At 37.6% G+C, this 72,089-nt stretch overlaps 1 long non-coding RNA gene across 2 annotated transcripts; it reads right to left on the bottom strand.

The window, feature by feature from the left end:
* Nucleotides 1-36,671: 36,671 nt before the first annotated feature.
* LOC148128217 (uncharacterized) lies at nucleotides 36,672-67,555 on the bottom strand. 2 transcript variants are annotated; one of them, XR_015741051.1, is made up of 4 exons: nucleotides 67,358-67,555; nucleotides 54,586-54,691; nucleotides 50,126-50,231; nucleotides 36,672-36,872 (listed from the first exon to the last, which is right to left on the bottom strand). It is a non-coding gene; the product is annotated as an uncharacterized LOC148128217 (long non-coding RNA). The 2 variants fall into 2 exon arrangements; XR_015741050.1 differs by lacking the exon at nucleotides 36,672-36,872 and adding an exon at nucleotides 47,090-49,288 and having other exon boundaries at nucleotides 67,358-67,552.
* Nucleotides 67,556-72,089: the final 4,534 nt, after the last annotated feature.

The following is a 72,089-nucleotide window of genomic DNA, read 5'->3' as shown; positions in this document are numbered from 1 at the left end:
TCATATTGCAGAGAGTTGAATGCCTTCCTGTAATTAATCCATGATATATTCAAGTTTGTTTTCCTTCTTTTACAGTTTCTGTACCTCTATAACTCTCTGGTTTGGTTCTGCAACCCAACAGGACACAGACTTCAGAGGATAATTAGGACTGCAGAAAAAACAATTACTACCAACCTGCCTTCCATTGAGGACCTGTATAATGCACAAGTCAAAAAGAGGACTGTGAAATATTTACAGACCCCTCACATCCCAGACGTAAACTGTTTCAACTCCTACCCTATAGAGTACTGCACACCAGAATAACTATAAACAAGAACAGTTATTTCTTGAACGCCTTCACTCTGCTAAATAAATAATTCCCTCAACACTGTCCAACTATTTATAACGTCTGCATTATTATTACTATCAATCTTCCCATCACTCCTTATCACCCATCCCCTCCCACTTGTGACTGTATGGCTGTAACTTTGTCACTTGTATCCTTATGATTTATATTGACTGTTTCCTAGTATGATTTGATTGCTTATTGTACCCTATGACTATTATTAAGTGTACCTGATGATTCTTGACTCTTGACAAATGTATCATTTCCTTTATGTACACTGACAGCATTTGCACCAAGACAAATTCCTTGTGTGTCCAATCACACTTGGCCAATAAAGAATTCTATTCTATTCTATTTTTCAGAATCATCTTCCCAATTAGAATTTGATCTTTGTTCCTCTGCTGTTTGGGCAGCTTCCTTTCTGCTCAGATGGAAATGGTTTATTTTCAAGTATATGCTGTTGGACTGCATCAGCTATCATGCAAGTTAACAATTAGAAAGTTGTTAGTAAACAGGCAATTGGCCTGTAGTTGTCTGGTGCTTCCTCTTTTGTTGGATCTTTTATTATCAGGTAAGTTTTGCCAGATGCTAACCACTCTTCAATTTCACCTCCTTTGCAACAAGTGGGTGTAGACTAGTCAGATGTTTCAGCCAAAATCAATGCAATTCATCTTCACCTTGTGTTGACCAATTCTAAAACTTCCTTTCGCTTTTCTCCATCATTTCTGCTATTATTACAAGTTCTTTCATTTCACCTTCTTTTTTATTCTTATCCACCTCCTTTAACCACCTCTGCCCAGAACTGTGCTGTTTCTTCCTTGTTCAGGTACTGTTTGATTCACTAATATCTCTCCATTGATAGACTGGTAAAAACGTTTCTGATTAAATTGAAATAGGAGATTCTGCTTATAATGTACTGCTACCGGTACTACTACTACTATTACTACTACTACAAAACTAAATAATATTAATAATAATCCTGAAATAATGGAAAATATAGGATGCTTTAAAATTAAAACAACTATGCCTAATTCTAACATGCTCTACTAAATGTATCCAATTATAGTGATCATATGATGAACACTATAATTGTTCATCACATGATCACTATAATTGGATGCATCCCCAAAACACATGTTATCATTCACTTTAATGAAAGAGTAAATAGAAAAAAATCTTGACTGAGATAACTCCATATTGCAATATTTATTTAAGGTCCTTCCCATAATGTTTTAAAAAGCCAGCTGTCCTAGATATATCGCTCCTGGAATTGTACGTTTGGACATTAGAAGAAGCCCTTTTTACAGAAAAAAATAACTGATTTTATTTTTATTTATTTTGATTTGTCAATTGCTTACAAGATAATAGGTATAAGTATATACATAGTTATGAATACATGAAATGGGTACATATAAGAAAAAATAAAAGAGACCATTGGACAGGGACGGTAGGCACGTTGGTGTGCTTATGCATACCCCCTACAGACCTCTTAGGAAAGGGGTGAGGTCAATAGTAGACAGTCTAAGGTTAAAGTTTTTGGGGTTTGGGGAAGAAACCATAGGGTCAGGTAGAGTATTCCAGACATTGACCGCTCTGTTGCTGAAGATATATTTCCTGCAATCAAGTTTGGTGCAGTTAACCTTGAGTTTGTATCTATTGTGTGCTCTTGTGTTGTTATGGTTGAATCAGAAGTATTCATTGACAGGTAAGTCATTGCAAAGTATGATTTTATATACCATACTTAGATCAGACCGAAGACGGTGTAATTCAAGGTTTTCTAGGTCTAGAAATTCAAGTCTGGTGGCTTAAGGTATTTTACAACAAGTAGAGGAGTGGAGAACTCTTCTTGTGAAATATTTCTGGACTTTCTCAACTGTGTTAATATCAGATAATGTGGGTTCCAGACTGATGAGCTGTATTCGAGTATTGGTCTAGCAAATGTTTTGTATGCTCTAGTTAGTAGTGTGATATTACCAGAGAAAAAGCGACGTAGGATTAGGTTAACAACTCTTAACACCTTTTCAGCTATGTAGTTACAGTGGGCTCTAGCACCTAGATCATTAGAGATGAATATTCCAAGGTCCTTGACAGAGCTTGGATCCTCAACAAGGTCTTGACTATTCAGCTTGTATTTTATTTTCTGATTATTATGTTTTTTGCCCATATATAAGACGGAGCATTTATTTGTTGAGATTTGAAGTTGCCATTTGTTTGACCATTCTGATATATAGTCAAGATCCTTTGGAAGGGTAGCTGTATTGTCTGTGGTATTGAACAGCTTTACATCATCAGCGAAGAGAGCGCAGTTGCTCTTAATGTGATCACAGAAGTCATATATGGAACTATATGGAACTATCTGCTCTAGGAGAGCCTCTTCAGTAAATAAATGCACTCTGTTGTGTGCTTACATTTACTCAACGTCAAGTGTATTTAAAATCTAAACTCATGATTAACTAGATAAATTTACAGCATTAAATTCTCACAGTTCTGTTTTATCATGGTACTCCCCTACAGTAGTGCTGGCCATCTAAGTGTACTGTACTGTATAACATGAATTGACCACTAGGTGGCCTGTGAAGGGCTCTGCCCCAGCAAAGGCACTCAGGAGGCTGTCCCCTATTTTGGCCTAGTAGCTAACTCTTTTTATTAAGCCATGCTGGCTTTATTATGCCCTTAATTGCTTTACAACTTTCATAGTCCATTATACAAACTTAGCCTTTGTGTTATAATTTCAGTACTGCTAATAGATTTTTTTTTACAAAGTATATCTCTTTATGCAGGTCCAAATATTAGCATGGCAGAGTATAATCATTTATTGGGCTCACATAGATGAATGGTACAAGACCTAATAACATACTGTCCAAATTATAACAGCACAAAGCATGTCCCCTCTGCAGGTAACCCTGTTGGTTCATCATGCAAATTTCTATTCTTCCTTCAATGTCATCAGGACCTCTGAAAACATAGGTTTTACACACACACCCGCCCCCAATGTCAGGGATCTTTTGTCTTTATTGTTGAATGGAAGGGAGAAATTCAGGTTGTCAAACATACTGTATCAGTGTTACACAAAGGCTGACATTTGTTGGACAGGAATAGGGATTCCCAAAGTTGGGTATCTCCAAATGCCATCATCCTGAAAACACTGATTATACTACACAAAGGTAATAACAATAGAAGGGCAATATAGGGCAACTTAAGCTTGGGAACTTCAGAATCAAATGTCTTTATTATCTAGGTCAGGGGTTTCAAACTCGTGTTGTCATGTGATGTATCGGGACTTTTTTTCCCCTTTGCTAAACCAGGTGGGCCGGGGCCAGCACGTAACACATCCGGCCCACAGGCTGTGAGTTTGACACCCCTGATCTAGGTAGATATTGTAGCAAAGAGGAAATTGCTTTGGATTTTAGAGCCCTGTTAAATGTTCCTCCTTGTTTATTTGTTATATATGCTTCTCATTTTATTCTAAGAGAACATGTACTTTAAGAAATAAAGATTTAGTCATTTGGACAATACCACTCACAAAACCAGGGGCTGTTTTTTAATTGTTCTCTCCCCAATTCATATATAAAAGCATCTGAAAGCTCACAATGCATAAAGATATTTAATTTCACATCATTTTGCTTTCACTCTCAGAACAACCTGGCATATACAATGTGTGTGATGCCTAGGTTGACTTCAGTGTTAAATATATTTATACTTATATTTTGTTGCAAATGGATGCAAATATGTCTTCAAGATACTTTCTAGGAAATTTAACATAATATTCTCTGACTGCTGCTCTTCCACTGGAGTACAAAGCACAGACTACCCAGGGAACATAAAGGCCATAATAACAATAACATAATTACAGTATTTTTGTCATACTATTGGACATCCTTAGAGTTGTGCAAAAGGGTGTGTAAAAGCAAGGAATCCTTTTTTCTGCTTCAAGAGTAAACCTTGTTTCAAAGTGTTCAAGCTAGTCAATCATACTGAAAATGGAGGTGGGTACAATTTCCATTCTATTTTCCATAAATAACATCCTCTCTAAGCATGGAAATGTTTTAAGATGTTTTAAAATGTCTTCCTAATTTAATACCCCCAATGTATAAATTTCTGGAAGAATAAATGTGATGTATTTGCATATTCAAAATGCAGGTGAGTGTGGCTGTATGATTTTGGGTCAAATTATGACTAAAACTATGTGAACTGTATGATCTTAGGGAAGTGGCTAGGAGAGAGCTTGTGTGCATTAAATATACAGTCCTGCATATATGAAATATTTCAACAGAAGCCAGGTTTTTTAATGGAAAATGTTCAAACCCCCCAACCCCCCAGAGGTTGTAAAGCTGTGATAAGAGATTTCTGAGAAGAAGAAAAATCTGGTATTCCAATTTTGAAATGACAAAAATATATAGGAGCAACTCAACATCAGAGAAAGCTTTGTTGCAATTACAGAGATGGTTAAATTGTCAGTCTAGAGATCAGACTTACAAGATCATTAAAAGGTGTACTGAAAGTCCATGATAAAAGTGAAGATTTTCCCCTATGCAGATATGACATGTCCCTTATTTTAACAAAGAAAAGCAATAATAAGTGGCCTATGTCACAAAAAGGTATTTTATTTCCCCAGTATTCTAATCTTTACTCAGCTGGCTCCTCCCAGATAATTGGAGGGGGAAACAAAAGCTGTATCAGCAAACTTCATTCCTAATTTATAACATATTCACTTGAATATGCACTGCACCTGAAAAAAAAAATCATGTATTGATAGGAGGAAAAGACAAGCATGCTAAATGGCTCAAGGCAAAATGTGGAGCAGGTTTTCTTCATTTATCACTGCACAGGTAAAGAGGGTGTTTGAATCAGAGCCATGACAAAATTATAAGAGTAGAAAAATACTGTCTACTCTTCTCCTTTGAAACCGTAACCCCAATCCAAATTCAAGTCATTGAAAAGCAAAAGCACTGCCACTTCCATCCATGCTATTCCAACTCAAATTATGCCTTACCCCTGCATTGCTGATTTCAGCAGGAAAAAAAATCAGGAAGTACAATTGTTCACATCACATTTCATATCACATTTTTCAGTTTCGGTTTGCCAGGCTTGTGTTGTCAGCAAAACAGTAATTTTAGCATATATTTTCTGTATGAAAGTCCTACCTAGGAGGGGCACTACCTACCTTCTTTTTACAATAACTCCCAAATTATTTTTCCCAAATCAGCCCAAGTCTACATAATTATCTGTTCACTATATTGTTTTCCATTCATCTCTGAGCAGAGGGTTTCTTTATATACAATGGGACTTTTCTCCCTTTAAAGCCTCACCATATTCCTCTAAATGATTTCCAGATGTTTCCCATTCTCCGAACAAGATATTTAGTGTGCATGGTGGATTGCAAGCTGGAAGGGACATTATTTTCCCCCCATTCAGCTATTGGTAGATAGAATTTGTATGTCAATATCAATTCATTCTCTTTATCTTTATGTTTCTATTGATTTCACTAATTATGGATAGTTGACCAGATAATGATAGATAGATAGATAGATAGATAGATAGATAGATAGATAGATAGATAGATAGAATGAATTCTTTATTGGCCAAGTGTGATTGGACACACAAGGAATTTGTCTAATCTGGCGCATAACAATTTTGTAGTGGCTGATATCCAAGCCAACCTTTTTGTAGTTAATTAACTGGTTACCTTTCCCTGTTATCAATCCACTCCCTTAAATGTCAGGTCATCATGATGTATTACAAATAGGGTGATGAAAATTAATCTTTGTCAAACACTGTTTTTAACCAGTGTCAGCAAATCTGAGCAGGAACAATTGTAGTTTGCAATATATTTGTCAGTTTACAATTCTGTCCTTTGGTCAGTGAAAGGTAATCTTGATGACACAGAGAGTTATGATTTATGTAAGTAATTTTACATAAGCCATGGCTCTGGATTCTTAACCAGAATACTTACATTAACTATTATTATTGGTATGAAGCAGTTCAAATTATATCCTAAACTTAATCACTATATACTTTAACATGTTGTCTGAACATGTTTTTTGGTTTATATTCTCAAATATAAGCACACAATCTTCTTCAGACAATGTAGTTATGTAACTTGCATCTTCACAGGGCTTTATAGAATATTGTGTACGGCTCCAGGTCAAACCAAATTCTAAGTGTAATGAACTAGTTTATAAAGATTCTGTGGTCATATAAGAAAAAGTCTGATTTCCTATAAAAGATCCATAACTGAATAGGAATTTAGTGATGATTCATGGGAAGGTGACATTTCAGAGTAATGCAAAAATAAATAAAGTCACAAAGTTAATATAAAACTCCCAAGTAGACTAGATAGGAAATACAATAAGATGAGCTAATTCTACTTTATTGTAAGAATCTTGCAAGTCTGAGAATATAAATCTCTCACAGGCCTTTTTTACTACCTGATGTCAAGTTGTTGTTTTTTCTCTGCCCATTGTTCAGCTATGGGCTTCTCTCCGTTTTAGGTGATTGTTCCTTAGGAGCATCTCTCCCCGCAGCGCCCCGCCAATCTCTCAAGGCCATTCTCACATTCCATTACCAATACAACTGATTTGATATCAAATGGGCTTTTGAAAAGATGAAAAAGTATAATCCAAAAGGTGAACAGATCAGACCCTTCCAGGAAAAAAGGGTGGACTGAAGATGTCTCTGCAAAAATCAAAGCTAACATTTGCAGCTAAGCACCGGGAATAAGTAGATCAGACAAAAAGCAATGAAGATCATCCAAGCAGTGTTCCACAATGTTTCTTCTTACAGAACACTTCAAAGTAGCAGAATCCCAGGGTAGTAGAACTGGGAGCAAAAGAATTTGTCATACAGGTAGTCTTCAACTTATGACCACAATTGAATCCAAAATTTATGTCCTTAAGTGAGAAAGTTGTTGAGTGAGTTTTGCCCTATTTTACAACTTTTCTTGCCATATTTGTTAAGTGAATCACTGCAGTTGTTAATTTAATAACATGGTTAAGTGAATCTGCTTTCCCCATTGACTTTGCTGGTCAGAAAGTCACAAAAGGCGATTACACGACTCCTGGACACTGCAATTGTCATAAATGTGAATTAGTTGTCAAACATCCAAATCATGTGACCATGGGGATGTTGCAACGGTTGAACAGATTGCCCTCGGAAGTTGTGGGAGCACCATCACTTGAGACCTTCAAGAAGAGATTGGACTGCCATTTGTCAGAAATGGTGTAGGGTCTCCCGCTTGGGTGGGGGATTGGACTAGATGGCCCCTATAAGGTCCCTTCCAACTCTAATTATCTGATCTGATAAATGTGAAAAATGGTCATAAATCACTTTTTTTCAGTGATGTTGTAACTTTGAACAGTCACTAAAGTAACTGTTGTAAGTCAAGGACTACCTGTACTTGCTCCAGACACAAATGGACCTTTTAAAAGACACTAAGTTCACCTGTATTTAACACACTTCCTCACTAGTCCAACACATGGAAGCCACAGGTCATAGCATCAACTTCAATGGCACCAAAACCCTAGCCACTATAGAAAACCCCAGCCACAAAATCATCAGAGAAGCCATAGAGATTGAAAAAAGAGCAGAAAGCATGAATAGAAGAGATGATTCCACCAGACTGTCAATCATTTGGAAGCCTGCACTCACAAACAAAAAAATCTCCACACCACAAGCCAGATAAGCACCTGGGCACAAACAGATCCCCCCTGATACCTCCAGCTCAAACACACCTCAACCAGGCACCCAGATGAAACCTAGCTTCCTAACTAATGATAGCCGTCCATTTACCTGGAGCCAAGCTGCACTAAAGGCCTCCAATAAAGTAACACAATGTTGCCAGCCAATCAACATACAAAAAGATCCAAAAAACAGACAAAAGATATTAGAAACACCAATCAAGCAGAACACAGCAAACTCCAAGACCAATAAAAACAGACCAAGACTCCCAACCAATCAGGATGAAGAAAAAACTATTGTGGCACAGCAATAGGCTGCCTGCCCCAAATTTAAATCTGAAACCACTGTAAAAGTCTGACTCACAGACAAACGCAATACAGAAGCCTGATGATGGCAGATGAGATTCTGCCGAAACGTTGCTACAACTTTAAAAGCACAACTGCAATGACGTGGGAAAATACCCGAACAAAGCTGAATGCCATATATATACACACACACACACACGCACACACACTCTTGCATCTTTTCTTTTTTTAGTTTGTATTATCTTTTAGTCTCCTAATTAAAAATAAAAGATAAAAAATAAAAGCTGAAGAGATCAGTTTCAAAATACTTCTTGATATTTAATATAAATCCATAAATCTTACATTCATGTTCAACATGCAATTTTTTTCTTCTTCTTTTGGGTAACTGTCCTGCATATTATACATATTATTTTCTGGGACCTGGCATGCAACAGTTGCCTCCTGCTGTAGTATAAATGGCAGTATGATTGTCTGTTTTCCTGTTACTGCTACTCATTTATCAGAAATGTTTTTTTTACCAAAAAATTATATTAAATCATTGAGGGAAATGTCCCACTAAATCCATTGCCTTTTCTAAGTAAGGATTATGTCAATTCAACATATTCATTCCATATGCCAAGTTGCAGTAAAGTCTGATGAAAAAAATAATTAAATTGCAAATTTGTAAAGACTGGGATTATGAGTGAAGGATTTTATGTCAGCTTTATGTAAAATGGCTAGGTATTTGTCATACTTTAATTGATAACAGAGCATGCAGTGTTCCAGTTTATATTGGTTTGCAATCACAGTAGATGTTAAAGCAACTTTTATCCTGGCCCAAATAATACCATTCATAACAAAAAGATTAAAAGTCCAGTTTACGACAGAGAAACAGTTTAGCTGGGACGGCTTACTCACTCATGTGCTATTCAAAGACAACCAAGTTAAGCTTCACTGCTGAAGGATGAAAAGACATGACAATGCTCTACAATGGGAGTCATCTGAATATAAATTTGAAGTATTAACCTTCAAGAGAATAGTTAATTTATCCTCAGCTGAAAATGGTTCAAAATGGATGTTGAAGAAACCTGCAAAGTTATACTGCAAAGATATACTGGTGCATGTCCAAACCTTATTTTGTGCAGCTGCATAAAGGGAGCCCTCCAGGCAGCCAAACAGAAAAACAGATGGTTTCTTTTGAAATGTTAAAATTAGCTCCATATATTGAGATAAGATGAGAAGAACACCAATGGATAATTCCAGTCTGTGGCACTATCAGTAGCACATTGCCTGTAAGAAACTCAGTTGTGTTAAAAAGGGGTGGAATTAAATTAAAACCCAAGACAATTAATAAATTCAACTGTACAGTAAGTTTACTGTAGATATTTCTGGGTAGATATGCATAAGATTACAAAGCAAATCTAATATGGCAAAATGAGACAAGGAAAGCAAAGCAATGTATATCTAAGAAACCTGGAGAGCCATATAGAGAGAAATGAACATATTAACAACAAATGTAATCATATTTGAAGTAGGCCTTGACTTATGACCACAACTGGAAATCCAGTTTTAAGTCATTGCGGTTATAACTCAAGGACCACCTATAGGCAAATTATATTGATTTATCTTTTAGATTAATAAATAGATTAAGCAGATTGGCTTTAGCAGAAGACTACTTGATCCTAGAAGATGATTGTGATGGCATCCTAATGAAACTGGGTAGGAGTTGTTCTCAGATGTAAAGCTGCTTTCTGCGAGGAAATGTAGCTCTGCCATTATCTTCCCATGCAGAGGTTGAGTCCTTGTAGAAGTTCCACCCCTCCAGACATCTTTAAGACTGCACAATTAACTAAAAACCCTTTAAGCAGAATGTAAGTTCATAATGAAGTGCCCTACTAGATCACATCCATTATCCATCTAGTCCAGCAGTCTGTTCTCACAATGGCCAGTCAACTGCACAAGGAAGCTACCTAATCTCCTAGCAGGTGGTCTTCAGAAGAATCCCACTGCCATCAAGACTAATAGCCATTGATCCCCATGATTTCTGTGAACTGGTCCAACTCTTTTCTGAAGCCAGCCAAGCTGGGAATGATTTCCAAAGTAGAAAGCATATTATATGAAAAAACATTTACTTCTGTCTGTCCTGATTCTTTCAAGATTCCATTTCATTGGGTGACTTCTGCTTCTAATATTTTGAGAAGGGAAACATAGCTTCTCCTTGTCCACTTTTCCACACCATGTATAATCATGTAGAACTTAGTCAGGACTGTTTCACTCTCCTTTTTTCTAGAATAAAAAGTCACAAAGGTCACAAACTTTCCTCATGGAGAAGCTACTCCAATCCCTGATCATATTAGTTTTCCTCCTTTGAATGTCTATCAGATCTACTATATCCTTTTCATACACCGATTTGAAGCTAGACAAGCCACATTCCAATTCAAAAGTAGCTTGTTCCTCCACTGCTAGAAATAACTACAGTTATGTTCAAGAGGTCCTGGCTACACTTATAATTCTCCTCCATATATCAATATCTGTCCTTAAACTGGCTTCTTCTACAATCTCTAGGCATATAAGAACACCAGATACAATAAAGACATAAGTATTATTGCACACAACATTACCAGGAATAGCCTTAAATGTCTGAGGTTTGCATAATTTTATCCTACACAAACCATACTGTCTTTTAATGTTCAAGTTTCCAACTGGAAAAAAAAACTTCTGATGTAAACTCCATACTTCATTTCAGAGCAATAGGTGATTCATAGCAACAAGTAAAAAAAATGTACAAACTGCACATCCATCTGTGTGTGGGAAAGAAAAACTGGAGATGGAGGAGTGGGAGTGGAATTCCTTATTTATAATTATACTCATGGGAAGTGAACAAGGGTGCTCTCTCATTAGATTTTTATTTTTAAAAGATTATGCAAATGCATCCTTAAAGTTGGGTATGCTTTAGTCTCCCGCTGCCTCCCCACAACCCGGAAATACCATGATTCATTGAGGCTACATCAGTCATGCAGTGAAATCATTTTAAGTGAAGGATGTGATACATTAAAGTGGTAACATCCTCCCAGAAAAGCTCAGGCAAGTCGTGATTTATGACAGGAATTAACATTTAAAGGACTTCAGAATAATAAACCTTCTTCAAAGAATTTTAGCCCTTCTTAGCTCCACACTTTTAATCTCTGCTTTCTACCCATCCGTTTCCTAGCTGAAGTTCAAAAAGATGCACTCTCATATTTGATCAAAAATTTCTTCAGATGGTTGCTATTAAGACCCTTAAATCACTGAAATAACTCCTTTTTCTCTTCCAACAGCTAAAATTTGGATTCAATAACTTTTTTCAAAATAAGACAGAAAGTGGGGTTCTTTCCTTCAAGTTTTCCTTGACAACAAGCAGGAAAAGAGAGAAATCTTAAAGACTTTGAATTTGATTCAAGCTGATTCCCAGATGTGCTGGGTTTGCAATTCCTAGAATTCCCTGCACATCTGGAGAGTGCCAGCCTAAAGAAGGCTATCCTAGTCACTAATTTAGCATTGAAGAAAATGACAGTGTAATTAGAAACAGTGCTGCTTTCCTTGATAAACAGATGTTCCCTTCATTTAAATGTTGCACACATTTGCCAACAAAAGTGGTTTTCCTGAGGCAGCAAGATAATTTCCATCCTGTGGCCCCTAGTTTCAGATGAAGTGCTTCCTACCCATCAGTTTGGCCTTTGGAGCTATTCTGAACATTGGAACTTTATATATATTTTCCTGATAACCACCTTGATATCAATGGGCCAGTATCCAAACAAACACAATTAACCTATATACACTTTAACCCTCTTATTTGGTAAATAATAAATTATTTAGATTTTTTAAAGGATGTATACCACAATGAATTATTTAGATTTTTGAAAGCTGTATACCATATTGAATTATTTAAGTTTTTAAAACATGTATACCTATTAGATCGCTCATATCCAAACCCATGATTGCCCTAGCACAAATATCAATAATAGTCTAAACTTTAATCAAGATAGTTACTATTTAGTCAGTTTTAAAGTTGTTTGTTTGACTGGCTGTAATACTATTAAACAAGTAAAGTCCAAACTTTATCCTGTTATGTGTGCAAAAAGCATTAAGAAATAAGTATTAGCATTACAGAGGCATGTTTTTAAAAAGTTCATAATATTATATACTTATTATTGTTAAGAGTGGGGAGTGGAGGTGGACAAACTGTAAGAACAAGGGTCAGCCTAGTTCAACAACCTGCTAACTACAAAGACTAAGCAGATGTCTTTGAAAATCTCTGAAAACGGATATGTCTATGCAACAGCCATTTCCCTAAGCTTTTCTTCAGTGAGTTGAATTTGATGACATATTTCCTCTGAGCATATAGTCATAATTACTAATGCAATCAATAGAACCTTGCTTCCATGAATCTGTCTAAATCCTTTTTAAAACAATTTAATCACAAAGCTTACCTTGTATGGCAGTTTAAAGTGGGAGGGAGTTCATGAGATTAACATATCTCAATTTTGTCACTTGAGTGATTAAGTCTGTATGTATCAATCCATTTTATGTTTTCATTGCAATACAAATTCAAAGTGGCAGTTCTTGTGTAACTTTACTGTAAATCCACCCATTATTGTCTCATTTTTGTGTTCATTTCTTGCTCGAGAAAACCAAATACTCCTGTCCAGTTTTGTTTTGTTTTTAATTTATTCTTTACCGTTAGGGAAATTTATTTTGGGTTTCTTTTCTGCCTTATTTAATGAGAACAGATTGTGATAATTAAGAACTCTGAGTTTATAAAGTGCAGGAGTCAGCATTAAAACTATTTCAAAATTGTGACCCAGCATGTATGAAGGCCAGATCTTTAATTTAAGACTTCTTGGGGTATATTAAATATAAATTGAATAGATGAAGATATATGCAGGGCTTTAGTCTGACATTGAACATATGCTGTAGGAAATATCTGCAGGTGAACCTCATTTAATTTAATTTTAATTCACACAGTGATCAACTTATAAAAGTGCTCATTGAGTGGCAGTTATGACTGATCCTTGTACTTATGTCATTATTAGTGACCAGAAGATCCAGAATTTTTGTCATTAAGCAACATGATAATGTCATGACTGCATTGCTTAGCATTCTGGTCCCCAATGCTATAATTAAGCAAAGACTTTATGTAACTGCTCCATATTAGTGTCTGGTCCACTGGGACATGTGTGCCTTTTTAGATAAAGGTAGTCCTTGACTTACAACCAAAATCGAGCCCAAAAATTCTGTTGCTAAGTCAGACAATTAAGTTAATTTTGCCCCTTTCTTGCCATGGTTGTTAAGTGAATACTGCTGTTGTTAGGTTAATGACACGGTTCTTAAGTGAATCTGGCTTCCCCATTAACTTTGCTTGTCAGAAAGTTGCAAAAGACCAGTGGTGGGATTCAAATTTTTTTACTAGAGGTTCTGTGCGTATGGCTTGATGGGCATGGCAGGGGAAGGATACTGTAAAATCTTCATTCCCTCCCCATTCCTGGGGGAAGGTTACTGCAAAATCCCATTCCCTCCCCAGCCCACTAACCTGCTTTCCAGCTCTGTTCTCCTGTGCAGGGCAACAAAAGAAGTCCAGCCAATCAGCTGGGACTTGGGAGGCAGAGAATAGATTGGGAGTGGGGCCTGTTAGAGATGGTATTTGCTGGCTTTCTGAACTACTCAAAATTTCCACTACCGGTTCTCCAGAATTGGTCAGAACCTACTGAATACCACCTCTGCAAAAGATCGTGGAACAGTCCGACCATCATAAATATCAGTCAGTTGACAAACATCTGAATTTTGATCATAGGAATGGCCCAATGGATGTAAGTGTGAAATCCAGTCATAAGTCACTTTTTTCTGTGCCATTATAACTTTATAATGGTCAATAAATGAACTGTTGTAAATCAAGGATTACATGTATTCACTCTAAATCTCCAAAGAATGTATGCTAAATAAGAGTTGGATATAATTTAATATAATTTAAATGGCTTGGGGGCAGGTCAAGTTACTTGAGGGACCATCTCTTCCCAATCACATCTATCCATCCATGTCATCTGATGGGACTCAAGAGGACAGTCTTTTCTTTCTCAATGCCTGCCTGCCCATCAGTCCAACCTTGCTGGCCTTCCAGAAGGGCCAGAGACATGACTTCTGCACCTTTCTTGGAGTTCTGGAAGTGGTGGGTTAATTGTTAGTAAACTGACTGCTTTCTCCTGCTTATATTTGTATGGTTTTTAATAGCTGTCATGGTTTTAATGCTTTTGTACTTAAGTAGTTGGAGGTGAGTTGCAAAGGTGAATTTTGGAATTGGTTTTGCATTTTTAACTTTGTAAATCATCCAGTCACATAGCTGAAATGGGAAGATGTATAAACTGAATGAATAAAATATGAAAATTAAGAATACAAATGCTTTCTGATAACTCCTGTAGCAACATATTGTTAATTTACAGTTTTAAAAAATTAACCAAATTGTCACCATTTTCATTTAGTCAAATCAATTTTTATTTGGCTAGAACCAAAACAAAGCTTGCATTATGGTTTGTGTGGTTTTCCTGTATTTCTTTCCAACATGGGTTAACCAATGAGTATAAGTTCCAGGACGTTCTATGATCTTTTTTTTTAAAAAAACAGATGCATGCCAAGAACAGCTGCCAAAATTAGTTCTTTGGCTACTGAAATGCCACAATTTGAGGGGAAAGAGAAAGAGAAATACATGGCACAAATGTACAAATACATTCAAATAAATGAATAATTTAGTAAATGTATAAAGGAAACAAATGAAGGAAGTGGACTTAACAATAAACTGCAACACAACAAAATAATAAAAGTCTTCTATTTCTCCAACTCCAATTTCCAGAATTTATTATTGTAAGTAAGACTTAATCCAATCATCTATTAACAAAAAAGAAGAAAAGTTTCTTTTTATCAGATTATATCCACTCTATAAACATTATCTGATTTAAAATTATAGTTATAGTAAATTATAAAAGTTTATAATTCATCTTTAAGATTTGCTGTCATCTAATAGAAATACAGTTCTTAAGATTTTGGGGAGGAAAATAGTGACAATAGTAGCAGCTAAACAAGACTTTGTATTTGGAGTATAAATACAGTCTTAAATCTTAAATCATTCTGTAACAGAGTAGATAAAATGTCATTTACAGTGTTGCAGAAATTGTTATTTGACACTCTGATATTTTAATATAGTATCTGTCAACCCCGCACCTGAATTTTGTTTTATTTTTCCTGAAACTTGTTTTCCTTTAATATACAGTACATTAGATTTCACAGAAATACTGCAAATGCCGGTTTTCCTTGTGTTCTGTGAAATTGCTGTTACTTGTATAGAGACCTCTAGTGTTTCATTTCTTGTAACTCATGGGATCTATTTAGAAAATAAATGTGTTATGGGAAAGCAATATTTTGCTTCTGTCATAGTTTTTCCTGAGGACAGATTTTAGGTTTTTTGTTACTTCAATTCTAGCAACACATGTACTGTTACAATGATATATTGAATTTAAACATTCTAAAATCCAATGCCAATATATGAGCAAACTTAAAAGATAGTGATAGTAAAATATAATAAGCTATGAATATGTTCATCTGTGTTGCTTGTGTAATGTGTATATTTTGTTCAGTGTAAAAATCTCACACAGTATATTCTTAAATTTAGCCTTTATCCAGCCATACACATATATGCACTCCTTTTGTGACTTGAACATAGATTAAAAAGTATTAAAACAAACTACAATTTTTGGCTGTAATTGGAAATTTTGACATAGAAAGTTAGAAGCAATCAATGCCTGGCACACAAAAATGTGCCTTATCATTCAGGAAAATTCTTCGTTTTATTGTGTTATCTTAGCATTTACTTTTCCTCCAATTTCTCTAAATTAACAAACCCTTCTCTTAGTGAAGCAAAAGCCAAATAAAGGCCTGTTGCTCCTCGGTACAAGAAATCCCCTTTTTTCCTCTCATCATGTTTGTGACTTGAGTGAAATGCTGTGAATTAAAAGTTATTTTCTAGAGCCACTAACATTTTCTCTTCCTTTCTGATCAAAAGAAACAAGATGGGGAGTCAGCGGGCATCTCATTCCCATTCCGTCCTCATACAGCTACTGTTGTATTACAGGTCCTGCAGAATGTAACTGCTGCGGCTGGACAAAGGCCCTATTCAGGATGGAGGCAACGTCTCTTCCGCACCACTCTCCAGTCACAGAGAGCTTGGCTTGTGCATGCTATCTGACAGACACAGGATTCTCTGATTAAACAAAACACCCAAAGGATTTCAATTTATCCTTCAGAATTTGTCTACTGAGATGAAGACTTCCTCATTCAGTGCCAGAAGAACCTGAAAAATCAGCTGCAGTTCACTTTTCTACACATATATGGAACAGTTATTTTGCTAATCTCAAAATACTGCTTCATATACTGTTTGCTGCCCTGGGTAACCCCCTCCTCTTTGCTCTAGTTGGTATGTTCCAAAGTTGCTGAAGTTGTAAGAAGATATTGTTTCTAATCTACTGCCTCTGAAATCCCATTGCAGGGGTCATTTCCTGACTTTTATGTCATTTCAATCAAGTCCCTTAAAAGTTCCATTCCCTTGTGACCAAATAAACTGAGAACATAATTGCCATGTTTTCCCATAACAATTCCATGACTTAGCCACTGAAATGTACATTTATAGTTTAACTACACAGGAGATGGGGATAAAAAACATGTGAGAACCTAAATGGAGACATATGAGTTGCTCTTCAAAATGTTATCTATCTGTAAGGGCATGAGTTGGCTAAGGAAGAGCAAATAAGCCTATTGATTTCAGGGGAAGATTAAATTTTTATTGAAATCTCTCCCTCTACTAAATAAATATAAACTTAGCCAAATTATACCACTATAATAAATGTACACACAGACAGATATATAAATGTTTCAGACTAAGGATGTACGCTATCCTTAGACATATTTTCCAATAATAGGGAAGCTAATACTGATATAAATTCATTTGGATACACAGATTACAGATAGTCTCTCAAAAATAAAATCTAATAAATGATCCAAATAATAAAATTATCTCAATAGGTGCATACAAATCTGTGTGGAAAGATTGAACACTCTTCTTCAGGGGTCAGATTCTACAGGTTTGGACCGGTTCTATAGAACCGGTTATCATTCTGTGCAGTTTGGAGAACTGGCAAATCGTTCCCCTGGCTAGCCCCACGCCTCTCCTCCCACCCCTCCCCTCCTCTCCCAGTCAGTCCTTATCGCGCATGCCCCCCCCCCATGCTCTGTTTTTTCCTTCCTGAGCCCCAGGGAAACCTTCTGGGAGCAAAAACACCACTCCAGGAGGCTTCCCTGAGGCCCTGAAGGCCCAAAAAATGGGGGGGGTTGTTGCTGCCAAAAAGAAGAAGAAGCCATGCCCACCCAGTCATATGGCCATGCCCACCTAGCCACACCCACAGAACCGGTTGTTACAAAATTTGAATCCCATCCCTGTTCTTCTTCATGGATATTTTAATATCACAGTTGCAGATTCTTATGATCTCATCTGCCTCAATATCTGCTTTTGTTTTAGGCAAAATTAAATTGGTCATGGAAATATATTAGTATTTGTGAGAGGTAATCAGATGAAACTGGGGGAAAAAAGGAATGATTGCACAGATTATCATCCCGGTTTCCAGACTATAGATACATAGAGATAAAATCAGATTCATTCTGAAAACTATTCTACTCAGCGATCAAATCTCGATAGTTTATATCCTTTGTAGTGTTAAACACACATGAAAGAGTCTTGCTGAAAGGAGAATATGTTCTGCTGATCTCAAAGAAGTCTGTGCTCTATGCTTGGTACAAAGCAGCAGAGTGTAACTGCTTGGGGAATGAGAACTGTGCTTGGCTTTGAATGGGATGCCAAGAACTACATCAAGAAATTACTGGACAGTGCCAGGACAAAAATGAAGTCTGGTTTAATATAATTTAAATAAAATGCAATTTAATAAAGTGCAATAATATGATGGCTCCCCCCCCCTTTTTTTTTTTTTTTTTTTGCCTGCCTTTCTCCTTAAAAATTTCAGGGGCATTTTTTTTTTTCCGCAGGTCTCCATGGATAGACTTCAAAGCTTAGAAGAGACACAGGTTACACATTCTGTGATGGAAAGAATAGCCATGTTTTGCCCAAAAATCTAACACCTGGAGAACATGCACAATACCTCAGTGCTATACCCATTGTTTCATCAGAATTAACTTCTTCCTTGTTTCTCTTTTAAAAGAGCATGCAATCATAAATCCTGTTAACCATCAAATGAAAATTCAAATATCGAAAAGAATACATGTCAGTGTTGCAAACTGCAAATCAGATTTATATAATTTGTCCTTCCAGAGCTACATGGGGGAGGGATTGTCATCCCCCATGCACAAATAGTTCAACATTCTTTATATCTTGATATGTTCCAAACATCATATTTATAGCCAAAAATTATGCATCCTTGATATAGTTAAAGCCATCTGCATGAACAATTCATTCTTGTATGCCATTATTGTGTTTTGATCCTAAAGAAGTATATTGCTTCAGTAATTCACGGAGGTCTCTTTTTAGTTTTAACACTGGATGGGTTAATTAGTGGGGGGAGAGAAGAAAAATGCAAGATGGAACTGATCAAGTTCACTCCCCTCCTTTGGAATTTGTTAACAAGCATAATTTTCAATGTGACAACTTGGTACAAAGTAGAAAAAGGCTAGAATGTAGACATACTAGAAATTCCTACATTAGCAGTACAAACTGAACAAGACACTTAGGAATGGAGATAATAAGTGTATGGAAGACTGAAATTAAAATTATTATTTAAAAAGAGATAATCAAAATATATTGTATAACTTTGACCTCAGTGCATTCACGTACAGAAACATAGATAAGATAGCTTGTAGGTGAGCTGCAAGTTCCAGTTCAGATAACAGATAACAGAGTGACACAAAAAAAAATCTATTTAACCTTTAGTTTTGTTAAAAGAGTTTTGCTTTTAAATTTCAGGAACAATAATAGATATAAATGCATGGGTTCTGCTTCCAAATAACAAAATGGGTGGGTTATCTAGGAAAAGATATCACCCACATAAAACAGTGAGCAGATTCAATTGCCTATGATTCCTGTTACAAGTTTTGGAAAATTATTTAGCTTTTTTTTTTTAGGAGGAGGAGGAAGAGAGGAGGCTGAAAGAGGAAGGTGCATCAAAGAAAATTGCCTCTCTCCTCCGTCAACATAATTCCTTTGGCAAGATGGGCTGAAATGGCTCCTAGCCATGCTCCATTTTAGCAAGCATTTATTATTAAACTGGTTAAAATATATGCTATGATTTACAAATGTTTATGGCTATATTATTTGTTCCACAAAACAATGTACTGCATTGTAATGACCAAATTCAATGCTGATAATCTTTGATTTATGACCATATGTTTAACAACAGCAAATTTGTTTTTTGAAGTATTAATATAAGGATTCAACTTAAACCTAAAGGGAAATATCTGTTACAAATGATGTGTCACTTGCAAATACTAACCTGGGGCAGAAAGGATTCCAGGAACTGAGATGTTATATCACCTTTCTCTTGTGCTCATGTTAAAAACCAAAATACTAAGGCTTGATTACTCATTCCTTCCTTCCTTCCTTCATTATATTCATATTCTGTGTTTCTCACATACTAAAAGAAGCATACATGGTACTGTTCCAGCTATTTTCTTGAAATAAGGGGTCTGAACTGAGAGGAATTGAGTGGGCTTCCACACCCCTTAGTAAACGATCAATTGGTTAGATCAATTCTGGTCCAATACAATTGGTCTGACCTTAATCACTATACTACACTGGTTCTAAGCATCTATAATAGAATAACAAAAGTGACAAATCTATCTGTCCTATGGTTACAACACTGTAATATTATGTTGCATATTATAATGAAGTGTGGCACCAAAATGTGTATTAATAATCATGGTAGATACTTGTTCGTAGGCCTAGCAGCAACTGGGTTATAAAAAAATGTCAGCACACCGGTGATTAAAAAACCAATATGGATCTTGCTTGTTTCTTGCCAAGTTAACGTTCTATATGTTCAGTAGGTTTTAGGCAGTCCCACAGGCAAAGTATTCTTTGAGGAACAAGGGAATGATCTGGATTGGACCTGGAACTTCATAGACAAGAGGAAAATAGATCTAAAATTTGAGAATAGGATAAACCTCTCCCTGCCAAAGATTTCTGCCTCATTTCTAAGGAGTGCCCAGTTGCTCTCAAACCTTATTCCACAGCCAATCCATTATTAGTGTTCAAAAGCTTCTACAATTTTGACATTGGTCCAGTCACAAATATGGTTGAAGGTCTTCCACAAGAGGTATTACTGCTTCAACATTTTGAAAACTTGTATTAACATATTATAATGCTGTTGAGGAGTAGAAATATTAATTCATATATTCTTTTGTCAGAATCACTATTTTGTACATCAATCAAAAAAAGTCTTTCAGTCATCTTCACTTTCTTTTGAGGGGCATATCAGGAGATGTCATGCCTTCCTTCTGTGAAGGAGCTGTATGTAGTTTGGCTCATTAGTAAAATGAAGGGCTTCCTCTTTACATTTTTTGTTATTATTGAAAGATGGCTAACTCCTAGCCCATTCATGAAGTTTCTATTTATAATGCTTATAAGCAAAAAAAATAAAATAAAAGTACAGCAGAATATGGGAAATAACTATGTTTGATGATTTTGCAAGTTCAAAAAGCTTAATTTGGATTTCAGCCTGTCTTGTGGAAGTGAAAGGCAAAACTCCCACAGATTTTTGTAGAAACAAGCCAGAGACATCAAAAGCTCAAGAATGCCTCTGCTGTTATATATTCTTGCGGTTTTAAAAAATAATGAAAAAAGACTTTGATAATGAAATAGCTACTCAAATGCAAAATTAAGGTGCCAATGCAGAACTTTCCCTTGATCCTCAAAAAGTACTTACTGTACAATGTCAACACGCAAGATACCTTAGAAGCTATTCCCATCTTCCAAGAGCCTCTGGTATTGGAAGTACATGAGTTTTATCAGTACCCAATTATTATCAGTTGGAAGACTACAGGAATTTATTGAATATTTGTGGAAACATAATAGGAAGAATAACTAAAAAAGAATAACTAATCAAACTACACTAGCAAATCTGGAGAACAATACAGAATGAAAGATCTCAGGCTATGTACAAATACAAAAAAGGACAGATAAGCAAGTGTGCAAAGCACCAGTCCCTTAAAACCATCTCTCAAATGATTAATATTGAATGCTGTCTTCTTGCTTCAATTACTTTAGTCACTTGTCCAAATTGCTACCATGTTCAAACTAATAATGTGCACTCAATTTATACATCTGTTTCTGAGAATAATGTGTATGTGCTGCCGGGAATCCAGAAGAACCTGGAAATCTCTCAGGAAATATAGCCAAACCATTCTCAATGTACATTTGAAAAAGAAACTGAGAAAATACTTTCAGGGTTTGGCATAATAGCAGTAAAATAAAACACATTTTTAAAGTGTCATTTTCATCTCTGAGATTGACTTTGGAAAAGAGAACAGGCTGATCCGCCATGCAGCCTTCCTATATGGAGGCTGTGTGCGGGCACTATTTTGGGAGCAGCCACTATTCTTGCAATCTGAGAATTGTAGCTGCTTCCAAAATGATGTCCATTTCCAGGACAGCACCAGAATCCCTCCTGTAACTGCATGGCAGATCAGCCAGTTCTCCTTTCCAAAGGCAATCTTTGGAAAAGGTAAGTGCAGAGAGATATAATGGGGAGAAAGGAGGCTCAAGGTCATGGGACTTTGCTGCCCCACTCCCCCACCCCCCCACACACATACAAGAGTCTATAAGTGTTTGTTCAAACCCTTCCAACAGGTCCTCAGAAAGCACCTCGGTTGCACAGGTCTGGATTCTGAGTTCAGCATGGCAAGAGTCACTGGGCAATCAAGTCCAATAGGTACACACAAAGTCCAGGAAAACAGGTTAGGAGTGAAACAGGCCAGGATATATGGCATGAACACACAAGGCACAGAACTGGGCACATTGCTCCAGGAATGCTCAAGTTCTCAGGGTAAGATTAAACGGGCAATGCTGGTGCAGCTCTTCATGAGAGGTGAGGTTTCCTCCTCACTAATAGTCTAGCTGTCTCCTCTCTGCTCTATGTGTCCTTAGATCAGGAGGAGATGTGGACTCCATCTCATCCTCATTGCTAATGGACGGCAGCTGACCCAGGTCCTCACCTGAAACCTTCTGGCCAACTTGAAGCAGCTGTGTTCACTTGCTCAGCTTCAGCCTGTCACTTTTCCAATTGACCCAGCTGAAGCTGCTCTGTCAAGATAGCACTCTCAAGCCCCCTTCCTGACCAACACTCAGCTCTGCACTTTCCTCTGCCAACTCTAACTCACCCTCCTCCTCTGAACTCGTGTCCAGAACTCGTGGGCAGACCTATGATGGGGACCCAGTGGGGTGGGAAGGAGGCCCAAGACTCATCAGGGTGGGATGGGAGAAAGACAGGCAGGTGGGAAGCACTGCAGTTTTTTTAAAAAAGCACTATGTTTCAAAAAATCAGCTTTGCAATCAATCCTAGTATTTTATGACTGTCACATTGTTCTGCAATCCCATGATCACCATTTTCATGCTTCCCAAATGGCTACCAGAACTAGAGCTAATGGAGAATGCAAAAGTGAAATTGCAAGCCACGGTCACATAACATTTTGCCTAATGACCACAATGACTTGCTTAATGACTGAATGGGAAATGTCATAAGTCTGTTATGGTTAGGTGAGTCTCTGCTTAGCAAGTGTGGCATTTAGCGGCATTTAGTAAATGAGTTACCGATCCCAATTGTGGTTGTTAAGCAAGGACTACTTGCAATATAATTTCACACACTTCCTGTGATACTCTCCTTTCATTCTGTTCCAAATAGCTTCCATATCTTATTTAAGTTCACATTCCATTCATTCTGTGAGATTCTATTGAGTTATCTTCTAATTGTTCATCATGTAGAAATCATATTTTCAATTCTTGTAGCTGTTCTGTTTTTATTTTTATTTCTTTCACTGCTGTTCTTTTTCCATGTCTTTTTTTCCCAACATGCTAACATCAGTTTTGGCACATTTTGGAAAATATTCCATGAATAGAATTCAAGCATAAGTGGACCCTAAACCTGTTCTTATTATTCTTTGTAAGCTAAGATCTCCAGTCTAGGGAGTTCTTTGTAAACAGTAAATACTATGGTACACAACTAACAGTTACACTCAATATACACATTCAATATACTGACGCACATTAGACTAAGCTAACTTATAACTGGATAGAAGCATTCCTGTCAAACAGACAACAAATGGTCAAAATTGGGAGAATCTATCAAATTCTGTACCTGTCAACAGTGGTGTCCCCCAAGGCAGTGTTCTCTTTTCATACTCTACATAAATGACCTCTGTGATCATATCAAGAGCAACTGCGTTCTCTTCGCTGATGATAAAAAGCTATTCAACACCACAGACAATACTGCTACCCTTCAAAAAGACCTTGACTATGTATCAGAATGGTCAAACAAATGGCAACTTCAAATCTCAACAAATAAATGCTCTGTCTTACATATGGGCAAAATAATCAGAAAATAAAATACAGGCTGAATTGTCAAGACCTTGTTGATGAGCCAAACTCTGTCAAGGATCTTGGAGTACTCATCTCTAATGACCTAAATGCTAGAGCCCACTGTAACTACATAACCCAAAAAGGCATTAAGAGTTGTTAACCTAATCTTACGTAGCTTTTTCTCTGATAATATTACACTAATAACTAGAGCATACAAAACATTTGCTAGACCAATACTCAAAAACAGCTCATCAGTCTGGAACCCATATTACATATCTGATATTAACACAGTTGAGAAAGTCCAGAAATATTTCACAAGATGAGTTCTCCACTCCTCTACTTGTTGCAGAATATCTTATGCCACCACTCAAAATTCTAGACCTTGAAAACCTAGAACTATGTCGCCTTAGGTCCAATCTAAGTATATAGAACCAGTAGTAAAAAAATTTGAATCCCACCACTGCATTAACTCTCAAAAAACTAAGATGAACCAATATTAAGCATCAATCACAATTAACAAATACTCTTCACGAAAAACAAACTAATTATTAAAAGAAATCCAAGAAAGATCCTGACTACATACAAATTAAAACTAAAGATGTTAATAGATTACTCTTGACTCCTGATGAGATTTTACCATTGCCTGCTTCCAGAAAACAGAGCTAGCTAGACAGATAATTTTATTTTGTAATATAACCTGTAGCTTATTATTCAAGGATTTTCAGAAGTTTTTGCCCTTAATTCCTCATAGACCCCTCAAGTATTAAAAAGGTTCAACCAAACCTAATATGAAAGAGCCAAAAAGTGCTGACCAGATGCAGACAACAGACTGAGGCAAATATACATAAAGATGGCAGAGCCAATAATGCTAATTCAGAATGTGGAAAGACTTGGAAAGTACTTTCAGTCCACCTGCTTCTGAGGAGGTTTCTGCCCCATATATTTGGCCAATGCCTCTGGCCTGGACCACACTGCTGTCCACAGGGATTCCTAGGAGTTTACTGAAATGGCTTACTCACTCAGAGGGAACAGTGTGTTAGCAGGTCACAATGAAAAAGAAAGGAATATTAATTCCTGGGACATTTAAATAGCCAACACTTAGTGCTGGCATTATTGTATTGCTGTATTGTAATGCTGAGAATACTGTACTCCTGATGCTGCCCTTAGTTTGTGGCTGTTAACCATAATTCAGAGAAAGGCAGGAAATATATTAGGGCCTCATCTGAAGGCCAAAGTGGAAGTAGATTTACATTACAATGCCAGGCAGGCAATCTGTACCACCTAGTAATAAGAACTTTGCATTTATAGATGTAAAAGTACATAGGAATAGCACAACATTTAGGTAAATTATATTTCCATATTAGTTATAAAATTTACAGAAAGAGAGAGGGGGGGAGGGAGGGGGAGGGAGGGAGGGAGGGAGAGAGTATATACTCTATTCATACACCTTTTTGGGAGAGTTGAAGTACCAGCTTTGAAGACACATCCTCATGGACAAAATCTGTGATTACTAAGAATTAATGCTACTGTAACTTGAATCAATCAACACACACGTATATGTGAATGAATGTATAATTAATTTATATGTTGTCAATTTCAAAAAATGTAACCCTGGATGGCTAACAAAGATTTTAAAATGCAATCTAAATACATACATATACATACAAATAACTTCCTCAGCCAACTAATGCAAAGCAGCTCTTGAAAGCACCATTCATCAGCAGCATGGACCCAATTACTCTCCTGACCCCCATGATTGGAAAAATGATCAGATCGTCAAAGCTTTTGAAAGTTAAACGGAGTGGGGCCAGCCAGATCGTGGGTCACATGGTGTTCCAGAAGGCAGACACAGCTATGAAAAAGGCACACTTCAAGAGTCCCACTAAATGACAATCCATGATTGATAGGATCAGAGCATATCCCTTCTCCCTGACTTATTGGGATCAGTAAAAACAACGGGAGTATTGCAGTTTCCCAAATATCCTGGGCCCATGCCATGTGAGGCTTTATAGGTAAGAACCAGCATCTTAAATTTTAGCTGGAAGCAAATTTAGGGCCAGTGTAGCAAATTAAATTCTCTGAAGACTGTAAGCCTGGGTTGGGTTGGGCTGCATTCTGCCAGCGCAGCCATGAATTGAAGGAGCTTAAGCAGGGAGGTTGCTACTCTGCAGATGAGTTGCCCATCTTATCACTGGAGCCCAATTTTATATACGTATTTAGGCATTCACACAGGTATTACAATGTTTACACTCTGGAAACATTTTATTTTCCTTAAGTGTGATTCCAGGTATCTGTTTTCTGTCATACTTGAACTAAATTTTGCAAGGATAGCAGGAGTCAAATAAATGTTTCAGAGGATTCCAGAAAAACACAAATTGCTATTCGGCCAGCTCAGATATAATAATGTTTTAATATTATTCCTAGTATTTATCTTTATAATATGAGAAGCTGATAACTATAATTTGGTACTAATTGTTTTGAATTTTAGGATATTTTTATTATTTGAGGAAAATAATTGCATGTTATTGTAGTGCACACATTTAAATGATTAATATTAATATGATTGTACAATGTTCTCCATTTAATCGCACAGATCTGGATAGCATTATATATCTGCACACGAGATAGCTTTTTGTTTTGAAAGTTTTACATCTGTGAAGCAAGTTAACATGATCAAAAACTGATCTGTTCCGTCGATTATTTATCTAAATGAGAGAATGGTTTAAGTTAATTTCAGTCACATGTACCCTGTAGCTATGTGGTTAGATGAAAAGCCTAGGTTGGAGAGTATACTTTTTAAACATTAAAGTTAGTCAGAAAATGATACTGCTACTATTTTATTAATTTGTTCTGAATTTCAAGTTTACCTTCTTGCTAATACAACTGCAATAATGACAAAAATAATTATTATTACTACAATGATGCAACATGATTGTCCTTTAGGGTCCTTCTACATTATTTTAGAACATTTGAAAAGAGTCTCATAAAGAGGAAGTAAAGGCTCTAGAAATCAATCATGAGGGACCATTCCATTATAAAGGGGTATAATTTTAAGAAGCTTGAAAGATGGCAAAAACAGAGAAAACAGATGCTGCAAGACTTAAAGCAATGCAGTATGCAGACAAGGTGGGTACATTTATGAAAGCAAAGAGGCTAAAAAGGCTATTTACTCCTTTATATGTGTCATAAGGGAAGGTAGTATTTAGCTTACATTGGCAGCAAGAACACTACAGCAGAACTGAATTGTATTTGTGATACCAACAATTCTTTAAGTATTCTTATTTTCTGTTAACAGATTTAGTTGGTTTCTATCTATTATGTCTATGGAGATTCTTAGTCATCCAAGTCATGGTTATCCCAAAGGTGCTACCAGTTGCCTCTTGAAAAAGCACCTTTGGGATTTCCATCCATTATGGAATGTAGTGTCAAATGAAACTGGATTGTTACAGATCAGATTGAATTTTCAGATCTTTACATCTGAATGGAAAATTGTGATCTAAATTGAATATTTAACATCTGATATCAACCAAATATGTTGTCCAGTTGAGATTCTGGAGACTTGTTCAGCTACAAAAGATCAACAACAGTTCTTGTAAATTATTATTTTCATATATACAGCAAGAGCTTATAGGCTTTTTCATAAACAAATTTCTATACCAGAAGAGGAATATAGAAATCAAACACAGCACAGTATCCTACTTAAGCTAAATTATTACTTACAGTATTCTATTATCTCCTAACCTTGTGCCATCAGACAAGTAGGCCATCAGTTCCCAGAATTACTAATCAGTTTTTACCTTGCTCACTAGCAATTTTGATTTGGGGGGAAAACTTCTTTACTCTGATCACAACCCTAACTTTTTGCAGAAATCTCATATTTACGTATTCTCTTATCTTGGATCATCTATTTTGATCAAATGGATTTTAGTTCTGTAAATACTTTGTCAACAGCCAAGAAAGAATTTTTAACATGGCATTATAAAGTCCTATTTTTCTTTACTCTGTCTGATCACTACTAACTGCAGAAAAGAGTTAAGGCACATCTCTGTTATTTATTCATGATGTTAATGTACTCTTTAAGCTCATTTAGTTTATTTGATGTGGTCTAGTGGAGGGTTTAATAACTTTCTGCTTTTGCTCCAGGCTTTCTACAGATCTTAAAAGCAGGAAATAGATTACAGAAGTTAGGGTGAGTTTTTTTTTCATCCCCCATTCATGAGATGTCTGTGGTTAAGCACAAATGAACAATTCTTGAGATTCAGATATCATTGCAGATACCATGTTTCTTCACTTCTTACTTATTAAGGGCTCATCCTCATGATCCTTGATACAAATGTGCCATGGTAGCCATTTTTATCTGACATGTCCTCATGATGTTGCCATTATTTACAACAGAAAAAGGCTAGCATCTCATATAGCTGTCTAAAGTCAAGTTTTCCTTCTTCTCTGACACAATTTTGGTCATGAACATTATCTAGCATGAAACAACTTTAGGCTGCTGAGAACTTCTCTCTTCCCTTCTGGTCTTTTGACTTGGATTTCAGGACAAATTTAGATGCCTGACTTTTGCAGAAACAACTGCCTGCAAACAGTCTGATTGTGTTTGTTAAGTCTTACAGGGATTCCTTTTTTATATATGTTTAGTTCTTTTTTGAAAGAGTGCTATATCTGATTTTAACTACTGATAGTTAGCATATTTTTGAAGAAGCCCTAAACCTATGTTTAAAAAACAGGACACAGAAGGTAGATACAATTAAATTCTATCAGCTACATGTTACTTGGTCTCACACCAATGGATACATTAGATATTTTCCAATACTTCTAAACAGGTCTTGGTGTGAATATGTTTTTATTTTGAATATTGTTTTTACTTCTTTCTGAGAAACACCATTCCGCCTGTTTCACAGGCTACTTCCAGCTATGGCCACTTGCTGTAGCACGCCCATTCCCTTGCAGCATACACTCAGAATACTTCCTCTGCATCTATGTGCATTAGTTTTAGTTATAGGTTTAGTGCACTTTCAAAGGATCCGTGTTCAAAAATAACCTGACTCCAATCTGCAGCCTATTAATTGGGCATATTGGCTAAATCTACTGTCCAGAGCATCTATCTTGCATCTATCTTGCATCTGTCAGGCTCTTCTGCATCACACCACATGTTAAGAAAGGCACTTACTGATTGCTTTTCTGGCCAGAATGTAATGCTCAGAGTGAGAATAATGAAGCCAGGAGAATCCACCAATCAGTTCCATTAATTTCTCCCATACTGCATTGAAACTATAAGGACAGAGGAAGGACTCAATGACCTTGAAAGCAGAGGTGAAATAGGGCTAGACTATTAGGGCAGAACAGTTGATTCCCATATACTTAGTGGCTTGCTCTTTGATGCATCTGTCTGGGTGTACACTAATTTAACAATACATTTGAAGTATCCTTAGACATACCATACAATAATAAATGGACCTAATTATTATAAAATAAATATGTAAATTTACTATAAATAATTGAATGTTTATTGCTTGAAGAAGACAATCAACAGGCTCACATTCTCACATAAAACACCAGAGACTGCATTAGACCTGATGGTCATGATGTCTGTTTGACAGCCCTGCCTTAGAAGAAGGTAACAAATTCTGAAACTATTATAGAGAAAGACTCACAATGTAGTCATGTAATTATTGTAGCCTTCTGTGTAATCAGTTAATATATCTGATAACAATGTTTGCAAAATTTTAAATTAAATAATACAAAATGGATGTTTCCACATTGGTTTTTTTTCTTTTATTAATGACAATTTAAAATACTGCCTTAAGTCACAGAGATTATTTTAACAATAAATTGAAATCTTTATGAAGGCTGTGATTCTTTAATACAGTTGAAGCTTAAAGAAAAAAATTGAAACCTTTGTTGTGCTAATTGATTTGAAAAATAGTTTTCCATGCTCTCTCTATACTACAGCACACACACACACATATACATTTTGCCAATTTTGCCATTCATTCTAAATGTCCAGCTTTTAGAAATTTAGCGTAATGGATGCCTATCAGTTTGCTTCCTTGCTATATCAATACATGCAGAATATTACTTTTTAACATTGAGAGACTAAATGGTATTACAATTGTTACAAATTGTCTCCAAAAACTCCATTACAATGGTATTATTTAATTTCGTTGCAAATTTTCAAATAAGAAGCCAATAATTTTCCCATTTCTTTCGCTTTACTCCAAATACGTGTTTTATTTTAAAAAACCAAAAACTATCCACACTCTCTTTAGCAGTTTGTCAAAGTGAGAAATCAAATCCATAAAGGCCATTAATATTATTTGCATCAAAGCTCAGTTTTAGATTTTTCTTTCCTATAATCAAATTAAACTGCTGTTTATCAGTGCTTTTGCATATATTTCTTCAATTGCCATGTCCTTTCTTGATATTACTTGATTTAATTGATGTGCTTTAAAGAGGAGAGCCATACTTTTTGTATTTTCAGTTTTCTTTCAAATAAATTTGTATTTTAACTGAAGGAATTTATTCTATTTTATAATACATGTTATTGCTTCATTTGTCTTATTTTGTAATAACTCATGTTTATTGAAATAATAAACAGGAATTTCTGAAGATAATCTTTACTTTCTGTATGGACCCCTAGCTTGATCCAGGTGCCTATCTGCAAATAGGTTACTTACAAAATCAGACAGATTTTTGGTTCTCTCACATTTGGTAGAGCTAACTGTGCATTTGACAAAAGGGTATTGCTACAAAGGGGTTTATTTAGAAGAGAGACAGTGCTCAAAAAGACATTTCAGATTCTGATCTCTGCCAAGAATTTCTGAAGTTTTGCAACCTCACTTTTTTATTTCACATCTTTAAAATGTTTCTCTATACGTTCTCAATTGCAGCATGAATGAACTACACAAATAAAATAGGGAACTGACTGAGCATGGAGGCCAGCACTAAAAATGTAAATGATTTATACTGAAATGTCATGAAAAACCAAAGTAAACAAAACTGAGAGAGAGAGATCTTTTTGTTACTATTTTTAGGTGTATCATCGTGTTAAGGAGTAACTTACAGAAATCCCTGGACAGAGCCACAAAAGAGAAATGGTCCAGGACTGTTGAAAATTTAAACCTTGCCCACTCTAGCAGGGAAGCCTGAACCTTTATCTGAAAATTGGATTCATCACCCATCCTGTCAAGAATCATTCTACCATCAACAGCTCCATAGCTAATCATCAGGTCTGTATTTCAAGGGCTATAAGATATAAGAAACTCACCAAACAAGTTAGATCTGGACTTAGACTGTTAAAACATAATGTTCCACCACATGCTTTATACTCGCACACATTCACACTAGAAGTGCAGAAGGGCCTGGATTCTTTACAAAATGGTAATGCTGAAGAATTTGATGGCATGTATCCAAAAGTACTGAAGAACTGTGGATCAACAATTAAATATTGGCTTGCCTCCTTTTTCAGTTCCATTCTATATCCTATATTCAAGAAAGCTGTCTCCTATATTCAAGAAAACAAAAATTATAGCAATTTTGAAACCAGGGAAAGATCCAAACCTTCCCCAAAGTTACAGGCCAGTTGCTCTTCTCTATGTCACTTACAAACAGAAAGATTTGTGTTAAACGAAATAGCCTTCGCAGTAGAATCTGTAATTTAAGTAGAACAGGGGTATCACACTCATGTTGTCACAGCAGCATCACATGACATATTGGGACTTTTTTCCCCTTTGCTAAACCGGGTGGGGGCAGGGCCAGCATGTGACGCATCTGGCCCACTGGCTGTGAGTTTGGCACCTCTGAAGTTAAACAAGCTGGATTCCATCCCAAACATGATCCCTATAGTGATCAAGTCCTTGCATTAATTTCTCACCTGGAGAAAAATATTTCAAAGGAAAATGAAAAATGTCCATGTCTTTCTTGACCACTCAGCAACTTACAATACTGTCTGAGAAGAAGAACCATGCTTCAAACTAATCAAGTTTGTCGCAACTTGTCGCAATGCCGCCTTCATTGACAACATGCTGAGTAACAGGTTACTTGAAGTTTTCACAGAGCTCAACAGAAGCAGATATCATAAGCTGAATAATAAACTACCACAAGGATTAGTGTGATCCCCTGCTTTGTTAATTTGTACACCTATGACCTGCCTGAAACTGTTTCTCAGAAATTTATTTATGTCAATGTTATCAATCTCACAGTCCAAAGAGCCAACTTCACTGATGCAGTGGATATCCTTTCTCAGGATCTTCAGAAACTAGATGACTACTTCAATTTAGGACATCTGCTTCTGTTGAGTTCTGTGAAACTAAACTTAACAAAAACAGAAGTAGCCAATTCCACCTCAACAATAGATATGCAAATTACCAACCCTCAGTGAAGTTCCAAAACCATATTTTACAGTGTAATAACTCTTCAGAGTACCTGGGGTAATATTGGAAAGCTCACTAAGCTTCCAACAACACCTAGAGAAAACAGCTACAAAATTGAAAAGCTATGACAATTTATTGAACCGACTGAATGGAATATCTTCAGGTACTGATGTTAACACCCTACATATAACAGCCTTGGCTCTGGTTTATTCCCCAGCTGAATATTATGCTGGTGTGTGGCTTAACAGTGTGTGGCTTAATTGTGTGGCTTAACATTACTTATTTACTTAATGGTATCCAAATCTAAATGGTCAATGTTCAACTCCATTAGACAATGTGTGTCATCTGTGGCACATCCCATCCCTGTGTACTGGTTACCAATATTCAGCAACATCATACCACCCCAGATTAGAAGACAACAAGCTCTTGCTCAGCTCTTGTCAAGGATGCTGAACAACAAGGCCCTCCCTATTCACCAGGATAATGCACAATCCATCACAAGATTGAAATCCCGTAGCCAAAAAACAGCTATTCACTTAATATCTGCTCAGTTTAATTCCATGAATGCCTGGAGACAGGAATGGTCATGATCTCCCACACATACTGACCATGCAGTTTTTTGTTTTCAGAATAGATTAGGATGTCATTGAAGTAAAGTATCACAAACCTGTCAATTACATCAGAAAAAAGGTCATTAAGTGTTTTTAAAAAGGCAGTTAAAAATTCAAGGCTATCTAATGAGATTGTACATTTTGCAAAGATTCAACTTTGTAAAAATGTGTGTAATAGTAATAGCTTATCGGATAGTAATCTATCCAATAAGCCTGATGTGAGGGGCAGTGGATAATTGTCCCACACTGCCACAGCATTCAGGGTTTTGTAGTCATGGATAGTCATCAGGAGAATCTCCCCATTTAGTTTTGCAGAAACTTAGTCTTGCTTTTGGGGTACAATAAAAGCTAGGCACTGAAGCCAATGATTTTGAAGGTCTGTTAACACCTTACTGAAGATTAGAGACCAAACACTGCTTCAGAATTGATAGCTCCTTATGCTGTCAATTAACATGGGATAACATGTTTCTTAGCAGGCATTTTATCCCCTGGGATCATGTCTATAGCGCAGTCACAGTCTTTACATGGAGAAGGACTGCTGCATCTTCCTCCCCAAATACATCTGTGAAATCTGCATACTTGTCCAGTAGTTTGGCGTTTCCTTCCTTGGGGCTTTCTGCCTGGGTGTGAAAAGAGTTTGCTGTTTGGGCATGGTGAAGTTGACAAGTAGTAAAAGACAATCCATTGTGGGATTGTGAAGCTTCATCCACTCCAATCCCCAAATGATTAAAACTAGTGGCTAGTTACATTCAGTATCAATATGTTGGGCTATAGCTATTTGCATAGGATCATGGCATGTGGTAATTGGGTCTGCTTTCAAAGCTTGAGCATCTTTTGTTTATACTTGCACTGGCTTGGCCAAAGTGACTATAGGGGTCTGTAATCCTTTAACCATTGCAAAGTTTATAAAGTTGGCCTATGCCACAGAATCCACTAACACTGTAATCCCTTCTTCCTGCCTGTTCCTGTTGGCATATGTGGGAGAACTATGAATAGTTAGGTGTGATACTGGCTGTCTGTGTCATCCAAATCGACTTCGAATCTCTTCCGAACATGAATCAGTGATAATAAAATTAGTACATTCGGTCTAGAGTCTATAGAACCCTTTGTCTAATGAGCTCAGTTCAAATTTGACCATTCAGTCCTTTTCTGAACTGAGCAATTAGAGCTGCCTTACTCTGGCCTATGTCTTTTGTGATTAATTTGAATTTTGTTATGTAAAGTCTGATCTTTTGATTACCCTGTTTAAGCTGATGAATTTGGTAGGTCACTGTAACCTCTTTTATTGGATCTCTGAAGTGGCTCCTGACGTTAACCATGAAGTTATTCATAATTGAGTCTTTGGAGTGATCAAGAGTGCCTGTTGAGCTGCTGAGGCTGTCAGTAAAAGCACACAAAGGAGATGTGTGGCTGGTGAATTGGAAATTCTGCCATTCTGGTTCACATAAAGAAGTCACATTGCGCTTTGAAGGTTCTCATCCTTTCTGATTCTCCACCAGATCTTTTTGGCAAGCTTCCATGACTTCTCTGTAATACGGTAATGTCAGAGCTACAGGGGTGTGGGCTGCACCAAATCCTACATCTATTGCACTGGTCGGTGCACCATTGCTGACAAATTGCATGATTGTTTCTCCATACTATACTGACAGCATAGAACAATGTCTACAGTTGTTTTGTCAACTGCTGCTCCTGCTTATGGATCACATGCCGTGTGAGTTAACAAGGTAACAGAGTCGGAAGGGATCTTGGAGGTCTTCTATTTCAGACCCCTTCTCAGATCCTTTCACCATTTCATTTGATATTTTTGTGAGTTGAGAAGTTTAATGCCAGGTCCATGCCTGAAGGTTTAATTTAACTGATTTATTACTAAAGCCTATACATAGGAATCTTCTCAACTAATGGTCAGCACCTGGTTAGAGCTAGATAAGGATCAGTGGCAAGGAAGGAAAAGGGGCTGGACTTAGTTTGTGGCTATGTAACAACTCTAAACTGATTCCTCGTTCTTGGTTCTGCCAGTCCTTCTCTTACAGCTTGTTTCTTTTTATGAAAGTGGATAGCATCATTCTGTGGTTTAATCTGCAGGTGGCAGTAGACTTAATTATCACTGGGTAGACTAAAGCATCCCTATTCCTAAAGAAAAACAATAACATTATTTCCTAATTAGAGCTTCCTCTTAGCTTGATTCATGTATAGTGGTGGTCAAAAGTCAAGGGAAATTTACCTCCAACAACTTTTGCCTGGGCTAAAAGAAACCGGTTATATAAATCCAAATTCTGAAGATCTTGGGGTGCTGCCAAGGTTTGCTTTCAGCAGTATCCCATGATACTTTCATGGGACACAGAAGATGCCATTTGCAACATTTGTCCAGCTGTTCACGTACTCAGCTTCTGAAGGCAAGCAAAATGCTTTTGAATTTTAAAAAACAAATGTTCATAAATATTTTAGCTTCTGTATTCATGAACAGAAATAGATTGATTTTATTTTTGCCACATTTCCTAGCATTCTTTTTATGAGAAGCCCTGAAATTCCCTTTATTTCCAGGCATCTACATTCTCCTTCCTGTTCACCATCTCCTCCTTTAATAGCCTTTGGCTAGATCTCTGCACTCAGCCAGCTGCCAGCTGCATTAAGAAAGCAAATAAGAGAAAAGCCACCATATTAAATTATTCCCTCTGTCTCTAAAGAAGTGGTTAACATATCATGTAGGAAATTTATCCTCTATGCAACTGCATTCATTCTAAAAAGGTCGCGCTAGAATCCTCTATTGTGCAATACTTTCAGATGCTCAGGACTAGGCTAACTAAACAATTGCAGATATGAACTACAAATCTCATTGCCTCTCTTTTGAGGTTTACACACATATGCAGTTGTTAGTGACATTAATGATTAGCAAATATATATATAATGTATATTCAATTTATGTATTATATGTATATATGTTGTGTGTGTGTGTGTGTGTGTGTGTGTACGGTTCAAGTATCTATCTATCCATCTATCTATCTATGTATCAACACAGCATGTGTATATGTGCGTGTGTGTTTGGGTAGCTATTCACTTTCTCTTGAAGAGCAGACAACAGAATTTCATTTTTAATGTGGGCCAGAGTGCTCACAGTAAAAAAATGACAATAAAAGTTATCTTATCATGCTATTTTATCTAAAGTATGTTGTTGTTGCTGTTGTTGTTGTACACAAAAATGACAGTATACACAGTAGACGAGATAACCATGCTGCGTTTCACATCACAAATCACTAGTTGAACACTTCCCAAGTGTTTAGGACTGCGTGACGTATCGGCGGATTATGCAAGCAGATCCCAGTAAGGTGGCCTTCTACAGCTGACCAATGGTGATTTTGTCAGCACCAATTGTTTTTAAGTGCTTGCCTAGGTTCCACTGGAACCACCTGCACTGGTTTATGCCAGAGTCTCTGCAGTTCAATTCTCAAGTCCTGATATCTGCTAACTTGTTCAAGTTGTTTCTTGTTGATTCTGCTATCACCAGGTATAGCAATGTCGATGATCCACACTTTTGACATTGTTGTTATTATTATTATTATTATTATTATTATTATTATTATTATTATTATTGTTGTTGTTGTTGTTGTTGTTATCTGTGTGTTGCCTTTATTATTTTTACAAATAATAACTCAAGGTGGAATACATAATTTCTGCTTTAGGCCAATTCCACAGTTTTTTAAAAAATATGGCATCATGCAACAAGAATAATAGAGAAAAGACTGCATTTGGTAATTACTTTACTGCACTAATGTTGAGTTTATATATGATAAGGGCAAAATGGGATGTTGTTTGCAGGATACATGACTGGTTTAAAAACAAACAAACAAACAAGACTCCAGAGTTGAAACACAGCCACTGGAATGCTGCAGAGTTTCTCATAGTAGTGACATAGTAGACATTAGGCAAATCTTCTGTTTTTCCTTTTTCCTGCAAGTGAGGAAACAACAGATAGAGAAAAGGCTGACTGTAAAAAGTACTTTCAGACAAAGGGTTCCCACTGCCCTATTCAGCAAAATTTCATTTTATTAAAAAGTTAAAGAAAAGAAAAAATTAGACAGTTAGCATATTCTTGTTCATAGCCCAGCTTACAAAAACTTCCAAATTCTGTCTCTTCTGCGTCTAGTTAATAAAAAAGGGGAAAGCATTATAAATGCATTGAGATCTAGAACAAACAAATTTAATAAATAATGAAATGAAATGAAATAACACACTTTATCAACATTTCAGGGCAGACAACAAGGCTTTTTCTCCAAGGAAAAATGACCAATATGAACTCTTTCAAAGACTGAGAACACAACAATTTTTGACATTCTTCAGTTCCCAAAAGAATCATATGAACAAGCATCCTCCTTTCTTCCTTAAATCATGCAGCAGTTGGTTCTCCACTATACAGCAACTTATGTATATGGATATTTGGATTTAAAATAATACAGATTTTATCTTAATGCCTAGTTTTGCCCTCGGGTACTGGCAGCGGGCTTCCAAGATTCCAGAAGAGATCTTTATGTCATTGGTACTTTCGAATTGCCTGAATGTATCAAAACAGAACCCATTTTTTATATTTTCTAAATACAAGGTAGGGCACCTCATATTCATCTAAAGCCTTTTTGGTCAATAGCTGTTGCCTGTTCCGGCTGTGAGCGGCTACATTTTTCTAACCTCTTGTATCTCTAACTGTAAGAATGTCGTGAAAAATTCAGAGTTCAAAGCAATAAAATAATTCCCTACATTTTTAACTACTAATGTTGACCATCGTCATACATATTCTTAGCTTTTTGGCACAGGTAAAGGAAATGCAGCCCCACACGGACCTACCCAGAGTTTCAGGACTTAAATCATGTCACAAATATTTGTATTCTGTTTCTTAAAACCGTTAGAGCAAATGTGCCAAGGAGGGCTTTCCATTCAACTCCACATCTTTGTTCATTAGATCAGATGACCCCAGATGATTAATCTTTTTCTGTTATAGACACAGAGCTTCCAGAAATGATTGAGCTTGCTCCATATGACAACTTGGGACATCAGGAAGATCAAATTTTCCTTCTGTATTACTAGTAAAGCCATGCTTGCTTATCTGATTATAACCTGCCTCTGTTTTATGAAATATTTGACTTTTGAGTTTTATGCTGCCAGAGATGGTCTAAAAGAATTAATAGTCTTTCTTTGTTCCTGAGATCAGAGACTTGGGATCAGGCTAGAGACTAGTGAAAGACCTCCAAAGCTCTGGAAGACATTAGCTATTTCAATCAGGTGCCTTGATATAAACTCTATTACTGATTTATATTTCCATAGCTTATTTTAGTTCTTAATGCTACCTCTCACAGCTCCTATGTCTAGTGGTAAAGGTAAAGGTCCCCCTCACACATGCATGCTAGTCATTTCCAGCTTTCAAACTGCTAGGTTGGCAGAAGCTGGGACAAGTAATGGGAACTCATTCCATTATGCGGTGCTAGGGATTCGAACCACCAAACTGCCAACCTTTCTGATCGACAAGCTTAGCGTCTTAGCCACTGAGCCACCATATCCTCTTGTGTAGTGGTACAATGGCTTAGAATGTTTCTTCTGTAAGAACAATAAAAGATATTTTTCCCCCTCATTGCCATACTGATTTTACCAGAAGTGGTAGAAAAAGTTTGGTAATGAGAGGGCATTCAAGAAAGTTTAGGAATGTTGAGTTTAAAGCTTCAGTGTTGGTCTAGAATTAGCATTTGACATTTATGACATTTATGGTTCTTTACTTATTAGATATTAGTTCTCTCTTTTCAGAAAGGTAAAAAGATGAACAGATTAGTAATAATAACTACCATTATAAGATCAAATATTTAGTTTTTTTAATTTAAGTTTTGCAAATCAACTCTTATTCAGGTCAACACACCATCTTGTACTGATTTCAACATAACCTGATCCTTTAAAGGAGAGATTAAAAATAACCATATATGAGTAAGAACATCCATTTACAAGCCATAATTTACTTCTAAATAAGAGAATTGTGCATGAGGTGTGGGGGTGGTTACATAGTGAATCATTTTCTTCAAGGTCAAGTAACAGTTGAATTCAAGTGAAGATTCAAAAAGTTCATGGTATTGCTAAAAGTCTGTCAGGATGGAGGTGGCTTCTTTTCTGGCAAGAGGTTAAAGGTCAAACAATATCCAAAACCATTTACTAAAACATTGTTAAGAATATCACTGATATTAAATGATGGAGGGAGAAACTTGTTTTGGAAAATCAGACATAGCTGTGGCTGTTTCTAGAGTCTCCGTTTATACCTAATTTTAGATATAGACCACTGGGTGGTGGATTATTGTTCCTTCATCTCCACCAACATCATTTCCTGACCATATGACTCAACATATCTTGGAGAAGATCTTGCTGGGTGGTAAGTGCTGAAAAATTAGAGAACATTTCTATGTTCTCTGCATCATAATTGCAGATTCAAGGGCACAATTTCACTCTGAGTGGAACAACTTGCTCAGTCACACAAGTTGTGTATGTTTGCTTCCCATATACTGTTGGCATGCTGCTTTTACTCCATGGCTGACTCACTAAGATGACAATATGGCATTAGCACATTTAGGCTTTGGTATTTATTTCAGCCTTTCCAACTACCTGTTCACAATAATCTGTATATGCATGTGACTCAGCCTGGCTCCCGATCTCAAGATGGAACAATGTACCATATTATTTGGAGTAATAGACGCACTTCCGCTCCCCCCAAAAAGTGGGTGAAAATGCCTGTGCATCTTATAGAGTGAATGTTGCCGAAGCCCCACCCACCCATCAGCCCTCACCCTTTGGCCTCTGCCTCCCAGCAATTTGCCTCCTTGCAGCAAACAGCAAACAGCCTGATCAGCTTCAGCACAGCCTGATTTAGCACAAGCAGCTGATTGGCAGTTGGATCAGTTTCCTGGAATACCAGTGATTAGCTGTTCCAGGCTACGGGGATTGCTACCACCCATCGGTGCCATCTCCAGTCATCACTGCTGCCACCTATTGCCTCTGCATGCCACATTTTCGGCCTCTGTGCATCCTGTTTTCGGCTTCCGCGCACCCCATTTTCACTGCTGCCTATCCCTGCTGCCTGGATTGGGCCGAAAAATGGACATGTGGAAGCCAAAAATGAGGCACGTGCAAGCTAAAACCAGGATGTGCAGAGGGCAAAAATGGGGTGCACAGAGGCGGCAATAGGTGGCAGCAGTGATGGGTGGTGATAACCAGCAGCAATCCCCACAGCCTGGAACAGCTGATCGTCAGTATTCTGGGAGGCCAATCCAACTGCCAATCAGCTGCTCATGCTAAATCAGGCTGTGCTGAAGCTGACCAGGCTGTTTGCTGTTTGCTGCAAGGAGGCAAATTGCTGGGAGGCAGAGGCATTTTTTTCTTGTTTTCCTCCCCAAAAGCTAGGTACATCTTATACTTTGGAGTGTCTTATAGTCTGAAAAATATGGTAAATCAAAACAGATGTTCATTTCTCTGTGGTACAAAAGCCTGAATTTGATCAGTTCTAGGTCTCCATGAGTTCCAATTTTTCTAGAGCAGCAGCATACAGCAAAGATCACAATAGTATCATCACCATCTAGATCAGGGGTGTCAAACTGGTGGCCCATGGGCCGTATGCATCATGTGCAGGCCATGCCCACCCTGGCTCTGCAAAGGTAAAAAATGTCATGATACATCCCATGACTTCATGTGATGTGATTAAGTGTGATCTAGATAAAATGTGAATAAAGTTACATTCAGTAAGAGACAGATCAATCTTCAAATTATAGCTTTACAATTAAGCCACCATTAGTCATCCATAATCACAGCATTTTGTAAGTAGAGAAGTCTTAGAAATAAAAAGAGAACTTTCATTTATCCATTTGCTCCAAGCAGCTGCACATCATCGTCTAACTGCTTGTCCTGAATGATTATGTAACATACTTTTCTCAGTTGCATGAGCTGGCTAGTAGCTAATTTTTCTATTGAAAAGTCCCACAAATGACAATTTATATTACCACAGCAACCCTAACAATCAAAATCCCTATATTTAGAAAATGGCATCACCTTTTTTCTTATGAACACCCTGTTTTTTTTCTGCATGGACTTCTTTTAATTTGGCACAGGTGTTTGGAAACCTATATTTAATCTCTACCCCAGAATTCAAAGGACTAATTAGTATAAATCTTTTAAGATTATATTCACACAAGTTAGCAGTTCAAAATTAGGGTTGGGCATGTCTATGGTTGCTGACTTTGAGAGCTCAGTTGGCATTTCTCTGACCAATTTATTTGAAACCAGAGCAACACTATTCTTTTCCATATATATCTGGAGCTTGTAGGCATATTGTTCACCCCTTGGTGAGAACTCTTGCCTCTTCTTACCTTAGGTCACCCAGATTAAAACAAACCACAGCATTTCACCATTCAAATGAAAAAAAAACAAAAAACCCAGACAATTCTATTTTGAATGTTGGTCGTTTTTTCCATCCAAAAGAAGAGGAAGTAGGCAGAATTCTTGCCAATTTCACATCTGCTCACTTGCCTTGGGTACTACAGTACAGTAAGCATTAAATGGGAGAAATTTCAAGGATCCTAAAGCAAATAATACAGCCCAGATCCCTTTTGGCTTCATTTTGAAATGTAATTTGTGCAGCCTTTCTTCATTGTTTAATAACTATCTCGTGTTCTGTTCCATCCAGATGCTATGTAACCATGACTAGAGATACTAAGAAAAGTATCTCATTGCAAAATAGCCAATATGATAGGTGTAATTTTAGGTGCTTCATATGCAATACAATAATGGCAGCAAGGAGATTGGATGTATTCTTTCAAATTGTCACTAGGTTCTCTTTATATGAACCTGGATATGGTATTGTGGCAGAATATTATTTTATTTACTTTGTATTAGTATAGTGGAGTGGAGAATATGGGATATTTCTTTTTCCAAACAATGAAAGCTTAGCATTAGGGCTGGCATTTTTGTGCTTTCCTTTCCAACCTCTGAAGATAGCTCTAATGGTTCCTTGTCATCTCAAAAAAAAAATGTGTATTAAGTCTTGCAGTGGTAAACATAATCACAGATCAGTTACTATCTGCTTTGGGGCAGATAGTAGGTTCGACCAATTTTAGAGAACTGGTAGCAGAAAATTTGAATAGTTCAGACGACCTGCAAATACCACCTCTGACTGGAGATTTTACATTATCCTTCCCCTGCCACTCCCATCTAGCCACGCCCACAGAACTAGTAGTAAAATGTTTTGAATCCTACCACTGAGCAGGGGTCTTCAAACTTGACAGCTTTAAGACTTGTGGACTTCAACTCCTCCAGTCATGTTAGCTCAGGAATTCTGGGAGTTGAAGTCCACAAGTCTTAAAGCTGTCAAGTGGATGGATTCAAGAATAAATGTAGTAGTTTAAGCACCTTTAAGAATTGCACCAAAATCATATCCACACATCATGTAGACTTTAATTTTAAACCATACCCTACTTTCAAAATTCTGAAACAGATTCTTCTTCCGCGTATTCTACTATTTATTTCCTGCAGCTGCAAATTTAATTCAGTTTTTTTCCCTTATTGTCTGATTACCTAGGATGAACTATTGTAATACCATGTTTCATGGGACAGGCAACTACTCTAGGTCTCCAAAGACCAGACTAAGCCTACTTCATTCATTCAGACAGCAGGATTCTCTTTCTCTTATAATTATTTTTAGACAATAATAGAAAGGTTGCTATTTGTTAGATTTAATAATTGTGTACAATAAGAAAATATCAAGGTTCCAAAGTGGTTTATAAATGCAAGCACTCTCTAAATGTGCCTAAAACAATTCATACGTTTTCATCAAATCTATATTCTGTGTGTCCAGTAAAATGGACTGATAAATATTCTGCACTGATTATTTTGGAACAATGAAGTATAGATACCAGTAACCCTCGATTTGCAACAGATTTACAACAGTTCATTTAGCAAACTAGAAAAAAGCACTGGCACTGAAAAAAGAAACTTATGACCTTTCCTTACACAACCATTGCAGCATACCCATGGCCACGTGATCAAAATTGGAAACTAGAAACTTGGAAACTGACTTGCATTTATGATAGTTGCAATGTCCCAGGGTCATGTGATCCCCTTTTGTGACCTTCTGAAAAATAAAGTCAATAGGGAAGCCAGATTCACTTAACAACCATATGACAAACATAACAACTACAGTTATTCACTTAACAACTATGGCAAGAAAGGTCGTAAAATGGGGAAAATTCACTTAACACATGTCTCACTCTGCAACAGAAATTATGGGCTCAATTGTGTTTGTAAGCTCAGGACTACCTCTAATACAGGGGTTCCCAACCTGGGGTGCTGGCACCCCTGGGGGTGCGAGACGATATTCCAGGGGGTGCAAGAAAAGTCCAGGTAAATAATAGGATATTGGCTATATGTTGGCATTTTTATTTATTATGCAATGGATTAACTTTGTTTTCATTTTAGAGTTAAGTATCGTTATTTAGTGGCCGTCACATACATAGCTGAAAAGATTCAATCCTACCATATATTTAACATGTTCAGTAGTTCCTAAAGTCTAAATTTCAGGGGGTGCGAGGGTCGAGTGAAATTACTTTAGGGGTGCGGGGCGAAAAAAAGGTTGGTAACCACTGCTCTAATACATCTTTCATTTCCTGAACAGGAGAAAATGTTTGACACAGAATTTGGGCCACATTTCATTTCAAAACACTGAGAGTACTGCCGATATGTTGAGCCATGCCATAGGACCTCCTGTGCAGAAGATATTTAGATACAGCATTTATAACTTCCATTGTGTGCTGTCCAGAATTGGATAGTTTGTTAGGAGTTGGGAGCTATCCCCTTAAGGGAATGCATCATGGTAAATGTAGTTTAGGTATCCTGGAAAATATAGATCATGTCATGTGGCCACATCTGTAATCCTGATTGGTCACTGAATTGACCCTTGGTGGGTTGAGGGAGGTTTTTTCATTCTTGCCTGAACACAGCCTCATGGTAGCATCTCTACCCCCAGCTTCTATGATATGGGATGAAAGGGATAAGAAATAACCATCTTTTTACCCAGAAGGACAGATATGCAAAGGATTGGACATTAAGAAGAATTTCATCATAACTGTGATTTAGTGAGGATGCCTGATGAACCAATTAAAAAAGACTTTATATGGATTGTTTTGTGGAGTTTATCTATCTGCCTTTGTACAGGACAGAATACATTGACACTCTTGTCTGTCTCTGACATATGAAACTATCTTAAGCCAATGACACTTTTTTCACCCAAAGACTCACTTCTTTTGAACCAACTTGTTTGATTCCTTGCTTTTCTAGGAAGCTGGAAAAACTACTAGGAGAGAGAACTTGAACAACAGTTGAGAACTTAGGATAAATTAAACAGAAATGGGAAAAGAGAAGCTGAGCCTTGACTTAATTTGTATGCTGCTATCAATTGTTTCAGACTCCCAAAGAGCAAGTATTCTGGCAGTTAGTTATTTCTTCTTTCTTCCTAGAAGATTTCAGGAGAAGATTAGAGTCACTCCTTGTCTTCCAATTGGCTTCTTATGGTAATACTTCATCATTTACTATTAGGATATAACTCATAACCTCTCTGCAGCCTTCTAGGAATTACCACAAATGATATAAATGAAGGGGATGGGGCAAATTTGCACACTGAAAAGCATTCATAATAAATAATACAGATTTCAATGGACAAATGGCTGCAAAAGTTGATGGAGTATGCAGCGATAGCTAAATTGACTGCTTTCTTCAGGGGGAAAATGCAAATACTTTTCTTTTTACCTGGAAACCACTTTTGGACTTTGAGCTTGAGATAGAAAAAAAAATGAAATTTAATTTTGGGTTTTACCGATTAGATAGATGTGGTGTTATGGAAAAGGCTAGTTTAAATTACTATGTAAAACTAAAAAGTTGTGGTTTGATGTTGTACAAAGTTAGTACCCACTCCTCTCCTAGAAGAATGAAATATTTTGGGAAATATTAAAAATATTATATTTATATTACATTTCCTTAAAGGAGAAACATGCTCTTGGAAAGCAGCTGCCTGCCCCAGCAGATATTTGGTGCCCGTTAAGAAAGACTGGGCCATCCTACCTACAAAACAAAAAGACCTTCAGCCTCAGGATGATAGGATTAGCCCTCACTCAAGATCCAAACCAGGACAAAAAGACACAATAGGAATTGCCCAACACCCTTTTAGAACACAAGCCTCTTCATTACATTGTCACTCCCCAGCTTCAACCAAACCTAGAAACTCAGACAAACATGACCCCATAGGAATCTGACAACAGCCAAGAGAATACATGTTCTTGAACAGGAAACTCAAGTGCAAAGCATAAGAGAAGGTACAAATACCCCTCACTCTCAACTACATGTGTTCAGCTGGACCTGAAGCACAAAGATGTGCTTCTGTTTATCAATAAATAGACTCTCTTTCCAATCAGCCTCCAGCCTCCATTTTGTCTCCAGTGCCTCTCTCCCGGCTTGGAACTGAACCAGATGGAGATTCTTCCAACAATCTTATTACCCTATTCTAGGAAATTCTTTTTCTTTCTTTTTTTCCACACTTTTCCCTTCCTCTACTTCTGCTTCTTTTTGCTTTTGTATTTTTTTGTATGTTATCATAAATTAATAAAATTGTTATAAACAGACACACACAAATAAATAAATAAATAAATAATAGAGGTGTGTGCTTTAAAATTATTTAGGAGAAAAGAAAGTTATGACCGTCACCACTTCTTATGCACATTCAATCCCATACTGCACATTTGCAATGACTGCAGCTTTAAGAAGGCTTGGGAGGAGTGACTCTAGTCCTGTTAACCAAATGGCGCCTAAATATACTGTTCTCCAGGATATGGCCACAATAACAGATTACTTAAAGTGGTTTTCAGCTATTCAATGCCCAATATTATGCTTCTAACAAAATGCGGAAGTCTAAAATATCTCTGTAATTATGGTAAACACAGACAACAATCACTGAAATTGTAGAGTACTACTCTCTCTCCTTAACCTACAGGCTGTATATAGAAAGCTAAATGAAATAGTTTTTTCTTCTCCTGTGTAATTAGATATGTACTACATTCCAGGTGTTGGGAGATTATAGGGAGCTTGCTTTTGCTGGGGGCCAAATTCTAATTCATTTCCTTTCCCAGTTTGTGCTGTTCATTGCATTTTGAGTAGAAAAACAGAGACATTTTAAGCAAGCCCCACGGACTTCTATTAAATGTGTTTCAATTCAACTTTAGGGGCAAGATGAAAATGTAGCTCCTTGCTGAAAAACATTGTAAAACTATATGTTAGCTATTAGATTTGACATTCTCATGAATTTCATTCTCATCCTTCTTTCATATATCTAGGATCAAAATGATGTTAAAACTGCACTAATTGTGAGAGAAGCAAACTTATGTATTTATTTAAAGAAAAACACTGATACCTCCCTTTCTCCTTGATGAGAAACCATCCAAAGGAGCTCAGACTCTGAAGAAGTGTTCTGGGGTGTGTGGGAGTAAAAATACAGCTTTTTTGACTGATCCATATCTTTTTCAAGTATTCTGCATGAGCCTTAAAAAAGTATAATTGTTATAAAGAGTATATGTATTATTAACGTGGCTGTATCTTTAATATATTTGATACAGATACATCTTCTTTTCAAGTTTACCCAGAGGCTGAGTACATGCATGCTTAGTAAAAATCTAACATATAATTAATTTTAAGGCATGAATCTAAATATTTGTAAAATTAATTTTTGCTATTTGTTTGCCTTTTTTCTTCATTATTTTTCTGTAATTTTTGCTATTTATTATACTTTGTAGTTTATTCTCTTGGCCTGTGCAGTCTCTTCAGAGTATTTTTATTGACATAAAAAATAGAATTAAAAAAAATAAATCTACATCTAATAGTTTTATTTTTCTTTATTTTTACAGTGAAAATCTTATTTTATATACTTACAAAATGTTCATTTCAATTTTAATCAGTACATAAAAATAAAAGTCAATAAAATGAATAATAGTTGAGCTGTCAAATTCACTCTGTGCCCTTAACTGCTTTTCTCTAATATCTAGTTCTCAAACTGACTAAATAGCCTGATGGATGATTAACTATGTTTCACTGGTTTTCATTTTAAAGTTCAAAACATATTTCTGGCTGACTCTAATATTCATCAAGTTCTAATTCCAGAATCATGCTCTTAATATTTAGTTTGCCTGCTTATCTTTAATATATTTTACTGGCTTTGAAGTATGATCTGTCTTTGTAATGCTTTTACAGGCATATTCATGGCTCATTGCTCCATCCTTATATTTGGCCATTAACTACCAACTATCCTAGTTTGTCAAAGGTCATGGATTTCATAAAACATTTAGATAAAGGAAGTCACCACATTATAAAAAAGATGTTGAGACTTTAGAAAAAGTGCAGAGAAGAGCAACCAGGATTAGGGGACTGGAGACTAAGGCATATGAAGAACGGTTGTAGGAATTGGGCTTGGCTAGTCTGATGAAGAGAAGGACCAGGGGAGACATAATAGCAGTGTTCCAATATTTGAGGGGCTGCCACAGAGAGGAAGGGTTTAATCTATTTTCTAAAGTGCCTGTAGGCCAGACAAGGAATAATGGATGGAAGCTGAACAAAGAGAGATTTAACCTGGAAATAAGGAGAAACTTTCAGACAGTGAAAACAATCAACCAATGGAACAGCTTGCCCTCGGAAGTTGTGGGAGCGCCATCACTTGAGACTTTCAAGAAGAGATTGGATTGCCATTTGTTAGAAATGGTGTAGGGTCTCCTGCTTGGGTGGGGGGTTAAACTAGATGACCTATAAGGTCCCTTCCAACTCTGATTATCTGTTATCTGTTATATCTCACAGCAATTGTGGTAGACATGAAACAATCATCATTGTTCTGCAGATGTAAGGAAGCTTGAGTTTTAAACAAAATCAGATTACTGTTTTTTTTTTTTTCAGAAATAGTAACCAAGCACTTTATAAATTTTACAAATTCTTTTTCCTCATATTGTTCTCAAAGATATATTGATCTATATATTAAATGAAATTTTGCCCTTCTGAAAAATCCCATTTAGATGTTGGCACGGTATGGGATCACAGCATGGAACTCAGAATAGTTAGCCTCAGGATATTGGTTTTGAAGATATAATCAGCAGGGGTGTGTTCAAACAAGAATGTAAGGAGCTGAACTTCTGCATTTAATTCAGGAAACTTATTATCTATCAGGAAGAGGGAAAATGGGGGGAAACAACTTTGAACTAGTACTCATCGTCCTCACTCCATTGGTGCTAGGGCCCTATCCTCCATGTTCTTCCTAGCATAGTACTTCATAGCAACAGAGGCTAAGTCTCTCAGTCTTTAACTGAGAGGAAGGGGGAAGGGGCCTAAGTCATCCATTTTAGTTGAACTATGCTTTATGATTCTGCCACCATGCTAGACTCTTTTGATTCATTCATTATTACTAACAATTTCAGTTTGGTAGTATTATTGAAAACTATTATTGCTGTCCCTGACATAGCATTTCCCCAGCTGAAATCATGCCAAATGAGAAAATTATTACTGTGTATTATTTCTATGAAGATGACGTCTACGTACTTCTACCTAGCTATGAATCCGACTCTGCTTCTGGTTTAAATTTTATTAATGCGTTTATCAAAAACAAACCTGGATAAGATTAGTATCTACATGTGCCTGGGGTTTTTCCCCCCAAAATGATGATTGATGATGATGATATATTTTGGGATTTATTCTGGGGTGGATGTAAAAAAAAGATAAGATCATTTTAGTAATAAAATTCAGTTTCTGCTCCTTTTTACAAGGTAGCTAGAAAATATGATCCTTCAGTTTGGACTTTGTGTTTAGTTCTTAGCCAATAAAATTCCTAACAAAACTATATTATTTGAAGGTAACATGAGTCTTTCCAAACAGGCTTACTGATTCCTCATGGTATTTATGAGAGATACATGATGATACAACTCCCACAAGGGGCCATATGCAGCTTGTTCCTTCTCACATCCTACTTTAGCTTTCTATATTCAGATCCATGAATGAGAGGAAGTGGGCAGGATATTGCAAAATCAGCTGATTCCCATTCTGTGTGGGAAGAAGCCTTTGTGTGATCAGTTCCTGCTGTGTTTGTGCATGCATGTCAAGATGTTGAGTCCTGCCTGAGCTATTTTGCAATGAATTGTCCAGTTTTTTTAAAAAAAAAACCTGTGGTCCAAAAAACATAATTCCATTTCCAGCTTAGCAACAGCATTTGAGTCACATGGATACTTCGGCCAGGCTTCCTCTTTTGGAAGATTTATCATTCAATCAACCAGAATGTCAGACTGAAAAAAGAATCAGAGAGGAAGTTTAAGGAGCAGTTTCTTTTTTTAAAAAAAAAAGTAGTAGCAGCTCTATAAAGTTATTGAATAATAAATTCTATCCACTGTCAGAAAAGAGATCCACAGCTAAATCTATAAAATGCATACCAGACTGTTGTGTATTAATAATTTTTCTTTAGAAACAGAATCCACTAAAAGCAAGATAACTGAAATTTTGCCTAGGATTTTCCTTGTTACATTTCAAAGCACTCAAAATCTCTTCTGATGGTAGGATGCTCTTCTGCAAATCCTTATAATCTGTTTGTGATCTGACATGATCTGTCTTTCATTTATCTATGTTCCATTTATCATGCAGTCCTCCCTACCTAAATTCCCTGCCTCCTTTTATTGTCCAAAGCCTGCCTTGTTAGTGCCAAAACCTAGACTATCACTTGGTTAAATATTGTTATGCTGGGGAGGAGTGTTTGGTTTCATCCACTTGTGAAGGGCAGCCCTGAGCAGATATTCTCCTGACCTGAAAAACATTGCTTACTGCTGTGTTATAACGTTCAATAAATCAATCACAATAACATAACATGCCCTTGAATACTACGTGGAAGCTTTCACTAGTCCAGATTTCACTAGTCCTTGATATGTACATATGATAGCCCTGCTGGGGCAGCTGCTAATTTGCCTCAGAGTGCAATATAAGGTGCTGGTTTTAACCTACAAAGCTCTACATTGCAAAGAGCCTATCTTCCATGATGTCTGATTGGCTGATTTGCATAGAGAGAATTGATATGCTCCAGGTTACTCCAATTAAAAATGCCACCTATCAGTGTTAGATATTAACATACTCACTGCTGATTGGCCGAGTCATGGGAGTGGGAAAACAAACAGCTGTCACTGGTCGAAGCCATGGACAGCTCTGCTGTAAAAGGAGCTGCCACAGCTGGAGTTTTCAGTCCTGTAAGAATGAATAAAAGAAGTTGAATGAGCTGAGCGTCCTGAGTCTCTTTGCACCCACAATCCAACACTGGCGATGAAGGTGGGATTCTGAGATGAGACAGGACCAGAGAGCACGTAGCAACTGCAGCCATAGCTACAAGCAGAATCGGAACAATGGCCAGATCCAACTCACCACCCACACCTTTTGATCCCATAGCAGAGGACCAGGAATTGTACATTGACTGATTCCATATGTTCCTGGAAGGGAGCGAACTCCTTAATATTTCCAAACAGAGAAAATGAGTGGTTTTCCTCACACACTGTGGTCCCACAGTGTTCAAAATGGCCAAAGCATTATTAGCACCCAGCAACGAAAAGACGATGGCATGGCTGGGCCAGGAAAGAATCCTGAGGGCACACTATATGCTCCTGGCCTTGTGTTTGATAAGGAGGAATGAATTCTACCAGCAAGACCAGAAGGAAGGAGAGAGCATCAGCGATTTCATCGCAAACCTATGAGAATTCTTTATCATGGACAAAGCGATGAGGGATCACATAGTCCTGGGACTCTGAGACTTAATGCTGCAGAGCCGCCTCCTAATCAAACCAAAAATAACACTCAAGGAGGCAATTGAGGAAGCATCAGCCGTAGAAGTGTCCCAGAAATCTGCCGCCACCATGAGAAAGATGAACAAGCTGCTGCAGCCACTGCCAAAAGAAGCCGCCGCCATCTACCATGAGGACATTAAGTCGGAGCCAGAGTCAGATGACAATGACGTGCACCAACTCTGATCTGAGCAAGGTCAAAGAAACCAGGATCGAAAGAGGAAGGAATTTTGGTGCACCAGATGCGAGGGGAATCACCCATGGTTGGAATGCCATTTGCCAGTGATACAACTGATGGGGACACATCGCAAGGGCATGCCAAACAATGCAACCCAATAACCAAAGATAGAGACCAAGCATCCCCCCTCCCGGAACGGAACAAACCAAACGGGAACCCGATGAAGCCAATTCAGCCGGAACCGAAGAAATGATGAGCTGGCCACCAAGGCAGGCGAGACACACCAGACAGTGACCGTGGGCCACTCCAGCATGACCAACGCACAGAAACTTTACATCCAAGTGACCAAAGAGGGTGAGCCGTGCCGGATGGAACTGGATTCTGGGTCGTACCTGTCGATGGTATCCTGGGGCACCATCAAACAACTGAATCCCAGCATAACCAAAGACCAACTGAAAAAAATAGAGACTGACACTAAAGGACTACCAGAGGAACAAGATTCCTGTGATCAGCATTGGGGATTTCAGAGTGACATTCAAAAACTACTTGGGATACCTGCCATTAACAATCTAGCCTGCTGGGGAAAGAATGGTTCCAACCGCGAGGCATTGAAGTCACCGGAATAAACAGCATCACCAAGAGCGAGTGGAAGGACATCCTGATGGAGGAGTTCCAGGATGTCTTCGACGGAAAATTGGGCAAATACTTGGGGTCACCCATCTCCTTTAATCTAGACCTGACCATAGTCCCCTTCAGACTAAAAGTGAGGCATAACCAAACCAAAGGCATAACCATTTGTGCTAAGGCCAAAAATAGACGAGCAACTAGATAAGCTCATCATCCAGGGAATACTAGAACCCACTGACCATGCAAAATGGGAGACTCCTATTGTCACCCCCATAAAGCCAGATGGGTCAGTGCACATCTGTGCTGATTACAAGGCAACTCTGAACCACGCCCTTCAACAAAGTGCTTACCCCGTCCCAGTGGTGCAAAATCTGTTGCACTCGCTAGGGTGTGGAAAGGTCTTTGCAAAGCTCAACCTCACACAAACCTACCAACAATTACCAGTGGACACTGAGACAGCAGAAGCCCAGACAATCGTGACACACAGAGGGCCATTTAAATGCAAGCGGCTACAATTCGGGATCAGTATAGCCTCGGGGCTATTCCAAAGCCTCATGGAACACCTCCTACAAGGGTTAAAAGGGGTGGTGCCCTGGTTTGATGATGTCCTTATATCAGCTAAGGACAGAGAACAATTACAAAAATGCCTAAGGGAAGTGCTAAGCCATTTCCAAGAGGTGGGGCTAAAAGTGAAAAAAGAAAAATGCCAACTAGCAGCAGACAAAGTAGAATTCCTAGGATACCTGACAGACTGCAAAGGAATCCACCCCACAGAAAGCAAAATTAAAGCAATCAAAGAAGCCCCCAGGCCGAAGAACAAAACAGACTTACAAGCCTTCTTAGAACTAATTAACTTTTACAATATATTTTACCGCAGAAGGTGACAGTCGTGGAGCCACTACACAGACTGCTTGATGAGAAGGCAGCCTAGGCCTGGGGGCAGAAGGAAGAAGCTACATTCAAAGGAATCAAAAACATCCTCACATCAGATGGCGTATTAATCCCATACTAGTGAAACATTACCACTGATCCTAACATGCAACGCATTACCATTTGGGGTCGGTGCAATAATCAGCCACATACTGCCAAATGGAAAAGAAGCCCCTATAGCATTCTACTCAAAGACATCCAAACCGGAATGAAATTTTGGCCAGCTTGGCAAAGAAGCTTTAGTGGCAGTAACCGGAATCAAGTGGTTCCATGAACACATCTACGGCAAGAGATTCACCCTGGTAACCAATCACAAGCCACTACTAGCAATCATCACAGGGAACAGACCACTCTGACCAATCTGTCGCCCAGGATGATGAGATGGACAGAGTTCCTAGCCACATACGAATATGACTTAATATACCGACCCGGGAAGGACATAGATCATGCCGATGCACTCAGTCAATGCCCTCTGCCCAATCGGGACGAGGACCCAGCACCATCCACATCCACACTGCTAATAGAGTCCCTCGAAATAGCACTGGTGACAGCAGCCGACATTGCGAGAGCAAGCGCAAAGGACAAAACCCTGCCATGAATATTGCACTGGGTGGTGAGGGGATGGCCAGAGACAGAGACGGCCGAAGACACCAGACCTTTCAGGAATCGACAAACAGAACTGTCAGTACGAAAAGGGTGCGTACTATGGGGGGACCGGGTAATAATTCCAGAAAAACTATGGGAAGACATACTAGACATGCTGCATGCAGGGCATCTGGGGATAGTTAAGATGAAATCCTTGGCAAGAAGCTACAAGTGGTGGCCAGGGATGAATAAAGAGATAGGGGCCTGGGGGGCAACCTGCAAAGCCTGCCAAGAATCCAGGCCAGCACCCCCACAGCACCCAACCATGAATGGGAAATGCCATGGGGACCTTAGTCGAGGGTACACATAGATTTTTCTGGGCCAGTCAAGGGACAAACATTCCTGGTAGTGGTAGACACATACTCTAAATGGTTGGAGATCAGGATCATGCAGTTCACCACAACCAAAGCAGTAATTAGAACCCTCAGAAAATTATTTGCAACACACAGGTTGTCAAACATAATAGCATCTGACAAAGGGGCCGCAGTTCATGGCCACTCAGTTCGAGGGATTTTCGAGGGAATACAAAATGGGATACAACACGCCCTAACAGCACCAGAGTACTCCTCCATGAATGGACAAGCAGAGAGAATGATGCGATCCATGAAGGAAACCTTAACCAAATTAGGGCCCAAGGACACACAGGCTAAAATAGACAAACTACTAAGCCTCCAACACATAACTCCCAGCACGACAACCAACAAGAGCCCCGCTGAACTATTGATGGGAAGGAAACTAAGATCACAGCTAGACAGGCTGCACCCCCATTATAACACAGGCATTCCAGTAAATTCATCCAGCAGATGCCGGACATTCCAAACAGGTGACCCAGTATATGCCTGAAACCTAACAGAGGAAGCCAATGGATACCAGCAAGGGTGTCCCAAGTAACAGCCGATGGCAGAAGTTGGAGAAGACACTTCAACCAACTCGGGGGCCAACAAATAAGGGGAGAAGCAGAAACACCAGGCACACCCAGGGAGGAAAGGCAAGACCTCTCCCAATAAAAAAATCAAACAGAACAGGCCCTGACAACTAACGAGGCACACCCTCAACAATTAATGATAGCCCCGAACAAAAAGCGCGAACGCGTACCTGAAATCCAGCGGTGGATCAGCATGGCCAGAGAAGAACAGATACGGGAAAGGAGTGAAAGGGCAGCTTCTAGTGGAAATAAAATGGCCACCACAGCCAGAAAGTTCCAGGAGGTTCCAAGAAGCCATACCGGAGAAACAATAAGTCCCCCCAAACAGTTTGACGACAAGCTGATGACTGATCTGCGTAGGTCAAATTGCACCCACAAAAGCCCCGCCTACTGTACACTAGGTGAAACTGGATTGGGTGAGACTAGACCAGTGGGAGGGGTGTTAGATATTAGCATACTCACTGCTGATTGGCCAAGTTGCAGGAGCGGGAAAACAAACAGCTGTCACTGGTCAAAGCCGCAGACAGCTCTGCTGTAAAAAGAACTGCCACGGCTGGAGTTTTCTGTCCTGTAAGAACGAATAAAAAAAGTTGAACGAGCTGAGCATCCTGCATCTCTTTGCACCCACAATCCAACAATCAGCAACCAGAAAGTGGGCCTTCTCAGTTGCATTTTCTGTCCTCCGGAGTGTGATTCCCCCTGAGATTTAGATTGCTTCCGCACACTCAGTGCTCGAAAGACCAATAAAGATCTGGCTGCCCTTTGAGCCTTGGGATAGGGTGGTTTGGGGGCCCCCATCTGCTAGATGTTAGATGTGAGTGTGGTGTTTTGGTATTTGCCAGGTCGCCATTTTGCCAGGTTGTTATGGTATATTTTAAGTTAGCTACAGGCATTTAGAAGCAAGAAACAATAAATTGAATAAATAAATAAATAAACAAGCAAATATAAAAGCAGCAATCAGTAAAACTTTATAACGCTAACATGTAATTGTCATTGGATTGTGATCTGCCGAAGTACTTGTTTCAATATTTATTTCTTGAATATTAGTTAACAATTCTGTTGACATCCATATCATATCTATTCTGGACCATGATAAATGTCTATTTGAATAGAAGGTATATTGTTTGGTTTTAGTATTTCTTTCTCTCTATGTATCGTTTAAGTTTATTTCATTTACCATTTAAAAAAAATTTAGGGAGGGTCTTTCTGTTTTGCTTTATTGTTTTCTGTGCTGTATAGTCCAGTTTATTGTCTACAATTCCATTAAAATCTCCCATCATAACTATATTAGCATAGTCCAGTTCAATTATTTTCATATGGAATTTTTTATAAAATTCTTCTTGATTGTCATTCAGGGCATAGATTGCAATCAGGAGTGTCTTTGTATTATTGTCCATTATTTCCACCATTAGCATTCTTCCGTCGTCATCAGTATAAATCAATTTTGCTGGGATAATATCTTTAATGTATAAAACCACTCCTCTTTTCGTGCATTGTGTCAAAGAAGTAAATATTTTCACTAATTTTGGCTGTATCAACAATTGTTCATATTGCTTTTTAATATGTACTTCTTGTAGGCAGATTATATCAAATTTTAATTTCTCTAATTTATGAAGGTTTTCCTTCTTTTAACAGCTGAGTTAAGTCCATTTATATTAATTGTAATCATTTTTTTCTCTTCCATGGTTATATTTTGTAGTTAGGTTTAACAGCTCTTGTAGATCTTGGTTCACGTTGTTCTTTGGCTTACTCCTTTCCACCTACTGTACCTTCTTTTTCAGTCATCATTTTGCAGTCCTCTTGGAATTCAATTAGTGAAATCTCTTTTTCTGCCTCTTCCTCTTTCCCTCTAAAAAATTCTGTATAAAATGATTCAGCTTTCTCAATTGAGTCAATTCTATGTCTCTGTTCTTGCCATGTGAGCATTAAACCTTCTGGAATCAGCCATCTATAATTCACCTCTTTTTTAAGTAGCATTTTGGTCAGGAATTGGTATTCTCTTCTCATCTCTCTCACTCTTCTGGGTACTTGTTTCAAGACCACAATCTCCTTGTCTTTGTATTTCAATGTTTTCTCTCTTGCCACTTGCAATATTTGCATTTTAATGGCTTTCTTTGTAAATCTGATGTGAACTTCTCTTGGTAAGCTATTTCTCATTGCATATCTTGTGAAGACTCGATAGACCTCATCTATTCCATCCATCATCTTCTCTTCAGTTATTTCCAAAGCTTCAGCCAATATTTCTATCATTATCTCAGCTAGGTTTTGTCCCTTTTCTTCCTCTATGTTTTGGAATCTAAGATAAAATTCTGATCTGTCCTTCTCCCATCTCATCTTCTTATCTCTTTGTTTACCTTCTTCTTCAATTTTTTGGAATCTCTCATCGTACTTCATCATCATTTGTTGGATGTTCTCCACCTTTTCATCGGTTTTCCCTGTTCTTTGTTCTCTTTTCAATATTCTCTGTTCTTGTTTGAATATTTTGAATTCCTTGCATAATCATCTACAGGGTCACTTTTTCTTATTCTTTTTCTTGCTGTAACATTGTCTGTATTGAACGTTGTCCTCCAGATGGTGGAGAGGAACAAGTAGAAGTTGAGGAACCAGGGGCTCCTGGTTTCGAGCAATTCAAAATCTTCAGGTTCTTCTAGACCTTAATCCAATTGCAAAATAACCAATTGCAATTCCAAATAAAAATAGTAGGAAAAAAGAAGCCAAATAGTAATAATAATTAAAAAAGAAAAAAAATTCTTCAGGTTCTTGTATACCTTAATCCAATCGATTGGTTAGATAACAGTAAAAATTCAAAAATGAAGGAAAAGACCATAAACATACACAAAAAAGAAAAAGTTGTAAAATCCTAAAAAAGGTGGAAAAGTGAAAAATAAAAAGCTAAAAAAGAGAAAGCGAAAATTCTTCAGGTTCTTCAACACCTTAATCCAATTAACAGGTCTCAAATATAAAAGGATGCATAAGAGAAAAAAAGAACTCCAGAAAAATAAACAAAAAAAGAAAAAGAAAAAAAGCCAATATGAAAGGTAGATGGAGAAACAAAAATATCAGGGAGGGGGAGGGAAAAAAAGAAAAAAAAAGACTACTCCCTTAAAAAGAAAAGGAAGAAAATCATTAATACTAAAGCTTTTCCTTTAAAATAAAGAGCAAGCGTAGAAATTTAACTTCCAAAGACAAGAAATAAAAAACAAAGACAAGTTCCAAAGAGCCAGAAATCCAAATAGCTATTACAAAAAGTAAACTGATGAGGAGGGGTAGCGCAGCTTAGAAAAAATAAAAAGAGCACACTGCGTTTTGTTTAGTTATCCAAGGCTCTTGTTATAACTCTCTTTTCCAGAGACTTATCACCTTTTCTTTTGCTATAAGCTTCAACACCAGACTCCAGCTGTTGATAGAAACCCAGAAGAGTGCCTGTAACAATACTCTCCCATGCTCTTCCCTCTATCTTATCAAATAGCAATGTCCTTGAAAAGAAGTCTCAGTTCTTTCTCAGCTTTGTCTGGTCGAAAGAGAAATAGAATATTTCCAAGTCTCTAGTTGGCAGTGTTACAAAGTTTCTTTTGCTTTCACTTTCCCCCTCCTTTTCCAAACAAGATATAATAAGAATTAATTAAAAAAAGAAAAAGATGTTTTAAAAAAATAACTAAAAGGGAGTCTCTAGCCTAAAATATTATAAAATCAAAAAGGAGAAAAAGAATAGATGAAAGAAGAGAAAAAAAACCAGTCCAGTTTCAAAGTATAAGATCATGTGTAAAAAATCCAGCAATGAGAAAAAATAAAAAAATAAAAATATTACTTTGACATTCCTGTTTAAAATCACTGCTTAGTCACTTCTATCAAAACTTTTACAGATTCTTTCTTTTCCTTAGGGTGTCCTTTCAAATCTTAAAATAAAGAAAAAGTTCCCACCAAACCAGCACACTCTCTCTTTCCGTTCTCTTTCATTTTGGAGCTGTCCCAACTTCAGCAGCTTTAATGGCTGCCTCTTTGCCGCTGGCAAAAAGAGCTTCTCCTGGATCTACCAGGGACTTTGCGATATCCCTGGGATCAACAGGATGCACTCTTTACTTTCACCATGTCTTTGGGATGGTTTAGGTCTGATTGGACCATCCAAGAGCAAAGATATCGGCAGCAATCTCAGACCTCCAAGATCGCATGCTGTATCATCGCGATAGTTATGATGGGAGACTTTAATGGAATTGTAAACAACAAACTGGACTATACAGAACAGAAAACAACAAAACAAAACAGAAAGATTCTCCCTAAATCCTTTTTTTAAATGATAGATGAAATAAATTTAAAAGATACATGGAGAGACACAAATGCTAAAATTAAACAATACACCTTCCATTCAAGCAGTCATTTATCATGGTCCAGAATAGATATGATATGGATGTCAACAGAATTTTTAGCTATTATCCAAGAAATAAATATTGGAACAAGTACTTGGGCAGACCACAATTCAATGACAATTAAATGGAAAGGACAAAGAACAAGATCTAGATGAATAATACTATTTTATATTATAATACTATTTTAAAGGGAAAAGACTTCACACAGTGGATGGAGAAAGAATTGGCTTTTTTCTTTAGAGAAAACAAAAAAGAAGATACATCAATCCAGAACGTATGGGATACATACGAAGGCATATGCCAGAGGCTTGATAATAGACTATACAAGGAAAAGAAATACCATGAAAAGATTAGCCTCTAAGGCATTAGAGGATGAGTATAAAGGACTTGAAAAAGAGTTACAGAAAATGCCACAGGAAAAGGACATTAAGTTAAAAATGGATATAACCAAACATAAAATGGGTCTAATAGAAAAAGAACTAGCATAGAAAATCAGAGGTGCTAAACAGAACTACTTTGAAGATGCAAATAAACCAGGTAGATGGTTAGCATATAAATTGAGAAAGGAGAAAGAATCAAGGAAAAATTGCAATTAATAGATGACCAAGGCCAAGTTTGCTATGATAATAAAGAGAAGAAGGAAATTATACCAGACTATTATGGGAAACTATACACACAAGAGAATATTGATGAGGAGTTAAACAGTATTTACAGAATGCTAATCTACCCCAGATACCTAAAGGGATTGAAACAATGTTAGAAAGCAATATAACGATGATGGAGTTAACTGAAGCACTCAAGAAGCAAAATAATGGAAAGGCACCAGGCCCAGATGGACTTCCGGCAGAATTTTACAAAACATTACAAGAATTGTTGAACCTTCCATTGCTAGAAGTTATGAATGAAGTTATGTTAAAGAAGAGGATACCTAAATCATGGTCAGAAGCTTATATTACACTTATTCCAAAAGAGGAGGCCGATCCATTACAAATCAAGAACTATAGACCTATTTCCTTACTAAATGCAGATTATAAAATTTTTGCTTTAATATTGGCAGAAAGACTTAAAAAATACAATTTTATCCTGATCAAAATGGATTTCTGCCAAAGAGACAAATTAAAGACGCACAGAAGGCATTTGATAATGTGAATTGGCAATTCATGTTATTACTGCTGGAACAGATGGGCTTTGCTAAAAAATTTATTCAAGCAATAGAAGCTATATATCGTAAGCAAATGGCAAAGGTAATGATAGAGGGAGAACTGACAGACTCTATTGATATAAGAAAAGGAACAAGACAAGGGTGCCCACTATCACCTCTGCTGTTTGTGTTAACCTTGGAAGTGCTAAATAGAAATATTAGAGATGAAAAGAATATAAAAGGGATGAAAATTAAAAAGGAAGAATTTAAATTGCAAGCACTTGCAGATGATCTGGTTTTTATTTTAGAAGACCCACTAGAAACAGCATCAAAATTGAAAGAAAAGATAGAGACATATGGAAAGGTGGCTGGCTTGAAAATAAATAAAGATAAGACAAAGATCTTGACAAAGAATATGTTACCAAGACAAAAGGAAGAACTAGCAGATCTACTGAAAATCCAGGTCACGAATAAGATCAAGTACTTGGGGATATATTTTACAGCAAGATGCAGTACACTAAAAGAGAATAATTATATCAAAATTAAGCAGCAGATAGCTCTAGATCTGGCGAAATGGGAAAATTTACAACTGTCATTAATAGAAAGAATATCAACAATCAAGATGAATATATTACCCAGAATTTTATATTTGTTCTAAACAATTCCAATTAGGCTTGGAAAAGATTACTTTGAAGATTTAAATAAAATGTGTTAAAATATATATGGCAAGGTAAGAAAGCGAGAATAAAGTTAAAACTTTTGCAAGATGCTAGAATAAGAGGAGGATTTTGTTTGCCTAATTGGGAGTTGTACTACCAAGCTACAAATTTGATGTGGGTTAAGGAATGGATAACATTAAGAAAGACTAGATTGTTGACATTAGAAGGACATGATCTGTTGTTGGGGTGGCATGCTTTTTATGGTATAAAGGAACTAAAACACAGGGGTATTTTAGAAGACATTATATATGGGAGTCTGTGGTTAAACTGGGAGAAGATTAAAAGACAAAGTTATTTGAAAATTCCAGTCTGGTTATCGACTATTGAAGCATTTTCTTATCCTATAATATACAAAAAGGAACAAACAGTTAGATATAGTGAAATATTGAATGAAAAGGGTGAACTTAAATCTATGCAAAAATTAGAGGAACAAGGTATAAAGATGAATAGGTTTTCATATGTGCAAATACATTCAAGGTATGATAAAGATTCTAAAACAGAAGGTTTCTATGATAAACTGACTGACTTAGATAAGATTTTGACAGGTACTGACGAAAAGGTGATTAAAAAATTGTATGGATATTTATTAGAAATTGAACTAGAAGAAGAACAAGTTAAAGAAACTATGATTGCTTGGGGAAAGAATTTTGGATATGGAATTGATCTAGAGAAATGGCAAAAACTGTGGTCTCAAAATTATAAAATGACAATGTCAACAGCATATAAAGAAAATTTGTATAAGATGTTTTACAGGTGGCATTTCCCCCCAATAAGAATAGCAAGAATGTTCAAGAATAAATCTGAAAAATGTTGGAAATGTCATCAGACACCTGGCTCATATTACCATATGTGGTGGACTTGTGCGGATGCTAAAAAATACTGGACTAAAATCCACACGTGGTTGAAAAAATGACAAAAAAGCATATAGATTTGAAACCAGAGATATTTTTATTGGGAATTTTACCTGAAATATATAGTAAAGACTTGAAATACCTGATTGAAAATGTATTAACGGCGGCTAGGATTGTATTTGCTAAAAACTGGAAAAATGAGAAAACACCATCATAAGAGGAAATCATTAAGAAAATATTAGAATGTGCTGAAGTGAGTAGATTGACATTTGAAATTAGAGAACAAGATGATAAACAATTTTATAAAAATTTGGGATCTATTCTATCAATGGTTAGACAATAAAACATAGTAATGAAATATGTAGATTCTTAGAAAATAATAAATATATAAAGATGTATTCTTTTCTTATTGTATCTACAAAATGATTTTAGGATAGATTTGGGGTGATAATATGAACCGTTATAAAACAAATTAAGTAAAATATGATTATTTCGTAAAACATGAATGAATAAAAGTATAGTCGAATGATTGATTAATAATGATATTAATGTATTTAATATTTAATTGAAAGTACGAGAGTATATAAAATGTAATTGTAATTGAAGACTACGAAATGGAAGCACTAAACAATTTGTAAACCAACTGGAACACTGTATGTATATATATGGAAGATGGCTTGATGTTTTTATGTTTTGTTTGCTCATGTTTGTTTTAAAAATCAATAAAAAAATTTTTAAAAAATGGCCTAACATGTTTGGGTAAATGAATGTATTACCTGGCCTCTAAAATCCATCAAAATAAAAAGATGGAGTCAGTGATACAAGGTTAATTAGAATACCTTAAAGAAAGCCACGCAAAAAAGTATTTCTGTCACCATTATAACCAATGAATCCAGGTGCATTAATGGACTTTTGTTTCTGAATCATATAAAACAAGAGGTGAAGCTTACTGAGCTTATTTCAGTGCATGCATGAAAATTGTTTCTAACATACTGTATCATTCTTCTCTCTCAGTTCTCTTGGAATTGTATGATATGTAACAATAGCTTTGTCCACTGCTGCCACATTGCTCTGATACAGTGGCTCTTACCAACACTGTTACATAAAATCATCCTGGATCAACTCATGAACAAGCATGATGCAATATTGTTTTCAGACAACTGTCACAGAATCACATCCCTTGGATTTAGGCATTTATTTTCTTTGGTGGATCCAGCCTTTATATTTGGAATACCCAAGAACCCACCAAATCTTTTTTTTAAAAAAACAAAATAACCACACAGTCATCCTAACTAGAATATTAGTTCATAACTGAGAAAGCTCCACAGAAACTTTCTTTACTGCTAAACTTCTGTTGACCTGCTTAGAATGAAGTCAGTTTAAGTAAGAATGGGGATAAGGCCTATATTTAAAATGTTCTGCCACACCAAGCCCACAATTAGTGAACCCTTTCATTTTAAATGGAGTTGAGTGGAAGATTTTCCATAAGGAATATATTGTAGCAGAATCCTCTCTATTTCAAAGTTCTCAGTGATCTCAGTGAGAATTAGTTCTAAGTAAACACACAGAGTGTCAAATGCCTTATATAGCCTCTTTGCTCAGAACGAATATAGTTCTAAACTGACTGAAACTCAGGCTTTACATTTTCAATGGATGTAAAGTGATGATTATATTTTGTCTGTGAGAACCCATCCAGTGTAGAATAGAATGGAATTCTTTATTGACCAAGTGGACACACAAGGAATTTGTCTTGGTGAAAATGCTCTCAGTATACATGAAAGAAAAGATACATTCGTCAAGAGTCAAGAATCATCAGGTACAACACTTAATAAAAGTCATAGGGTACAATAAGCAATCAAATCATACTAGGAAACAGTCAAAAGAATACAAGCAACAAAGTTACAGTCATACAGTCACAAGTGGGAGGGGAGATAAGGAATGATGAGATATTTTACAAAGTGTTAAACCATGCCATATATCTATCCTGGTTACTGTATAGCTATGGCACGGCTTTGCACTGGCAAAAACATGTAAAAACCAGTATATTAAACAGAGGTGATGATGGTAGCAGAAGAGAGGATTATTTGGTTGTACGTTTATTTGTTTATACAACTATTTGTATGCCATCTATTCTCTCAGGTGACCTCGGAATGCTATGCCTGGCCATATAGGAGAACTGGTTGCCAAGTGCCAAAAATGGGAATGTGGAATGTGAGTGCAGCCATTGGAAGTTCACAACGTGTCATAAGTAGCTTAGTTTCCCATCAAAATTTTAAAGAATTCCTAAGCAACCTGTTGTTAAGTGAGGAGTATGTGTATATGTAAAGAGAAATTTAAACCTATAAACATATTAAGAATATGATTGTTAATTTCAGTTGAGATTGCTAAATATATCTTCACTGTGATTTTGTTTTTTAAAAGTTTACAACAGTTTATCAGGTAATTTATCGTATGTGTGTGTAGGACTGCACGTTTAACAAGTGAAGAGCTCAGATGCATAAAAGAATTCAGGTGCATTTCCATCCTGTGATATCTATCAAATTACAGAGCAGTGGGGCTTAAGTAAAATACAAGTACTAGTTTTCATTTTAAAATGTGCTAAGTTTGTGGGGGGGGGGGGAAACCCAGCATTTTCAAAATAGATAAATGAGCAATCCTAACCCACCATTGTTGATAATTACAGGAAGTTTGCTTCTTCTGCATTTATTTAAAACTGTTCATCTCCCTCCCTACTTACCTTCTTTATATTTACAGTTCTTTATTTTGCTAGTTTGGTGCTAAGTGCTACATAAACATCTTGCTGAGCAAAGAATGAATTTTTGGATAACTCAAAATAGTAAACTGGAGTGCTGTGTGCTTTTCTTTTTTCTTAATTGTCAGTATAAAGAGTTAACTTTTAACAATGAACAATGACACATTAGTATTCTCATGCTGATATTAATTACTCATAGAGTATAATTTTGACAGAGAAGATGGCCAGGATGTAAAACTTTTAAGGAACAGAAAATAGGAATGTTTGCAAAGAAGGAGAGAACCCAGAGAGACAGAGGCACACAGAGAGAGAAACAAAGGGATTAAAAAGGGGGAAATGAAACTGATGTACAAAAATAGCATCAGCAATCAGATGAGCTGTACTACAGTACCATAAACAGAATACTAGATAATGAATATGTTTAGAAGTCCTAAGTTGGGTTGCCAAAAAGAAGCATCAAATTCAAACACCAGAACAAGATATAACAAGTGATACCTGGCTACTGAATAATCACAGTTTATTTCTTAATTTTTTTATTAAAGATTTTCACAAAAGTAAAAGAAAAAAATGAATTAATATAGAGGAAGATTAAAAACAAGAAACAAAAAAGATCCCAAAATGTGAAAAGAAAAGAAACATAAAAAAGTTACTTTCAATCCTATTTACAAGTTACAAACTTATCTCTGTTCTCCTTGAATGTAATTACATTAAAATTCCCTTCTTCTCATGTTCAACCCCTTTTAATTTTAATTTTAGAAGAAACCCTCCTTTAGAAGAAACCCTCCCATACTACCACCTCTTACAATACTAGACAACACCATATCAACAATAGGTTCTACTATATCACATAACCTAAAATGGAAGCCTAACATCAAAAACGTCATCAAAAAAGCACAACGAAGAATGTTCTTTCTGCAGCAACTCAGAATGCTCAAACTGCCCAAGGAGCATACAGTTCTACAGAGGAATCATTGAGTTTATCATCTGCACCTCTATAATGTCTGGTTTGGTTCTGCAACCCAACAGGACAAACACAGACTTCAGAGAGTAATTGGACTGCAGAAAAACCAATTGCTACCAAACTGCCTTTAATCAAGGACCTGTATAATGCACAAGTCAAAAAGAGGGCTGTGAAAATATTTACAGACCCCTCACATCCCGGACATAAACTGTTTCAACTCCTTCCCTCAATAGAGCATTGCACACCAGAACAACTAGACACAAGAACATTTTTTTCCCCAAAAGCCAGCACTCTGCTAAACAAATAATTCCCTCAACCCTGTTCAACTATTACAAAGTCTGCACTACTATTACTGTTAATCTTGTCATAACTCCTTATCACCCATCCCTTCCCACTTGTGACTGTATGACTGTAACTTTGTCGCTTATATACTTATGATTTAGATTGACTGTTTCATAGTATGATTTGATTGCTATTGTACCCTATGACTATCATTAAGTATCGTACCTTCTCGACTCTTGATGAATGTATCTTTTCTTTTATACATACTGAAAGTATTTACACCAAGACAAATTCCTTGTGTGTCCAATCACACTTGGCCAATAAAGTATTCTACATTCTATCTATCAGCAAATCCATCAATCATGCAGTTCATTTTTTCCCCCATTTTCAGCAAAAAGTCCATAGGATTTCCAGTCTTTAATAAAAAGTACTTACAGTCTTATCCCTGGTCAAACAAGTCATTTTGACTGATACCAAGTTCTATTTTACTGTGTTTCTCACAAAATAAGGCCGGGTCTTTTTTTTTTTTTTTTTTGAGCCCCGAAAAAATGGCTAGGCCATCTTCCCAAGTCCCTCCAGCGTGAACCCGAAGGGGCCACGGGAGAGGCTGCCCGAGGCAGTGATAGCACCCACCCGTCTGCAGACAGGGAGGCGAGGTGATGGCAGTGCTGCTTCCCTGGCCGGCAGAGAGAGCCCGAAGCTGCCCATCCTTTCCACCCCTCACCCAGCCCGTCCCCATCCCCTCGCATCTCCAAATGCGCCAGCAGCTCCAAATGCTGCAGCGGAACAGGCATCAGGCAGAGGCACTGACTTGGCAGGGCTCAGTTCAGAGGAGGATGCAGCGCAGGCCGTTGCCTTGCCTCACTGTCCATGGATGGGTGGCCTCTATCACTGCCTTGGGTGGCCTCTCCTGGTGGCCCCTTCAGGTTTGGGCTGGAGGGACTTGGGAAGGAAGCCAAGCTTGGGTCGGCCCGGCTCTTTTGCTTGGCAGGCAGGTGCGCACCTGCGGCTTGCTTTCCTGGCTCTGCCCAGCCCACACGGCTCTGGCGTGGCCCTGACAGGATAAGCAGAGGGTCAAGCAGGGAGGAGCTCGCTGCCTTGGTGAGAGCTCCGCCGCTGGGCAGGAGGGCCTGCCTGTCAGCTGCGCTGGGCACCGCAGGTGAAGCTCTTCGCACTCTGCCTGGCGCCAGGCAGGGATGGCGGTTGGGTGCTTCTCCCAGGGTGGGCCGATGCTGTGCTGCAGCCCCGGGAGATTCGCCTCCCCACGTGGGGTTGGGCTGCCCTCTCAGGCAGGGGAGGCTTTGTCGTACCGGTAGTAGGGTGCTGTCTTTTAAAAAATTGGCTTTGCCTTTTAAGGCAAAGGGAAGGTGGCGACAGGAGCGCCTGAAGCTGAATGTCTCCGCTGGGCTCCGGTTGCAGGGAGGAGCCCTGGCTGGCTGCGCGTGGCTGCGCCAAACACTGCGGCATTGCTCTAAATGCTGCAGCAGCAAGGGAGAAGGGAAAGCAATGGTGGAGGAAGGTCTCCTGATATGAAGTGCCCCACCAATGCCAAAGTCAACGCAGGCAGCACCATATCTGGGTATGCAACAAAAGTACTTCTTAACGGCAAGACCCCCCCATTCCCCCCCCCATTTCATATGTTTAATATAGGCCTTAATTTGGGGGGAGGGACTTAATTTGATTTTATGCCAATAAAACATGCTGGGCCTTCCTATTGGTGGAGGCCGTATTGTTGTAGAAACATGGTAGGATGAAAACCTCATTTGGATTTCTGCCCTTGAGGATTTTGCAATGTTTTATCACAATTTATCAAGCAGTATATTTGAAAGCATTTGCATATAAAAACAACAGTTAACACAAGCCAGTGTATATGAGTTTGCAAATTATGCTAAAGTAATCATATATATGGATTTAAGTTGGCTAAATGACCATATTTCCAAGGTATGTTGTACAAGCTATCAGCTAATGGAGTAGGCTACCACATTAAGAGATATCAGTTCTTCATAATAAATCAGACTGTGAAACCAATAGCATGTAGGTCAGTATTACTCTTAATGTAAAGCTATAGTATAAAATATTTCAAGGCGGAATACACTTCCCTCTCCCTTTCTTTATCTTTGTGTGATCTAGGGAGGAGCTTCTTTAAAATGTTTACTTCTCTTACCTTCTTGTCCCAGGCTTAGATCCCTTTTATGTGATTTTAGCTTTGGTAGCAGCCCTTCCTCTTCCTTGGTAGTTAGCTATCCAAAAAATAGGTAATGTCCACAAATGTCATTTTTCTTAACGTTACAGCTTATATAATTGAGAAATAAAGGCGGAATACACAATTAAATACTCCATGCTGATTACATTAAAAGAAAAAAACCTTACTTTTTTGTGGCAGGAATCATATGGTTTCAACCTTTGATCTTTTTTTATTTACCCCGTCATGTCTTTGATCTAATCTGTTGCATATGTAGGTTTGCTAGAATGCATATTATAATCTTAAATGGGATCTATAAAGTGTATCTTCTCCAAAAGGAAGAAAAGCGGAAATTCACAACTGGGTTTTATCATTCTATTTTAAAGTCAGTAGTAACAAATAAAAGGTTGACTTCTCTAATCTTTATATATTTAATTGTCTGGGATTCTTCTTGGCTTGAGTTATATAATTATTTACACTCTATTTTTTCATCTTAATGGGTCCCATGAACAGCTTACACTTAAACTAAACCATAAAAACAACGTCATGTAAAAAACAAAACAAAAGCAGCATCCTGAAAACATTAAAAAAAAGTACAACAATCTAGTGTCACATTCAATTTAGCCTCAAGAGCAAAGGCATTTTGCAAAACAGCTTTCCGTAACCTATTGTTTTCCAGATGTCTTGGAACTACAATTCCCAACTTGTCAACATCTGAGAATTTTGGAAATGTAGACCCCAAAACATGAATATTCAACGTATGAATCCAGAAACTTTGGAGGGAATTTTACAATATCAATACAAAATGACACAATTGTTTATATTCTGAAACTAAATTAAGTTTATTATAAATATTGGTGACATCAGATTCAGTAATATAATCTGAATTCTTATTGCCATAATCTTTTAATAACTGATTTCATACTTGTCCATAAAATTGTTCAGAATTTACTTCTCTGTAGTGGTAATTTCTCTAATTAAGTCCTACATTTTTGCTTCTTTTACAGTTTCCCGAAAGCTGAGCGAATATTCAGTTTGAAAATTTGTTCTGAAGAAACAATTGTTAAATTGCCCCTTCAACATAAATGTTCAAATCAGACCAGATGTCTTTAAATCAAATCATATCAAAAAGATTCAGATCCGGTTCATGCATTTGGACAGATATTTGTCTATGTAAAAATACCCATTTTCCAAGCTGTTCCCACAGTTTGAAGAAAACCAATTCAATTCAAATATTTGAATCAATTCAAATTTTGAATCAATTTTTTAAAAATCTAAAGGTCCCGGATTTTCCTAATTTTTATTTTTCTGTAATACCCTGGCTTTTCTGTTTAGTAGTCAGATGTTATACTAGATTTAGGATGTAAAGAACCTTCATCGCCTTTCCTACAGTCTAAAATATTTGAGACTCTTTAGCTTGAAAAAAAAAAGCAGGGATATGATTCAGCAGGGATGTGACTGAAACATATGAATTCCTGCCTTATGGAGAAAATGAGCAATTTCTCCTCTCTTTGTCGGGACAGGGTGTCTTCTACTCATACTGACTCCTGGCAATTGTCTGGAATAGTCCCTGCAGTTTTCCCAACAGCATTTTCAGAAGTTGTCTGCTATTATTTTCTTCCTATGGCTGAGGAAAATAACTGAGCCATAATCACCCAGTTGGCTTTGTGCCTAAGGTCAAATGAGAACTCACAAGTCTCTAGCCTGATACCTTAACCACCAAAATGCCTTTATCTCCCTCACTGGTGCTGGATGGTGAGATGTCAAACATGCTCTAGTGAATCCTGCACTGAGCAGGGAGGTGATATCTAATTCACTTTCAACTTGATTCTAGGATTATAACTGATATAGTAGCCTACTACTATAAGTACACTCCCTGGAGTGTCTCTTTTCAGAAAGTTCCACATTTACCAAATCTGATGAGTTGACCCTCTGTTCTTTCTGCAGCTGAAACTGAATCCCTGAATTCTTTCCCTGTTCCCCTTCACTCCTTTATCACTTTCTTTCAAATATTTACATGCTATCTGTCATGCAATGCATCTCCAGGCAGTTTACAGAAACAGAAGACTTTTACATAAATACAATCATATAAAAACAAACTTGTCCACCATCATAGCTGTTAACACTGTATATGAGTGCCTCATAAATACAGTATTTCATCTCTGCAATCATGAGCTCTCAAATGCTTAGGTGGATTAAAAATAATAATAATCATCTCCCCTAAGATTCAGAAGGCCTCACACTTTTAGATTTCCAGAAGACTATGAAGAGCTGGTTTTCCCTAAGTGCTGGGCTAAGATGAGACTGGAGTTCAGTAATTCATTGGGGAGTATGGTCTTTGAGGCACCATGAACTGTAGTTTTGATGTTACTGTTTTTGTTTTCTTTTTATGTTTTATTGTTGCTATTAACTTCTCAGAATTATTGTATATAAGAGGAATGGTCATATAAATATTGAACAGAATGAAACCAAACACTCAACTCCATTCCTGCCTTTCCTCAAACCTCATATTTAGAAGTTCTGAATGGGAGTTTTACTGTGTTCCTTCAAAATGAGTGCAATTTCTCAAATGACCTGACATCAGAATTAAAAGCAAGATTCAAAAATGTGTCCATAGATGTTCTCACCTTCAAGGGATTGAAAGTAGATATTTTAGATCGGCCATTGCAATATGTGGTAAGAGCAAAATACACTGCCTGCACCAGAGTTATACCTTATTGTTTTCCACATTGAACTTATTTTTTATTCAGATGAATGTCAAAATGAGATTAGTTCTTGCTTTATTTCTAATAGTGTGTTCTCCAAACATATTAATAGAGAAAGCCCTATTCCAAATAGCACAGTTACTAAAATCACCTTCATAAATAATATTTTGCAGTTACCTAGAAACAAATAAAATATGTAAAATATTATTTAGACTTTACTACAATTATAATACTGTTTCTCCAACAATACACTCCCCCCAATAGGAAGTCCCAGCATTGTTTTAAAGGCATGAGGTGAAATTAAGCCCCGCCCCCAAAATTTGGGCGTAACCCTGCCATTTCTCACATCACTTGAATGAGGTGAAGAGAAATGGGGGGAAGGGTGGGGGGAAACTTGCCGTTAGGAGTGCCCTGCCGGCATCCTCGGATAGAGCACCCCATGGGCAGACTCACCTCACCACCATGCCACTTCTAATGGCTATTAGGAGCATCCTGTGGGCAGCCATGCCTCACCACCAGCCGCTTCTATCGGCCATTAGGAGCATTCCATGGGCAGACTCGCCTTGCCATCAGGCTGCTTCTAACTGCCAATCATGGCGGAGCGCAGACAGCTCCCTACTCCTGCCAAGCACCTTTGCTGCAGACCTGGATATGATGCTGGCTGCTGGCCAGGTCAACAGGCGGACGGCGGCGGCATGGGTGTTGGCCTCAGAGGCAGCAGGGCACTTTGCATCACGGGACCTTCATCAGCCATCACTTCTGCTTCTTCTGCCGCCATCACTTTCCCTTCTGCCCTCACCATGGCTTATGCTGCATTTGGAGTGCTGCCATTGGGCAAGACAAGGAGTCCCTGCAGGACATCGTGGCATGGTAGATAGTGGAGAAGTGGCCCTTCCAGCAGGTGCAGGAACAGTTCGAGCACATCCAGGAGCCCCAGCACTGCATCGTGTACTGGTCCTTCCCCCACAGTGAGAGAGAGATCTGCATGTATTCTTCCTTCAACAGTGGCGCCGCTGCCAAGGATTCCTCCGCCGGCAGCATTTCAGCTGCTTCCTCAGGCGGGGAAGCAGCCTCCATTGCTTCCACGGTTCCCGCTGGTGGTTGTGCCTCTCTCGCCAGCACCATCTCCAACAACAGCTGGAGAAGTGGGAGGGACCAAGACAGGAGATTTAAAGGAGGAGACACTACTGGGAGGCGGGGAGGGAGGAGAAAGCTGCCTGGCCAGTCTGTATTCTTAGGGAACTGATGGAGGGAATGAGAATAAAGAAAACTTAAAGAGGGGGAAAGGTCCATGGGGAGTTTTTGGGTGGCTGGAGCAAGAGGAGAGCAGCTGACTGTACAGATGAATGAGCCAAGAGAGTCCACTTGAAAAAAGAGGCCGGGAGGGACAGACTCTGACGAAACCATGACCCGAAGCTCTGGGGCAGGAAAAAAAGCGGGGCATGGGGGGGAGAGAAATGATGGCATCACCCTCCCACCACCGCTTCCACCCACCAAAGCCCAAATGACTCACCGACTTGCAGGATGTTGTTGACGCAGCCACCGTCAAACAAAGCAATGCCCTTGTGGAAGGGCAGGCAGTTCTCATTGGCAGTGGGGTCTGTTTTGTTGTTGCTGCTGCCACCAGGAGAGGCATTGTTGATCTCCCTGCTTCTGCTGCTGTTGTTGGAGACGGCACTGGCGAGAGAGGCACCACAACCATCGGGAACCATAGAAGCTACAGAGGCGGCCCCCGCCCCAGGAAGTGGCTGAAATGCTGCCAGTGGAGGAATCCTTGGCAGTGGCAGTGGTATTGAAGGAAGAATACATGCAGATCTCTCTCTTGCTGCGGGGGAAGGACCAGTAGATGATGCGGCACTGCACAGACTCTGGGATGTGCTCGAACCATTCCTCCACCTGCTGGAAGGGCCACTTCTCTGCTACCCACTGCACAGTGATGTCCAGCAGGATTCTGAGTCTTACCCAATGGAAACACTCCGCACCCGGCATAAGCCATGGCGAAGGCAGAA

The sequence above is a fragment of the Pseudonaja textilis genome, chromosome 1 (assembly GCF_049901715.1).
Source record: "Pseudonaja textilis isolate UNSWEBS1 chromosome 1, rPseTex1.2, whole genome shotgun sequence".
Taxonomy (NCBI): domain Eukaryota; kingdom Metazoa; phylum Chordata; class Lepidosauria; order Squamata; family Elapidae; genus Pseudonaja; species Pseudonaja textilis.
The sequence above is the reverse complement of the archived record's forward strand: the minus strand, read 5'-3'. Positions and strand labels throughout refer to the sequence as shown.